The 72,089-nt window shown below is 43.6% G+C and overlaps 1 long non-coding RNA gene across 1 annotated transcript; it reads right to left on the bottom strand.

Moving 5' to 3' along the window:
* Window positions 1-41,694: 41,694 nt before the first annotated feature.
* LOC130276342 (uncharacterized) lies at window positions 41,695-49,498 on the bottom strand. Its single transcript, XR_008845092.1, has 4 exons — window positions 49,420-49,498; window positions 44,486-44,538; window positions 43,033-43,182; window positions 41,695-41,781 (listed from the first exon to the last, which is right to left on the bottom strand). It is a non-coding gene; the product is annotated as an uncharacterized LOC130276342 (long non-coding RNA).
* Window positions 49,499-72,089: the final 22,591 nt, after the last annotated feature.

Below are 72,089 nucleotides of genomic sequence, written 5' to 3'. Positions count from 1 at the left end.
CGCACTACAATGCTCAGAAGAGAAGGAGTTTCATTTGGCTTTTAGAAAGCAAATTTTGCTGAAATAGTTTTTGGGGGGCATGTCCCATTTAGGAAGCCCCTATGGTGCCAGGACAGCAAAAAAAAAAAAAAAAGAACACATGGCATGCTATTTTGGAAACTACACCCCTCAAGGAACGTAACAAGGGGTACAGCACAGGTGTTTGACGACTTTTCGTTAAAGTTGGATGTGTAAATTATATATTTTTTTTTCACTAAAATGCTGGTTTCCCCCCAAAATTTACATTTTTACAAGGGTTAATAGGATAAAATGCGCACCACAATTTGTAACCCCATCTCTTCTGAGTATGGAAATACCCCATGTGTGGACGTCAAGTGCACTGCATGCGCACTACAATGCTCAGAAGAGAAGGAGTCACATTTGGCTTTTAGAAAGCAAATTTTGCTGAAATGGTTTTTGGGGGGCATGTCCCATTTAGGAAGCCCCTATGGTGCCAGGACAGCAACGAAAACCCCACGTGGCATACTATTTTGGAAACTACACCCCTCAAGGAACGTAACAAGGGGTACAGTGAACCTTAACACCCTACAGGTGTTTGACGACTTTTCGTTAAAGTTGGATGTGTAAATTATTTTTGTTCACTAAAATGCTGGTTTCCCCCCAAATTTAACATTTTTACAAGGCGTAATAGGATAAAATGCCCCCCAAGATTTGTAACCCCATCTCTTCTGAGTATGGAAATACCCCATGTGTGGATGTCAAGTGCACTGCGGGCGCACTACAATGCTCAGAAGAGAATTTGATTTTTTTACACTAAAATGCTGGGGTTACCCCAAAGTTTTTATTTTCACAAGTGGTAATAGGAGAAAATGTCACCGTAAATTTGTAGATACATTTCTTTGGAGTAAGGACATACCTCATGTCTGGATGATAGGAGGTCTACAGGTGCACACCGTTCTCTTGGGAGCAGGAGCGCAGTCAGGGCCTTGAGCTTTGATTTGCTGACTATGGAGCCAGAACAGTGGGACCCCCCTCAAGGGGCATTACATGGGGTAAATAACTTGGGTACACTAAAAACTAAAATGGAATACAGTGGGACGGAAAAAAATAAAACAGGTTATGTTCCTAGAATGATGACCCAGAGCATAGCCAAAACTAAAGAATATGCCCACCCCAAACCCTATGCTCTGAATCATTATTCTGGGAATGTGATGTGTGTAGCTGCCCCTAACATGTGGCCTCAAATGCGCACCCCACTCAGGTGGAGAGAGAGCGCTTTTGAGGCAACATAAAAAGTCCCCGGTGATAGTGACTCAGAGACCCATGATCCATTTTTGGAAAAAATACCCCCAGTGGTCTTATCAGGTTTTTTTTTTATAAAAGAGTTTTTGGGGCAATTTAGAGGTTTTATGGGGTTAAAATTTGCAATGTACTCTGGACTTGGTACATTGGGGTCAAATTATGAAAAATTAAAATGAAAAGGGAAAATGTAGTACTCCATGGAAGTGTGATACTCCCTGAAGCAATCCTTAATGCAGAGGCCTGGATGATCGGGGCAAGTGTCACACTGAGTGGTGGTGTCCTTCCGAATCCCCCTCTTGTAACACACTCTGCATCTTTTCTGGGTTCGTCCCTTCTTTCCAGTGTGGGGGACTTCACCTGGAAAGGGTTGGCCGGGGACGATCCTGGCACCTATAACTTCAGTTCCTTGGGAAGTCCGGCCTGCTCTTTACCGGTCGCCAAAGATCAGGACCTTTAGGACCTCTTCTTGGAACTGGAGGAATGTCCCTGTGTTGCCAGGGTACTGGGACAGTACAAAAGAGTTGTACATGGCAACCTGTACCAAGTGGACCGCAACTTTTTTGTACTATACCCGTGTTTTCCACATGGCATTGTATGGATTGAGGACTTGATCAGAAAGATCAACTCCCCCCATATACCGATTGTAGTCCAGAATACAATCGGGCTTGAGGACCGGTGACAGGTGAGCTGCCGTTACCATGAATAGTGGTCAGCATAAGGACATCCCTCTTATGCTTATACCTGACCAGCAACAGGTTTTCATTGGTAAGGGCATGGGACTCACCCTTGGGCTTAGGTGTCTGCAGAAAATTTAGAGGGAGGCCTCTCTGGTTTTTCCGCATTGTCCCACAAGCGGACGTGGATCTGACGGCAAGGGATGTGAACAGAGGGATGCTGGTATAAAAGTTGTCCACGTAAAGGTGGTAACCCTTATTCAGCAATGGGTACACAAGGTCCCAAACGATTTTTCCGCTAACACCCAGAGTGGAGGAACAATCTGGGGGTTCAGTACGGGAATCTTGTCCTTCATACACTCTAAACTTGTAAGTGTACCCGGAGGTACTCTCACAAAGTTTATAAAACCTCACGCCATACCGTGCCCGCTTCGAGGGAATATACTGGCGAAATATGAGTCTCCCCTTAAAACTGATAAGAGACTCATCTACCGAGAACTCCCTGAGGGGTACGTAGGCCTCCAAAAATTGGGGTGGACATGCCTCATTATCAGTGTAATGGAGGCATTTCCGAATGGCCTCGAACCGCCTCCATGCCATGACCATACTGTAAAGCAGGGTCTGGTATAAGACGTCCACGCTCCAGTACTGTCTGACACTTGGCTTTTTCACCAGGCCCACATGCAGCACGAGGCCCCAAAATGTCCTTATTTCTGCTGGATCAATGGCGTACCATTCATTGGGCCTGGCCAAAACAGTATCAGGGTGGTGGCCGATGAACTGCTGGGCGTACAGCTCCACCATCAGATTGACAAAACTGTCACTGAAAAAATAACTGAAATAGTAAATTTCAGTGAATCCAGAATTGTCAATCCGGATTCTGGAGTCGCCAACAAACTCCGGAATCCTTGGCTAATAAGCCTCTGTGGGTCTCCAGACAGGTTCACCGGAAGGGGGCTCCGGTAAACTTGTCTGGGGGGTCGGACTCCTAGTACGAGTGGCATTGTCACTCGTACTAGTGCCGGCCACTGGGCCACTTTCATCGGGGGTGCATGGCCTCGCCTGGTGGCATCTCCGCCGCCTTCTGGGGGGCTCATCATCTGTACTAGTTGATGAGGAGGATGATAAAGAACACAGGAATGTAGCATCTTCATTGTCCTCAGAGTCGGAGGCAAGAAAAGCATATGCCACCGCTACCGAAAATGCCCGGCGAGCCATCGCCTTTTTTCTATATTGGCTGGGGGGAGGGGGTGGGGAGGGGAATAGGTGATCTGGGGTTAACTTTATCTATAACGGTGTGTGGTTAAAAATCACACACTGTTATATAGGGGGGGGGGGGAAAGCTGCGGCCCAAAAAAAATATGGGGGCAAATCGCAGCGCCCTGAACCCCTAATAGGGCCCGGTCACACTGAAAAAACTGCGGTGGACCCTTGGGGACCTATTAGGGGGTCGGGGGGGGGGGGGAATTTTTTTTGTTGTTTTAACTTTTTTTTTTTTACTTTTACTTATTGTGAATCCTACCTGTCCCTGGGATGTATTCTGTCCCTGCTCTAAGGGGGCTTATTTTCTCCTGAGGGGCTCCGATCTCAGCAGAGGGGGGGGGGGTCCCTGGCTTCCTCCAGCACGAAATCCCAACCTCCCCATAGATACAGTGAGTGATCACCATGTATGTCCAGGTCAGCAGGTCACACGTATGACCCAAATCGCGGCAGATTGTTGGTGTGGATTCACCAGCGATCTGCGGTGATCGCCGACATGGGGGGTCTTATGACCCCCCTCTGCATTTGCACGGGGTGCCTGCTGATCAATATCAGCAGTCACCCAGGTCCGGTTCCTGCCCGGCGCGTGGCGGGGAACGAAATTCCCACGGACGTACGCATACGTATTTGGTCCTTAAGTACCAGGGAGCTAGGACGTAAGCGTACGTCCTTGGTCCTTATGTGGTTAATCAGCTGATCACTTCAAATCAGACCGTCAGTAACTCTAGTGATCACCTGAGAAATTGCGGTATTACAAATGAATAACGGACCACGTGATACATAATGGGTCTTAAAAATAAGGACTAGCACAACTTAATGGTTATTAACAGCATTTATTACCCATTCACAGGATAAGTGGTAAATGTATGATCGCTGGGGTTCTCGCCACTGGGATCCTCACTGGTCAAAAGCATGATGGTCAGAGTACCCCTTGCGAATAGAAAGTAGTGTATCTTCTTTTTATTTTACTACTGGACCAGGCCTGTATAATACAGTGGGGCAAAAAAAGTATTTATTCAGCCACCAATTGTGCAAGTTCTCCCACTTAAAACACTTAAAAAGATTAGAGAGGCCTGTAATTTCCAACATAGGTATACCTCAACTATGAAAGACATAATAAGAAAGAAAATCCATTAAATCACATTGTGAGATTTGTAAAGAATTTGTTTGCAAGTTATGGTGGAAAATAAGTATTTGGTCACCTACAAACAAGCAAGATTTCTGTCTCAGACCTGTAACTTCTTCCTTAAGAGTCTCCTCTGTCCTTCACTCATTACCTGTATTAATGGCACCTGTTTAAACTTATTATCAGTATAAAAGACACCTGTCCACAACCTCAAACAGTCACACTCCAAACTCCACTAGGCCAAGACCAAAAAGCACCCATATTTCTCTCCCAAAGCTTAAAAATGGCAAAAATAACTAGAGGGAGTAGAGGGGGCCAAAAGGGGAAACATGGTGGATCAGCCATAAATGAGAATAAAGGAGAAGCTGCCACTGTGAACATTTTACATTTATCTAGCTACCAATTGAACCCCTATGAAGTATCCCTCCTAACCAAGGGGTTATCTTTCTGCCCCACTTACCAAAGCGATCGGTTTCAACTCTTTCTGGATCTTCATAAGTACACCCAGAAACTTAGGTTGAAGAGGTTCTTCAACATGAAATAAAAGGAAGAACCCCATGACAATCAACCAGTTTTGGACTCTCCTACCAGTACCATCAAACATCAAGAAGTGAAGGCACCGTCCATTTTTTATCCGACTCACGCTCAGGGACATCATATCAACATGTTTAATGATATGGTCTCACAAGATTTCAAGAATTGACTAACAGGGCAACAATAAGAAACGTAAGCAATCCAACTTAAGCAAAAAAGAAAGTGAAGCTATGAGGAAACACCAGAAAAATGAAGATCTGGTATTCAGAGCAGCTGACAAAGGGGGAGGATTGGTGATCTTAAGTTGTGATCTATACCATGATGAAGCTATGAAAATTCTTTCGGACACCACATTTTATCAAAAGATCAATGGAGACCCATTTGCCAAGGTGAAAACAGACTTATGAACCTTTTTTCTAGGAGCATATCATGCACATATAGTTAACAAGCAGGAATACTAGTTTTCAACAGTGGATAATTTCAATTGGCCTCATTTTTTTTTTTTGCCCAAAATCCATAAATCTCTGACTAATCCTCCCGGATGCTCCATCATCGCCTGTACCAACTCCTCCACCAGCAACTTTGCTCACTATATAGATGTATACCTGCAAAAATATGTCACTGCACTTCCGAGTTATCTTCGCGATTCATCTCAACTTATCTACCATCTACCATCTGTGCTGTAGCGGCCCTTGACCATTAGTTAGACCTACAATCAGTTGAAGAATTCCTCATTGAGGATAATGAAATCACTGAATTACAGCGACATTTTCTGTTGGATGGCCTGAAATTTATCTTGGAGAACAATTATTTTGTATACGATGGGGGTGGTTACCATAGAACGAAAGGTACCACTATGAGGGCCAAAGTGGCCCCCTCGTACGCCAATCTTTTTGTGGGGGCCTTTGAAACCCATGACACCTGGGGTAACGCAGAGATTAAGGAATACCTCATATTATATCGTCGATACATAGACAACCTGGTTTTCATCTGGAAAGGTCCCAATCCTCAGTAGAAAAATTCCGGGATTCTCTGAATAACAACCAATGGGAACTTATCTACACTATCACCACCAGTTCTGAGGCTATAGAATTCCTTGATCTCATTATCACCCATAATGAAAATAGATTTAATACTAGTTAAATTGAATTTGGAATTGGCCACTACAAAAAATGGCTTGAGAATGCCCCATATTCTCAATACCAGAGAATTAGGAAAAACCGCACTAGAGAAGAGGATTTCTGAGCACAGGCTGATATTCTCCAATAGTGGCTTTTGGAGAAAAAATACCCCAAAATACCCCGATGCGTATGAAAAAACTAAAAATCTTACTCAAGCAGAATAGTAGGAGAAGTTGATGTGGTGAGAAAATGGGATCTTAATTTTATTACCACCTATACTACATCTGCATCAGAGATCAATAACATCTCGAGGAAGCACTGGCCCCTCCTGGAAGGTGATCATTTTTTAAAAGGGTCCCTCGCTAAACTACTTGGAGTTACATTCCGCAAAGCACCATCTCTAACAAACATCTCTGCCCCAGCCAATTAAAGCATCACCAACCCAATAGACCCCAAACCAGCCGGCTGGGGAGCTTTCGATTCGGTAAAAACAGATTTTTATGTTGTTTAGAGATCCAACATTATAAACAGAAGTTTACCTCCCATGTAACAGGGGAGACCTTTTCCATCCTCTTCCATCTGATGTGGGAACCAGATTATATGATATATCTGATCCAATGCCACTGTGGAGTTCAGTATGTCGGCCGTACCACCCTGAAACTTAGGAATAGGAGCAATAAGCACAGATTCAACATGAAGACAAGTTTTCTGCTACACAGTCTGTCAAGACATTGTGCGACCATTCACAATGGAACCAATTAATCCTTTTTAGTCATCTCTATTGATCATGTGCCCATACACAAACCAAATCGATTTGAATTACTTAAACGATTGAAGTATATTGGATCTACAAATGTAGTTCTCTACAGCCTTAAGGGCTTAATGAAATTTCTGAGACCATCCTTGTTTGAAACTACAGAGGTCCATTTAACACATATACTCCATATGTTTTCCATGTCTTCTATTCATAAATACATCTATATGAAAGGGACCACTTATAGGATTATATTGGTTAGAATCATTTACCACCAGTTGTTGATACATCATATCAATACCACTACTCTGCATACATCATTATTAATAAAAAAAAAAAAATTCTTGCATTGTTGTATATATTATTCTTTTATGATGTTTTATTATAATATCTGGTCCATTTATTACTTATTAATACGTCCCCTATCTATAAATTTTTATATATTTTATACATATTTTATTGTTACATTTCCACTTGTGGCCACTATAGTTGGTGTCTGCAATTTAGGTATTCCAGTGCAATCGTTTCACCCATAGTCTTGTTGACATCCATTACAGCGTACCATTAACTTTTTGGTAAAAACTCAACTCGTTGTGTTTGGAGGAGAAAGAATGCTGAGTTGCATCTAAAGAATACCATACGTACTGTGAAGCATGGGGGTGGAAACATCATGTTTTGGGACTGTTTTTCAGCAAAGGGTCCAGGTTGACTGATCCGTTTAAAGGAAAGAATGAATGGGGCCATGTATTGTGAGATTTTGAGTGAAACCCTCCTTCCATCAGCAAGGGCATTGAAGATGAAACGTGGCTGGGTCTTTCAGCATGACAATGATCCCAAACACACCACCCGGACAATGAAGGAGTGGCTTCGTAAGAAGCATTTCAAGGACCTGGAGTGGCCTAGCCAGTCTCTAGATCTCAACCCCATAGAAAACCTTTGGAGGGAGTTGAAAGTCCGTGTTGCCCAGCAACAGCCCCAAAACATCACTGCTCCAGAGAAGATCTGCATGAAGGAATGGGCCAAAATACCAGCAACAGTGTGTAAAAACCTTGTGAAGACTTACAGAAAACGATTGACCTCTGTCATTGCCGACAAAGGGTATATAACATAGTATTGAGATGAACTTTTGTTATTGACCAAATACTTATTTTCCAACATAATTTTCAAATAAATTCTTTAAAAATCTGACAATGTGATTTTATGGATTTTTTTTTCTCATTATTGGGAACATTTATCAAGAAATTTAGAGCTCTTTTTTTGCTTACAAAAGTCGCACAAAAAGTTGCATTAGCAAATTTTTGTGCGACTTTTGGCTGTAAGCAAAAAGCTACAAAAGAGCTTACTAAAGTGAATTTTATTATTTACTTTGCAGTGGTCAGAGATTTATCAAGTGTGAAAGTCGCACAAAAAGTCACAAGCCCTCTAAAACAGCATAAATGTAAGCCAGCCCGGAGCTGGCTTACAAAACGGCTTTGGAGAGCAAATTTTTATATTTCAACTGTACAAAGGAGCCCGGGCTGGCATCACTCTGCCCGGGCTCCATCTGATTCTATCCCCGGTACCCTAACTTAATGACGGGGACAGTGATTTACATTCCCCCTTGTCTCCCACGCGCCCGTGCCGCACATCTCCCATCTGTCTTCTACCTGTTGCAAGACAACAACTCCCAGCATGCCCTCACTATACGGGCATGCTGAAGTGATTTTAGCCCATGCAGCCCATTTTATTTTAACGGGGGCCTGACTCCTGTGACACCCACCAAAAAATAAAAAAATAAAAAAGGCGACATAGTCTAATATGCCCAGGACTATTTTTGGTCTCAGTCTGTTCCTTACTTGACAGGCCCACAACAAGTCTCAGTGGAAGGGAAGGGGGACTGTAAGGAGGAGGGTCCGTCATAATGTAGTGCTCCGTCTTCCAGGCAGCCTTAATCTGGCCCTGGTCATACATAAGCAAAACTAAACAAAAAAAAAATGCCTTCACGTCCCCGTGTGTCTCTCTTAGTTGAGGTATACCTATGATGAAAATTACAGGCCTCTCTCATCTTTTTAGGTGGGAGAACTTGCACAATTGGTGGCTGACTACATTTTTTGCCCCACTGTAAAACAATAAGAGCTTTAATTCAGCTTCCACACTCCCTCGTAGCCTTCAATATGAAGGCACTTTGTCTGTGGCTGGTGAATCTGCTTTCCAGGTGAAAATCTGGGGGAACTGACACTGGCTAAGGCAGGACACCACTACTGCCAGTGATTGGCTGAGCAGCGTTGTAACATCCCGCAAGCAGGTCTGGCTGTCTCCGGGGGAGCAGACTGTCAGCGGACATACAGGAGGCTACAAGGGAGCGACGAAGGCAGGTTAAAGTTTTTATTGTTGTATAAGGCAGGCTAGGCACAGTAGTAAAATAAAAATGATTTACCGGATAACCCCTCTAAGTGTACGCTTTATTCACTGCTATAGTGCTTGGCTATCACTGTCAATGCCATAGACTTTGATCCCATCCCATAGATTGGAGCAGTTGCTACACAAGCACAATACTACTTCAGTCACAAAGGGTTCTCTTGATTGATGACCTCCAGCAATCATACATTTATCGCTTATCCTGTGAATAGGTATTAAGTATGGCTAGTTGGCCTCTTAACCGCTTTAATTGAAGAGGACAACACATGCATATACAATTGTGGACAGGAGGCTGACACATGTTTTTGTTTTCACAAAGTTTGCTTTTTCAGTGATTTTAGATCTTTTTTCTATTATTACTGAAGTACAATTACATGCAATTGATAATTTTATGGGGAAACCATTTTCTTTCTTTAGCATGGAAATATTTTTTTTATGTCATCATAACAATACAGTATAAATAAAAGTCATACGCAACACGTAGTTTATTTATGAAAAAAACATTTCCACCCAACCTTTTCTAAGAGTCAGATGAGAAACATACTAACAGCAGCCCTGCCCATTGATTTATAGACCTAATGGACTGACGTCAGATCGTCAGATAATACAAAGATTTACCTCTGCACTGGATACTTTATGAATAAGCTGGTCTTTGATAAACAAGGCAGCATATGGAAGAAGAAATGAGACTAAAGATTTACCATGGTAAAACTGTTGGCGTCTTGTTGAGCCTTAAAAAAGTTAAAGGGGTTATCCAGGATTAGAAAAAGAAAGCTAATTTCTTCCAGAAACAGCACCTTGACTGTCCTCAGGTTGTGTGTGGTATTAGTGTTGCTCGCGAATATTCGCAATGCGGATTTTATTTGCGAATATCGCATATTCGCGAATATAGCACTATATATTCGCAATCACGAATATTCGTTTTTTTTTTTCACAGTACACATCACAGTGATCATCCCTCTCTGCTTCCAGCTTGTGTGGTGTAAAGAAGGCTCTAATACTACTGTGTGAGACTGGCGTCCGAATTTTTACATATATGCAAATTTTCGTATATATATATGCAAATTTTCGTATATACTAATTTTCACATATGCAAATTTTCGCATATGCGAAAAAATAAAATGTGAATATTACGGATATGCAAATTTAGTGAATATATGACGAACATTCGTCCATATATTTGTGAAATATCGCAAATTCGAATATGGCCTATGCCGCTCAACACTATGTGGTATTACAACTTTGCTTAATTCACTTCAATGGAACTGAACTGCAATATCAAAAACAACCTGTACAAATCTTGTACTGAACGAGTAGATAAATCCATTCTTGCCACATAATCCACAATAAATCACTTGGCCGTATCATTATCTTATACTTTCTCTGCCAGCCAGGTAAAGAAGTAGTTACTGCCCTTACTGTTAGGACAATGGTCCCTTTGGAAACAGTGCAACTGAAATAGATTCATTATGGAGTCTGAAATACTCTTAATGAATCATTATAATGTTCAGGCCAGGACAATATCTTTTGTAGGATGACTTACACATTGGGAAATTTTGGATAACTCACATTTTATGAGAGTACTTCTACTACAACATAGTCATCAAAACTTGCAGTTGACTTCAACATCCATGCAACTCTAAATAAATGCTTGACTGTTGCATTTCATAGACATCAATAGGAAATTCCATTGTTTGGTGACTGTAGAAGTGCTTCTGTGGTGAGAAAACCAAACAAACAGGTGCATAATGGAACTTGTAATGAGACTTATTGTCTAGGTTTGAGTTTTTTTTTTTTTTTAAATGCTGGATGATGGCTTTACATGTAGAATTTTCATGTAAGCCAGCAATTCCAGCAGGAAGCTCCAATGCTTTTGATAGGACATTTTGTACTAAAGTAAATGGATCTTTGACAGCACATTATTATATTTCTTGTATTTCTGGGAACAACTATTACTGACCCTTTAAGTGGTAGACAAGAGTCAGGATCATTTGTTTTCTGGAGAACAAGCTTTGGTCGACAAATTAAAGATTTAGGAGCGCATTCATGCTTGCTATGGGAAACCAGATGGTTCTTCCTCCTGAAAGCGCTGATGTTCTTTAGTATAACAATGAATCATTATCTCAAGTGTGTTTATATAATATCATATAAATACCAATCTCAGGTATTTGTGTAGGTTAGTATTTACCTGGGCATGCGGCCACATGCACTTATGCAGTAAACAATGAACTATTCTTTCTGGGTTAAAATACGTCTTAGACAAATCCAATTTGCCTCCGTTGGACACTCCTTGTTTTTTTTCTGCTGCTGGAGTGGCTTATTCAGATGGGTTTGATGATAAGGTGTACAACTGAAAAGCATCGTAACCACATCTCCAAGGAGACATGGCTGTATACACGCCACAACCTGATAAACTGAGCTCACAACCCTTCTGTGTTCTGTATGACAAAAGATGCTTGTGTGGGAATTCTGTGCATGTAACTCTAGTAGTAATGTATGGCACATACTCAACATAGTACTTTTCCAGAAAAAAATACAGATCATTTACAGTACCATATTTTTTGTTATATTTTTCCTATTTTTTCCTGCTTGTCAATAATTATTAAATCAATAATTTTAGCATAACTGTACACCGGCTGTCATCCCACCAGCATCTGTTCCCAGGAGCTGACAATCTAAACTCCTTATCTCACATACATGCAGGAGCAATTTTCACAGAAAGCTAATATCAGTAGTTTTCTGGAGTGTAAAATGAAAGTAAAGACCCTGAAGGAAACCAACAGAAGTGCAAAGAGAACAAACAAACTTCATGTAGATGTGTAGATGTTGGCATTGTTAGATTTGAACCCAGGACTCCAATGCTAAGTACTTAATTGTTGTCTTATTGCGCTCTTTTTTTTTTTTTTTTTTTTTTAAGCATACTCCAGCTAGGAGCCAGGATGTGCCCCCTTCTACAAAGCACCCCCCCCCCACACACACATATTATCGTAAAAGTGGTGTAGAAACTGCAGAAAGGCAAAAAGTCACAAATTGTTGCACAAAATTGCTTACACAAAGTTGAATCTTTTGTATACCAAAAATCTTGGTATATAGCCTTGATAATATGATGTATTTAAAATCTAAAGTTACAGATTTTGCTGCAGATCTGCAGCAATTATCCATCAAAATTCTCAACAACTGCAAGTTGTTTGGGTAAATCCATAATACATTTGCAGAATATCCAGAGCCAATCCAGCTGCCCAGTTTGTCAGCTGATGGGCAACCCTAATCTCCCATTTATGACGGTAGCACTGATGTGTGAGTTGTGCCTCAACACATTGCACACAGTGGGGCTGACACAGCGTAGGTCCTACCAGTGTCACTGTGTGGCTGTGCCGTGCTCTATTCTGCCTGCCTGATCCTCTTCCCCTAGTATTGTTTAAGTGATCTGGTCTGGGTTTTGTAATTTTTATGGAGTCAGGTCTGGGGTCTGTATTCATTTAAAGATCTGGCTCCTGAAATTATTTATGCTGCTATATATGCTGAGGATGTCTGCAGAAGCAAGTGATGAAATATGTCTTAGAAGGAAACTGTAGTCATAAGGAGAAGTCTTCATGATGGTATGGAAAAGAAAACATTTCTAATCAGAGTAGATGCCACCCATTATTATAGAGAAGCTATCATCTCTCTTGCCATGTGTTATAGAAAATCCTTGTGATCAGCCATTAAATAATTGTGGTGCAAAGGCCACTGTTAGACTGTATTGGGACAGGGTCGCACAAGTCAGACAAGCTAAAATGGCAGAGGAGGGTCCCCTTACCTGCCTCTTGCCACCGATCACCAATCACTGATGCAGCCTGGCTTAGCTAGGCTGTATCAGTTGAGCGCCGATCACACTGCACATTGCTATGCAATAGGCATATTACAGTAAATGCAACCTATTGATTGCATATAAAAGTCCCTTATGTTGGTTTAAAAAGTGTAAAATAACATTTTTTAACAAAAGTTTGACATATTTTTAAAGTAGCATAGTAAGAAGAAAATTATATAAAATGGGTATCATTTTAATCATATTGACAGAATAAAGAGAACATGCCATTTTTACCTTAAATTACACTGCGTTAAAACACCTAAAAAAAACTCCACCCCTAAAAAATAAAAATATTTTTGGTTTTGCTGTACATTTATGGTAAAATAAAAGGTGTCATTACAAAGATCAATTGGTCACGAAAAAAAACAAGCCCTCGTATGCATCTGTCGAAAAATAAAAGAGTTATGAAGGAGAAGAGAGCAAAAATGCAAAAATGAAAATTATCTGTGTCCTCAAGGCCAAAATGGGCCATGTCCTTAAGAAGAATATCTTGAACATAATGAGGATTAGCATTAAAGAGCATCATTAAGTAACTTTGGCCATTAAATGGACACTGGTAGATCAGATCTTCGCAGAAACTTTTTATATGTTGTTTTTGAGGAAAATTAAAGACCTTGTAATACGATTCTTAATTTTTTTTTTAATATTTATTAAAGAAACAGCTCCAAAAAATCCCACCACTAGGAGTCCCCGTACCCACTGGGACACTAACCAGTCCTGCAGCAGCCTCAGTGTCAGAAACCGGACTGGTAAGCGGGTAGGATACGGGTAGTGGATCCTCTGTGTCGGTGAGGCGATGACGTGGGCTGTACCAGGGGAACGGTTCTAAGAAGTTACTGGTTTTCACCAGAGCCCGCCGCAAGGCGGGATGGACTTGCTGCGGCGGTAACTCCCAGGTCGTATCCCCTGATAGCAACTCGACCTCACTGACAGCTGAGATAGGCGTGGTACACAAGGACAAGGCGAAGGCAAGGTCGGATGTAGCAAGAGGTCAAGGCAGGCGGCAATGGTTCGTAGTCAGGGGCAACGGCAAAGGGTCTGGATACACAGGCTTGGGATACACACAAAACGCTTTCTCAGGGCAATAGGGCAACAAGATCCGGCGAGGACAGGAAGTGGAAGTGGGTTTATGTAGTGTTTGGTGGTAATACACTGATTGGGCCTGGCACCAATTAGTGGTGCAGTGGCCCTTTAAATTTCATAGAGCCGGCATGCACGCGCCCTAGAGAGCGGGGACGGAGCCGAAGGAGGATGGGGCAGGTGAGCAGAATGGGATGCAACCCGCGGGCAGGCACGTCTCGCCGCGTGGATCACATCCCCGCCGGGGGAATCAGAGCAGCGCTCCCGGTAAGCGAGTCTGGCCGGGGCGCTGCGAACAGGAGATAAACGCCGCGAGCGCTCCGGGGGAGAAGAGGGACCCGGAGCGCTCGGTGTTACAGTACCCCCCCCCCGCCTTAAGTCTCCTATAGTTTTTTTCAGAAGGAGAAAAAGTTTTGGAGAAGAACCCGCAAGTGACGTTTTTTCCCTTAGCGTTTTTTTGCAGAAGGACAGCTCCCACTGAGGAGGTGTCAACCTCAAGGAAGAAAGGCTTCAGAGGATCTGGCGTGGACAAGACTGGTGCAGAGGTGAAGGCGGCCTTAAGGCGAGTAAAAGCTTCATCCGCTTGGGGATGCCAGGACCTTGGATTCGCGTTTTTCTTTGTCAGTGCCACGATAGGAGCAACGATGGTGGAGAAGTGGGGAATAAACTGACGATAGTAGTTGGCGAATCCGAGGAAGCGCTAGATAGCACGGAGTCCAGAGGGGCATAGCCAATCCAAGACCGTGGAGAGCTTGTCAGGGTCAATTTGAAGACCTTGTCCAGAGACCAGGTATCCCAGGAAAGGAAGACAGCTGCATTAAAAAAGGCATTTTTCAAATTTGGCGTAAAGATGATTTAAATGAAGGTGCTGGACCAATTGACGAACAAGGAGCCGGTGTTCCTCTAGATTGGAGAAAAAAATTAGGATGTTGTCTAAATAGACAACAACGGAGGTATACAGTAAGTCCCGAAAAATTTCATTGACAAAATATTGAAATACTGCAGGGGCGTTGCAAAGTCCAAATGGCATGACGAGATACTCGAAGTGGCCATCTCTGGTGTTAAAAGCGGTTTTCCACTCATCTCCTTCTCGGATTCTGATGAGGTTATAAGCGCCCCTGAGGTCGAGTTCAGTGAAAATTTTAGCTCCACGCAGACGGTCAAAGAGTTCCAAGATGAGAGGCAGAGGGTAGCGTTTTTTTACTGTGATTTTATTGAGGCCACGATAGTCTATGCAGGGGCGTAGCGAACCGTCCTTCTTGGCAACGAAGAAGAACCCCGCTCCAGCTGGAGAAGAAGACTTCCTGATGAAACCTCTCTTTAGATTCTCCTGTATGTATTCAGTCATGGCCTTAGTTTCTGGAGTGGAGAGAGGATAAATTCTGCCACGGGGCGGTGTGGTACCAGGGAGCAAGTCAATAGGGCAGTCGTAGGGTCTATGTGGTGGTAAGACCTCTGCCTGCTTTTTACAGAAGACGTCAGAAAAGTCCTGATAGACCTTTGGAAGGCCAGGCAATGGAGTAGCGACAGGGACTTGGCTGGTTGGTACAGACTTGAGGCAACGTTTGTGGCAGGAAGAGCCCCAGGATTTAACCTCTTCAGACCTGCATTCCGAGTCTTTAAGGACGCAGGGCGTATCCATACGCCCATGGGATATTCCGGTCCCCACCGCTAGCTGGTTGGGGACCGGAGCCGGATGCCTGCTGAAATCGTTCAGCAGGCATCGCGGCATATCACCCAGGGGGGTCATTATGTCCCCCCATGTCAACGATGACCGCAGATCGCTGAACAATTCAGCCCAGCGATCTGCGCCGGATTCCGGGTCAATCGGGTCTCCAGTGACCCGGTGACCCGGAATTACAGGCTGTTCAGGGCCGTCACGGCCCCGAACAGCCATAGCCAGCAGGGGTGAGGTGGCACTGGTGCCACCTCACGATTGCCCTGATTCGTCGGCCGACCAATCAGGGCACCTGCTGCGGGTGTCAATCCCGCAACCCGCTCCGCCTCTCTTCCAGAGGACTTGATCGGGTGCGGGAAGAGGACCCCGGCAGCTGGGGACCTCGATCCCCGGCGTCCCTGTTGGGATCGGGGCCCCAGGAGCGGTGGCGGCGAGGGACTGACCTGCAGCGGCGGCGTGGATCAGCAGTTGGAGCTGAGTGACAGCCTCCTACTGTTGCTTAGCAACAGCTCCCAGCATGCAAAAAGGGCATGCTGGGAGCTGTAGTTATTTAACAGCAGGAGGCAGACCACCACAACTCCCATCATTCCCTTATGGGCATGCTGGGACTTATAGCAACAGCTGGAGGCACATTTTTTCTATGGAAAAGTGTACCTTCAGCTGTTGTATAACTACAACTCCCAGCTTGCACAAACAGCTAAAGTGCATGCTGGGAGTTGTAGTGGTGCATCTGCTGGTTGCATAACTACAACTCCCAGCATGTCCGTTGGCTGTCGGTGACTGCTGAGAGTTGTAGTTTTGCAACAGCTGAAGGCACACTGGTTGTGAAACTCAGAGTTTTTTTTACCTAACTCAGTGTTTCACGACAGGTGTGCCTCCAGCTGTTGCAAACTACAACTCCCAGCATGCTCCATACATGCTGGGAGTTGTAGTTTTGCAACAGCTGGAGGCACACTGGTTGTGAAACACTGAGTTAGTTCACAAACTCAGTGATACATAACCAGTGTGCCTACAGCGGTTGCAAAACTAAAACTCTCAGCATGTACAGTCTGTCAGCGCATGCTGGGAGTTGTAGTTTTGCAACAGCTGGATGTTCCCCCCTCCCCAATGTGAACGTACAGGGTTCACTCACATGGGAGGAGGTTTACAGTAAGTATCCGGCTGCAAGTTTGAGCTGTGGCAAATTTCCTGCCGCAGCTCAAACTGCCAGTGAGAAACTACTGTGAACCCCTGTCCGTGCGACTGTACCCTAAAAACACTCCACTCCACTACACTAACACAAAATAAAATAAAAAGGTAAAAACACTACATATACACATACCCCTACACAGGCCCCCTCCCCTCCCCAATAAAAATGAAAAACGTCTGGTATGCCACTGTTTCCAAAACGGAGACTCCAGCTGTTGCAAAACAACTACTCCCAGTATTACCAGACAGCCACTGACTGTCCAGGCATGCTGGGAGTTTTACAACAGCTGGAGGCACCCTGTTTGGAATTCACTGGTGTAGAATACCCCTATGTCCACCCCTATGCAAGTCCCTAATTTAGGCCTCAAATGTGCATGGGGCTCTCACTTTGGAGCCCTGTCGTATTTCAAGGCAACAGTTTAGGGTCACATATGGGGTATCGCCGTACTCAGGAGAAATTGTGTTACAAATTTTGGGCGGTATTTTCTGCTTTTACCCTTTTTAAAAATGTAAAATTTTTGGGAAAACAAGCATTTTAGGTGAAAATTATTATTTTTTTTTTACATATGCAAAAGTCGTGAAACACCTGTGGGGTATAAAGGTTCACTTAACCCCTTGTCACGTTCCCTGAGGGGTCTAGTTTTCAAAATAGTAAACCATGTGGGGTGTTGTTTGCTGTTCTGGCACCATAGGGGCTTCCTAAATGCGGCATGCCCCCAGAGCAAAATTTGCTTCCAAAAAGCCAAATGTGACTACTCCTCTTCTGAGACCTGTAGTGTGCCAGCGTAGCACTTTTCACCCCCATATGGGGTGCTTTCTGAATCGGGAGTAATTGGGCTTCAAATTTTGGGGGGTATTTTCTGCTATTACCCTTTATAAAAATGTTAAATTTTTGGGAAAACAAGCATTTTAGGTAAAAATTATTATTTATTTTTTACATTTGCAAAAGTCATGAAACACCTGTCGGCTATTAAGGCTCACTTTATCCCATGTTACATTCCCTGAGGGGTCTAGTTTCCAAAATGGTATGCCATGTGTTTTTTTTTTTTTTTTTGCTGTTTTGACACCCTAGGGGCTTCCTAAAGGTGACACGCCCCCCAAAAACCATTTCAGAAAAATGTTCTCTCCAAAATCCCCTTGTCGCTCCTTCCCTTCTGAGCCCTCTACTGTGCCCGCCGAACACTTTACATAGACATATGAGGTATGTCCTTACTCTGAGAAATTGGGCTACAAATACAAGTAAAAATTTTCTCCTTTTTACCCCTTGCAAAAATTCAAAAATTGGGTCTACAAGAACATGCGAGTGTAAAAAATGAAGATTTAGAATTTTCTCCTTCACTTTGCTGCTATTCCTGTGAAACACCTAAAGGGTTAAAACACTGACTGAATGTCATTTTGAATACTTTGGGGGTGCAGTTTTTATAATGGGGTCTTTTATGAGGTATTTCTAATATGAAGACCCTTCAAATCCCCTTCAAAACTGAACTGGTCCCTGAAAAAAAATTTTGTATTGCTGAATTGGAGAATTGCTGCTGAACTTTGAAGCCCTCTGGTGTCTTCCAATAGTAAAAACTCATACATTTTATGATACAAACATAAAGTAGACATATTATATATGTGAACCAAAAAAACAAAAATTATTTTGAATATCCATTTTCCTTACAAGCAGAGAGCTTCAAAGTTCGAAAAATGCAAAATTTTCTTTTTTTTCATCAAATTTGGGGATTTTTCACCAAGAAAGGATGCAAGTTTCCATAAAATGTTACCACTATGTTAAAGTAGAATATGTCACAAAAAAACAGTCTCGGAATCAGAATGATAAGTTAAAGCATTCCAGAGTTATTAATGTTTAAAGTGACAGTGGTCAGAATTGCAAAAAACGGCCGAGTCCTTAAGGTGAAAAAGAGCTAAGTCCTTAAGGGGTTAATGTCCCCAGTGGTCCAGTCGAGGGTAGGAATGTGACGCTGGAACCAGGGCAGGCCAAGAAGGATGTCAGAGGTACAGTTAGGCAAAACAAAAAATTCAATTTTTTCTTGATCGAGAACACCAACGGTCATGAGCAAAGGTTCAGTGCGGTAACGCACGGTGCAGTCCAGATTTTCTCCGTTTTCAGAAGAAATGAAGAAGGGTTTGATGAGACGGGTAACAGGAACGTTGAATCTGTTGATAAACGAGGCTTCAATAAAGTTTCCTGCAGAACCTGAGTCCAGGAAGGCCACCGCAGAGAAGGAGGAAGTAGCGGATGGAGAAATCCAGTGCGGGGAGAGGATGAATTCACACCTAGCAACGCCTCTCTCACATAAACTAGGTGCGTGCGTTTTCCTGACGCGGAGGGCGAATAGGACTGTCCTTAAGGAAATGTTCAGTACTAGCGCAGTACAGGCACAAATTTACATTTCTGCGGCGAACCCTCTCTTCTTGGGTCAGGCAAGACCGATCCACTTGCATAGCCTCCTCGGCAGGAGGCACAGGAGTAGGTTGCAAAGGACTCTGGAAGAGAGGTGCCAAGCGAGAAAACCGCCTGGTGGGAACAAGATCCTTTTCTTGGTAGAGCTCCTGGCCTCTTTCCGAGAAATGCAGATCTATGCGGGTGGCCAACTGGATTAGTTCAGGCAAGGTAGCGGGAATTTCTCGTGCGGCCAGAACATCTTTGATGTGGCTGGATAAACCTTTCTTGAAGGTCGCGCAGAGGACCTCATTGTTCCAAGCTAGCTCAGAGGCGAAGGTACGGAACTGGATGGCATATTCGCCCAATGAAGAGCTCCCTTGGACAAGATTTAGAAGAGCCGTCTCGGCAGAGGAGGCCCGGGCTGGCTCCTCGAAGACACTGCGTACTTCGGAGAAGAAGGACTGGATGGAAGAAGTGGCAGGATCGTTGCGATCCCAAAGCGGTGTGGCCCAGGACAAGGCCTTTCCAGATAGTAAACTGACCACGAAAGCCACCTTAGACCGTTCTGTGGGGAACTGGTCTGACATCATCTCAAGGTGCAGGGAACATTGGGACAGGAATCCCTGGCACATCTTAGAGTCCCCATCAATTTTCTCAGGAAAAGACAAACGGACCCTGGAGGAAGTAGCGGCAGCTCGGAGTTGAGGAGATGCTGGAGCTGGCGGAGGAGATGGTAGATGCTGTGGAGGCAGAAGCTGCTGGAGCATGGCGGCCAACTGTGACAGCTGTTGTCCTTGTTGGGCGATCTGCTGAGACTGCTGGGCAACCACGGTAGTGAGGTCAGCGAGACTTGGCAGCGGCATCCATGGCCGGATCTACTGTCAGGAACCGGACTGGTAAGTGGGTAGGATATGGGTAGTGGATCCTCTGTGTCGGTGAGGCAATTATGTGGGCCGTACCAGGGGACCGGTTCTAAGAAGTTACTGGTTTTCACCAGAGCCCGCGGGATGGACTTGCTGTGGCGGTAACTCCCAGGTCGTATCCCCCGATAGCGACTTGACCTCACTGACAGCTGAGATTGGCGTGGTACACAAGGACAAGGCGAAGGTAAGGTCGGACGTAGCAAGAGGTCAAGGCAGGTGGCAATGGTTCGTAGTCAGGGGCAACGGCAAAGGGTCTGGATACACAGGCTTGGGATACACACAAAACTCTTTCTCAGGGCACTAGGGCAACAAGATCCGGCGAGGACCGGAAGGGGAAGTGGGTTTATGTAGTGTTTGGTGTAATACACTGATTGGGCCAGGCACCAATTAGTGGTGCACTGGCCCTTTAAATATCATGGAGCGCGCGCGCCCGGACAGAGCCGAAGCAGGACGGGGCAGGTGAGCAGAACGGGATCGCATCCCCGCCGGGGAATCAGAGTAGCGCTCCCGGTCAGCGAGTCTGACCTGGGCGCTTCGAACAGGAGATAAACACCGCGAGCGCTCCGGGACAGGAGAGGGACCCGGAGCGCTCGGCATTACACTCAGGCTTTTCCATGAGTCATGGACAAGAGATGACTCATGGACAAGGCTGCATGAGCAGACGCACCAATCACCTCCCACCACCACAAGGGAGGGACACGCCCCCTTTCCCTGAGAGGATTTATAACACTGTAAGCTAAAGAAAAGAGGTATTTTTATTATAAATAGGTGATAGAGGTATACAAATTAGATGTACATGGTCCGGATTAGGTGCTGGGTAAAAAATTTTTGTGGGACCTGACAGCTACACTTTAGGTATGGTAATACAGTAAAAGTAAGCAAATATTGCAAAAAAAAATAAAAAATAAAAGGCCTTTTTACAGTCCAGAGAAGTGGCAGAGCAACCTGATAATTTACCAGAAAAATACATTATTACTTAGTAGTGAAATACAAGACTTGCAACTAGGGCGGACAAGGGCCATCAAATATGTAGAACAGGCAAACCAATAATTCAGAAATAATACAATTTTGCTGTAACACATGCATCATTCTGACGTTATGGTCACTAGACAGTCTTTATAGGGATTTTTTCTATTTGAAAAAAATGATCACCTATTCACATGGTAGGTGATAAGTGATCAAGAGAGCACTGTACATAGCTGTGTTTGAAAAGAGCGGCAGTATGTATGCCTGACAGCTGCTTTATTGAAATGGGGGACAAAGGGCCTCCATTATAGTGATCAGTGAGAGTTGCAGCGGTGGGGCCCTTGGCAATCAAAAATGTATTATCCAGTGAATAATTGATAAGTGCTGTTCCTGTTAAAACCTATGAGTCTATATTAAAAACTGGTAGGCACTCCATGTGCTGTTATATACTGTCTCCCTTAGTCCCTATATTCTCCCCTGGGTGGAAAGCCCTAATAAAGAGGTAATTTTCACCCCTACCAAACAGCTGTTTGATAGAGCCATAGTTCTTGTGCAAGCACCACAGCCTCTTCAATGTTTAACTTCAGTTATGCCCTTGCATCACCACACTATCTGTAGGAATAATGAAAGGAACTGCAGTGATGTCCCATTAAAGTGAATTAAGGATAGGCCATCAGTTTTACAGTATGTATAGACCCTTTAAGAGTATAATACCTCAATGTAATATTTTTATCTTCAAATGCATTTGACATAAAGCCATGAGTAAAAAATGTAGTTAAAATGTGAAATATGGGCTCATAGCAGGCTCCATATTATGAATCATTACAAAATCGACTAGGGAGCTTCAGAGCAGAGCTGCACAGAATAAAGTGACTTTTTTGGGGGGGATTTTTTTTAAAGTGACCCCCCCCCCCCATGGGTAATGGCTGTGTGAAGATGCCATGTAGGGACTGATGAAGGGACTTGAAAGGTCTTAAAAGCTTGCAATTCATATCTTCGCAGTTAGCCAATAAAGGTATCATCCTTAATCCACTTTCATACAAGGGGCTATGTTATAGGCAATGGACAGGTAGAGCACTGTAAGGGACAAGGCAGACACAACGGTAACTGTAATACCTGTAAATGTATGCAGGAGGCCTTCACAGGCCCAGGATTTATTTACACAAGAGCAATAAAGATTACAGGTCATTAGCGGCACATTTCTGCCCATCATTTACAGTCTTAAAGTATTCCATCAAAGAATCAATGTGTAGATAGGTGTAGTCAATAATTCTAATCTACCGCCTACACATTCAAGAAAACCAATACATCTTGCCCTGGGTGATTTATATAGGTGGTCAAAAAGCACAATGGGGGAAGATATACTAAAACAATGAGCCATGTTTTCAGGATTATGTGGTCAAATGTTCATCTTAACAAGGTGAAGCATAAATCCCATTCGCTTTATAAACTCATGTTGTTAATATAGTTTTATGTGGATTGTACGGCTGCTGGTGATTTTCTTTTTAATTCCTAGCCTATTTTTGGGTCACATATACTTCATGAAGACATCTCATTTACCAAGCCATAATTTTAAACCCTGGGTAATGTGATATAATCTATTAATAGTGTCTTCAACACATCAGATTTAATTGAAGAAGAATTTTCTTTTGAGATCTCCATAACAATCAAGCTCTAATACTCAAGAACTCTGGACCAGAACAATACAACACTCATCTACTACAATTGTTCAAAACACTACACTGTACCTGGAAAGGTTCTACAAAATGACAGAGACAGATTTTATAATATTGATGGGAAAATAATACAATAAAAAAAATATGTAAATTTGGTCTTTGAGATACTGACTCTAAGATATTCTCATAAACGCGTCCCCCAGATCATGGTATGCGCTGAAGACCATCACAGCGTCTCTTCGGAGAACCAGAATCTGATGAAGTCGATCACCAGAGACCGGATCCAAAGAGTTTCGGTACAACAGTCCCTTGTGCATGAACAGTCACTTCCTCTGTTGCCACAGACGTTTCAATTCGTAGTCACACTTGGCCCGGCGTAGACGGGTTGGTACCTTTTTCATCAGAAGGTAGTCCAACAGATCTCCCATGACATGACTTTTGTCTTGTAGAATCTTCCAGGTGTATAGGTCTTCCTGGACCTTCTCGGAACAGTGTTCACCCTCCTCAATGGTGGTAACAGTATTCTGATTCACGAACCTCTGGCAAAATGGGGAGCATCGCCATGTCTTCCCACTTGTCCTCTACAGGTGGTTCTTCGCCAGGGGTCATTCGAGACAGTACATCGGTGTTGACATATGACTTGCTGCTTCTGTACTTGATGGTGAAGCTGTAGTTGGCCAATCTTGTGGCCCAAAGTTGCTCAGTGGCAGTATTCAGATGGGCCAACGGGGTATTATCCATGTAGACGGTGAATGGCGTGGCAACCAAGTAGTCTTTAACCCCTTAAGGACTCATGACGTACTGCTACGTCATGAGTCCGCTCCCGATCTATAACGAGGGGCCACGGCGTGACCCCACATCATAGCGGGCCCGGCCTCTACCAACAGCGGGGACCCATGGCTAATAGCGCGCGGCACTGATCGCAGTGCAGCGCGCTATTAACCCTTCAGACGTGGCGATCAAAGTTGATCGCCGCGTCTGGAAACGAAAGTAAACCATTCCTGGCAGCTCAGTCGGGCTGATTGGGACATCACGATAAAATCGCGATGTTCCGATCAGCTGGGATGCAGACGGAGGTCTCCTTATCTCTCTCCGCGGCATCCGATCGTCGATTGCTCCAAGCCTGAGCTACAGGCTTGAGGAATCGACCGCCTATCTGACTGATCCCTGCAAATCTATGGCTTTTCAGGGATCAGCATAGATCAGTGTGTGCAGTGTTATAGGTCCCTATGGGAGCTATAACACTGCAAAAAAAAAAGTGAAAAAAAAAGTTAACAAAGGTCATTTAACCCCTTCCCTATTAAAAGTTTGAATCACCCCCCTTTTCCCATAAAAAAATTGTGTAAATAAAAATAAAGATAAACATATGTGGTATCGCCGCGTGCGAAAATGTCTGAACTATAAAAATATATCGTTAATTAAATCGCACAGTCAATGGCGTGTGCGCAAAGAAATTCCAAAGTCCAAAATAGTGTATTTTTGGTCACTTCATTTATCATGAAAAAATGAATAAAAAGAGATCAAAAAGTACGATCAATACAAAAATGGTACCGATAAAAGCTTCAGAACACGGCACAAAAAATGAGTCCTCATACCGGCCCGTACGTGGAAAAAAAAAAAGTTAGAAGATGATCATTTTTCACATATAATTTTCCTGCATCTAGTTATGATATTTTTTTTTCTGAAGTACGACAATATCCAACCTATATAAGTAGGGTATCATTTTAACCCTATGGACGTGCAGAATAAAGATAAGGTGTTATTTTTACCGAAAAATGCACTGCGTAGAAACGGAATTGTGGATTTTTTGGTAAAATGACTAATGTCACTGCAAAGTAGAATTGGTGGCGCAAAAAATAAGCCATAATATGGATTTTTAGGTGCAAAATTTAAAGCGTTATGATTTTTTGGAAGGTGATGAGGAAAAAATTAAAATGCAAAAACGGAAAAAACTCTGAGTCCTTAAGGGGTTAAACTTTTCAGTTACGGCCCATACGAGGGTGAGGAGTTCCAGGTTGAAGGAGCTGTAGTTGGCATCCTTCTTCTCTGCTCCTCGCAGATTACCACTGGCATAGGCTATCACTCGCTCTTGCCCTTCTTGAACTTGGGACAGGACAGCTCCCAGACCTTCAAAGCTGGCATCAGTATACAACCGGAATGGCTGACTGTAGTCTGGATACGCCAGAATGGGTGGTCCTGTCAACAGGTGTTTAAGAGCTCAGAACACTGTCTGTTGCTTTTCGGCCACTCAACAGGTAGTCTTCCACTGTAGTTCTCCTTCGCCTACCCCTGAGGAGAGCCGTGAAAGGTTCTGCAATCTGAGAGAAGTGGGGAATGAAGAGGCGGTAGTAGCCGGCAGATCCCAGGAAGCTCAGGAAGTCTTTCCCCGTTCGCAGGGTAGGCCAGTTCTTGACAATCTCTACCTTCTCAGGATAAGACTGAAATCCCTCGGTGCTGACAACAGGACTTAGGTAGTGTACCTGAGGTTGAAAGGAAAACTGTGAGCTTGCTCCCCCCCGCACTAACCAGTGGTACTGGTTGATCCCATTACAGAGCAGGGAGGAGAGGGAGAGGCGGAGTGAGGGGAGGAATATTGATGATCTGGACAGCGCTGCGTCTGGTGGCCACTGACGTCAGAGGGCCAGTTACGCCGTCTGTGCCAGTTAGCACTTAATTAGCATATAGGGAAAAACAAAGAATGGCCGGGTGGATCCGGGCACAGTAGGCATCAAACTGATCAGTGTCCCCCGCACTGAATGTCCCCTGCATCAGCCAGTACCGCTGGTTAGTGTGGGGGGAGCAAGCTGACAGTTTATCTTTAAGCAGATGAAACTTTGACGACTTAATCTTCAGCCCATGTTTCATCAAGACTTGGAAGACGTCTGACAGGTGACCAAGGTGCTCCTGGTAGGACTTAGAGTATACAATTACATCATCTAGGTACAACAGGACACTTTGAAAGTTTAGATGGCCCAGGCATCAGACGCTGGAAAGTAGCAGGGGCGTTGCACAGCCCAAACAGCAAACTTGAATTCAAACAGTCCCATGGATGTCATGAAGGCTGTCTTCTCTCGGTCTTCCTCGGTCATAGGCACTTGCCAATACCCACTGGTTAAAGGGGTACTCTGCTGCTCAGCGTTTGGAACAAACTGTTCCGAACGCTGGAGTCGGCGCCGGGAGCTTTGGTGGTGAAGCGCAACTCGCTGGCTTGAGGGGGACATGTAGGGGAGAGAAGCATGCAAGGAATCTACCATCTCAGCAAAACTGTTTTTCATGATGTTCATCCCCAATAGAAACTCAGCAGACCCCTTATCTGACACATTAGTTACAATCACTCCTTGCCCTCTAAGTACGTGCTGTCCCAACTGAATGATTGGTTCCCAATATCCATGTCTGGGTATTGGTTGCCTGTTACCCACCAGGTCAACATCATCAGGCTCACACAATACACGAGCATCCCAATATTTATAGAAAACAATTTTAGGTATAGTAGACACTTTCGACCCTGTATCTATCAATGCCTCCAACTGTACACCTTCCCCAATAATTATTACATAGGGGCAAGGGACATAACGTGATAATCCTGACTTAGGGCGTTCGGGAGTTGTGACTACTGGCTATTTTCCTGGAGGCTGGTCCTTGACCTCAGAGGGAAACCCTTTTAAACCCCAGCAGTGCATTGTCCAGTGTCTAGACTTGTTACAGTGGGTACAGAAGGGTCTATTACTCCCAGAATATCTAGCAGGTAAAGGAGCATAGTAACTGGGATAACATGGGGCAGGAACAGAGGGGGTTTCTCTAGGCAAGGATTGTTCATGGGAGAGGGGAGCAAACTGGGTGGTGAGCTACTGGACAACCTTAATCAATTGTGCAATTTCATGTTTGATACACTGTAGTGACTGACAGGGTTGCTTGGACTGCAGTGACTGGCAAAGTAGATGACACTGGGGCGGGGACAGATGACGGTGGTGGTATAGGTCTGGCTACCGCCTCTAGTGGCTCTTGGACGGGTGTAAGGGATGTACAGACCTCGTCTAACTCAGTCCCAGACTCAGTAACTTGTTTAGCCAGTCTCTTAAAAGCGGGGAATGGTAAGTTGGGATTCTGGACCGCTAACATTCTCAGTTGGGCTTTGTCCCACTTATCAATAAATCTGTCCATTAACACCTTGTAGCCCTGTTTGGGAGTTATACTATCTAATTTTTGGACAGTCTCTAGGGCATTCTGCAAAGCTACGGCATAAGCTCTCAAGGTCTCACCTGGCTTCAGTCGGATTTCATACATACCTCTGATGGAGAATGTGACTGGTACAGTCCTTCAAAAATCTGCTCAACAGTCACCTTCTCGGAGGCGGGCCAGGTGCAGACTTCCTCTAGTGCTGGTCCCTGTAGCTGTCCTGTGAGCAACTGCACCTGTTGGTTAGGGGGGGGGGTGAGAATAAAAGACAAACAGACTCTGGATCTTCTCCTTGAAATCCCTCAGGGTGAAGGGGTCTCCGGTGTAGGTAGGGAGGACATGAATGTCGGTGCTGACATCTTGTAGACTTTTTGAGTATGCCATCACTTTAAGAAGAATAAAGCGCATTGTCACTTTAAGATGAATTGGGGGCGAATTTGCTTTAAGATTAATTGAATGCGCTGTCGCTTTAAGAGGAATTGAGTGCGCTGTCGCTTTAAGAAGAATTGAGTGCGCTGTCGCTTTAAGATGCTTAATGAGGTGCTGCGGCAGCTTAGTCTTGACTGAAGGGAACACTCTAGGAGGTGTTCCCCCCCCCCCCCCCCGATGTGGTAAGTACCCAGTCATGCTGCTGGGCACTAGAGGGTTAATGCAGGGAGCCACCAGCACCAGAGACTTACTTGCGATGATCGTTAGTATATGCAGAGTCTGCGCAGTGAATGCTTGACTGGGGACAGCCGCCAGAACCTCCATTATGGCTGCTCCCGGGGAACTTCCTGTTTTGGTCCGGCCGGTAAAGTCTTCCCCTGTGCAACACAGGGCGGACATTTAGTTTCTCTTCGCAGCACTGAAGAGGCATCGCTGCTGGGGACTGACAGGGCGGAGCTGTGACCACTCCCGTGCGCGGGAAACCCTTTCAGGGAAATGGATAACCCTTTCGGGTACTGACTTTGCACACTCCACAATAGCAGTTAACAGTCTTTCTTTCACCTCCCCCTCTATTTCACCAGCACCACCAGTAACATTCTACAGTAATAAAAGTCCCGTACACTTTTTGTGGCGCAAATTTCTGTTGCATCGGCATGCAATTTTTCTCGGACACAGTTGAGATTAGAGGGCACGACTTGTGGCTTTGTGGCATATGGCACACACCAGAATCCAGTTTGCGACGCCAAAGATTGTGGTGAGCCACGGGGTGTGTGGTGAGGTGTAAGGGGCAGATGGTGTTACCCAGGGGTAGATGCCAGGGCATGGTTTTCCTATGTAAGCACCCGAAGGTAGTACCGCTAGTCCTAGGTTAGGCAGGGACAAATAATAGTCCAAGGCTAGGTTATGGTTAATGGTAACTTTTACTGAGGTTAGACTGGTGTTGCAGTCTATACAGTTTGGCCAGGATCCCAGAGAGGTGACCAGTAACACAGGGGACCTCACAGCTTGCTGTGACTTGCAGTGATTTGAGAAACTATAGGTGCAGGCCACGCTGACTACAATTGACTTGACTGAAGATGATGACAGCAGATAAAGATGATATTACTTACTGACTTTTGGCTACAATTTAGGTTGAGGCCTCCAGATGTGCTAGACACTGACCCTGAGACATCTGGACTGGACTTGACCTCAGCAGAAAGTGAAACACAAGAGAGAGATTGTAGCACCCCCCCCCCCCCCTCTTATAAAGGGGGGCTGAGCAAGGATCCCATAGGCCACCTGCGGGTCACCTGGTGATCTCTGGGTAACAAACATATGACTTAAATATGTAACAAACATTATCATGTGACTAACAATCATGTGGCCCACTTTAAAGGTCCTTTGCACTTAATATACAACCTATTCACATTATGGGGGAACACTGCAAGGGAGCTCTGAGGACGTACAGGGACTCAACCTGACAGGACTGTAGGAACATATCCCATACTGGGATCACACATTTTTGTCTCAGACAGATTGATTGGCCATAGTCCTTAATGAGAAGTGATAACCTATGAAAACACTAATCCCATATCATTCTGTCAAAAACACAGGAGACAAATAATTGGATATTCCACCCAGTAGGCTAGCTTTATTAAATCAATTATGGAAAACCAAATACCAAACATCAACCAAACCAAGAGATAGTTAACCCCGCCAAACCAGCCTTACAGGTGGCACAGCTGGCAGCCTCATCTGTAACCCCACCTTGCAGCCAGTGAGTTGTAGTCTGAATCATTACCACCAAACTGACAGCACCAGTACTCCCATCAATGCTCATGGATTTTCACAAACAGATCATCAAAACATCATAGCTGCCAAATAGGATTACAGCTTATTAGAAGGGAGGGAGAAAAAATGGCTAATCCTGAACAGGAAGAAGCAACATTTCAGATTAAGAAACTGCTGGGCTCGCAGGCAGTAGATAGGAGGTATACCTTGGGATACAAAATGATATGTTGAATAGTCTGCTGCAATTATGAGTCCTACAAAATAAACATTTACATTTAGTAAAATGACCACACCTAGTCACTAATAGACGATATTTGGTCCATAAAACTTAAAGGGATTTTCCCATGAATACTAAATATGGCTGCCCATCAATCTACAACCTGTTTGTGGCCAGTAGAGATGGGTGGGCACTGAAAACAACCAAGTAGACTGTGTTAAGCCATTTGTGTAATTCCCATTGACATTAATGGGAGTTGCACAAATGGCGTAGCCCCGTTGCTATGCTGTTGATGTAACTTCTAGGTTACACAAACAGTAACTTTTCCTCTGGAAAGGTTTTGATAAATCCACTAAAAAATAATACCTCCACACCTGGACAACATATTACTCCTGCTAATACCTTCATACTGTTATTGTATAAAAAAAAAACCTATAGACAGACCACTACCATTGCCACCATATAGTGACGGGATAATACCACCATACTGATACAGAATAAAACCCCTATACACAGACCAGTTTCACAAATAACACCCCTATATAAGGGACAAATAATTCCACCACACCATGACCACTACCATTACCACCATGTAGTGATGGGATAATACCACCATACTAATACTGAATAACACCCCTATACAGAGACCAGTATCACTAATAACACCACTATAAAAGGAACAAATGCTGTAATTATACCACACCATGACTACACATTACCCCCACATAGTAATGGGACACTACTACCATACTGATACTGAATAAACCACTGCACACAGACTTTAGTGACCTCGGCTTAACACAGGCTCTCCAGATCATATAAGTGATTACATACAGTTATGTGGTAGGCCTCTGGGGTAGTGGTAGTGTAGTCAGGGTTTTTCTTTAGTATATCAGGGGGTAAGGTTAACCCTATAGTTCATGACGCCAGGCTGAGGGCTAGTATGCTGAGGTAATTCTCCGGCCTATCGCCGCCCTTCCCAGTAACGATAGGTACATGCAAATAATGACTGAAGGTCCACAAGGCAGCTGAACTTGAACTTGGATAAACTTTACTTAAAGGCTTGCGGTACATCCAATGAACAGTAACAGTCTCATCAATACAGTCTCTATACACTTCAGTGACTGGCAGTTGTTGCAGACCTTGACTTGTTTTATAAGTCTCTGAATTTAGGGTTAATTGCGAAGATCCGTCCGGATTTAGGGGATAGATAAGGTCTGGTGATCTTGCAGAGTGCTTAGGGATTGATACACTCACGGTTTGGTAATGATCAGCCGTTGCCGCAAGGCTCAGGCCTAAACTCACTGCTGACAGCAGCGCAGATCCTTCTCTCATCAAAGCCCAGGAACAAGAGAGTGAGCTATGGCCGCCACTCCCTTATATGGGCAGGGCCGTTTTAATTGTTCCGAATATCTGTCACTCACTGTTACTGTCAGGATCTGGGCTGGTAGCAGGTAGTGGAGGCTGGTGGTGGATCCGCTGTGCCAGAGAGGTGATGGCGTGGGCCGTACCAGGGGAACGGAGTCTAAGGAGTTACTGGTTTTCACCAGAGCCCGCCGCAAAGCGGGATGGACTTGCTGCGGCAGGTTACCCCCAGGTCGTTCCTCCCAGTAGCGACTCAACCTCTCTGGCTGCTGAGATAAGGCAAGGTACAAGAGGATCAGGCAAAGGCATAGTCGGACAAAGCAAATGGTCAGGACAGGCAGCAACGGTTCACAGGCGGTAGTCAGTAGCAACGGATTCGGCAACAGGCAGGGTAACACAGGAACAAAGAACGCTTTCTCTCAGGCACAAGGCAACAAAGATCCGGCAGGAGGCTGTTGGAGGAGATGGTACTTATAGGCAGTGCACAGGTGAGGCCTAATTAAGTCCAAGCAGCACTGCCTCTCACAAACCTTAACCCTTAATCAACCACATTGGACCAGGCACCAATCACCGGTGCACTGGCCCTTTAGATCTAAGAGTCCCGGGCCCAAGAGAGCGGGGGCGCACACGCTGAGACGCCGGAGCGCTGCCTGGGGACACACGCCGTAAGCGCTCCGGTCCAGGAGGGGGACTGGAGCGCTCGGCGTTACAGTTACAAGGAATTGTGGGCGCAATGCGTCATAGGGACCTCCAAAGGTCCTTAAACAGGTATAGTAAAGTTATTAGTTATCTTTTCATTTAATTAATGGTAAATCTTATAGATTTTTCCAACACATTCCGGATAGGCTTATACAATATCCAATGGATCTGATTAATTATTATTTTTATGTATATATTTTTTTATGTATGATTCTGTTCTATTTATTTCTGAATTGTTCTTTTGGCTGTGTTTGTTATCTATTGGCCAATTTGGTTTTGTGAAAAAAAATTCTTGAAAAATTCAATAAAAAATTATTTGAACCTTAAACAAAAACCATAGAGTTTACCTGATCACGTGACCTGCAGGTCCTGCTACGCTCCGTACAGGTAATTAACCACTTATATACATTTGTACAATTATATTCTTAGAAATTCTAAGTAAACTGTAACATAACTAATATCTAGATGAGAGGTGACAAGGGGTGAACTAAATACGAAGGACCCCGATGTCCTAGGGACTCTGGCTATGGGGACCTATATACAGGTACGGAATAGGATGCGGTACCGGGACACCACAGTTACATCAGATGATGTATTTTCTAATTAAAGTCGCTCACTTTCCTTTTTCTTCTCCAACCGGGCCAGACCGTCCTGACGATTTCTTCCAGCCACAATTCGACTCTACAGAACCTTCCAGTTAAACATGTTAGGATCCGCACTTTTCCAGCACTTATAGCACTCTAAACAGTAATAATAATCCCCTGGGTGTCCTACACAGTAGAGTGGGTAGATAAGTGGTTTGGGGGAAGAGTAGGTAGCCCCCCATTAGATAGTTAGATGCAGCCCCCCATATATAGAAGCAGCAGACCCCCCTCCTGCATATAGTAGTAGCAGTCCCCTTTAGTTAGCAGTAGCAGAAGCCCCCTTTAAGTAGCAGTAGCAGCCTCCTTTAGGTAGTAGTAGTGGTAGCAGCAGTAACCCCCTTTAGGTAGCAGCAGAAACCCCCTTTAAGTAGCAGCAACAGCAGACCCCTTTATGCAGCAGCAGTCCCCTCTAGGTAGCCGCAGCGGCAGCCCCTCTAGGTAGCAGCAGCGGCAGCCCCCTTTAGGTAGCAGCAGCCCCTTCTAAGTAGCAGCAGCCCACTCTAGGTAGGAGCAGTGGCAGCCCCTCTAGGTTCAATAGTTAAATAAAGGGGGGCTCACTAAATATAAATATGCAACTACGGGGTGCAGCTCCAGTGAGGCGATACAAGACAACTACCATACCAGAATTTCACTGGAAGGAAAGAGCGCACACCACAGAAATATTTTATCAAAAATACAAAATATTTTATTAGAACATATATTTAAAGATATCACATATACAGAGACCTTTAAAAAATTAAAAAACAGCCCCATCACGATAAACCACCTCCTGCCTTTATTTTTTATTATTTGTTAGTTTTTTTACCATGATATTGCTCTATATTTTCTGCTCAGCCTCAGGTTAACAGACTGGGAAGGGGCATTACCCAGCAGATGTGACATCATATGAAGCCATACAGGGGAGAACTTCCTCCCTTACTCTGCAACCAACAGCAAACGACTGATAAGTGTGAGAGGAGCTATGATTGGATAAGGCTGGGACACACCCCCCTCAGCACTCCAGACTGCATTTCCTGTGTTTGGACTTCTGCCAGGCTAGCAGAAGTCCAAAGTCTGTGCAAAAGATGGGGGGGGGGGGGGGGGGGAAATATGCTGTGGACAAGTGGGGAGACACCTAGTGGCAGATTTTTTAAGACACAAATAAAACATAGAAAACTTTATTTTTTATTTTTTATTTTTTAATAAAGTATATTAGAAAGATTTTTTTATTTACCATAATAATTTTTTTTATTTACCATAAGGAGTGCAATAGCAAAATTTTTTTTTATGAGAGTGCCCATTTAACTGTTTGTCACCAGAGTTAGTTAAACAGAATGTAAGACCAGAGAGTACATTGTAATGGCAGGCATCTTGTACAGTGAAATGTGGTGTACCAATCCTTTCAGTTACTCACATATACAACATGATGAAACAGGATTTCAGTAAATGGATGTTCGGTGGCTTTCACCATTCCTTGAACAGGAAGTTATAACGGAGAGTGTAACATCACATATTCCTCCACTTTTCAGGTCTAGAGGTTACATACATATTTTATTCTGGGTACTACCATTCAAGATTCATCTTTTTCCCTCGTGTAAACAGGACCTTTTTTTTTTTGCTAACCACAAATGGTATCAAATGTAAATTACGATATTGGCTTCAGAGTTTCCTATTGTAATTTTTCATTAGCAAGCCCTTCAAGGTGTAATTGCTAATCTTACAAGTTAGAACCCCAGTGAGTTGAGGTGTTGACGAAATTCACATCAGTGGGGCAGCCTTATTGTAATTTAAACCCAATCTGTGTGTAATTTAAAGAGGTTATTCCACAAAGCAAAGTTGGTAAAATCGGATGTACACCACATGCATATATGTAAAGGAGTACACATGTGTTTGTTTGTTTTTTTACAGAAAATCACTGTGCACTTCACTCCCCTTTGGATATGATCACTTCCTGGTTTCCTCTTTAAATTGTGACCCTGCTGTTTTCAAGCACAGATCACACATTTACCACAATCCTCACTTGTGGAGCTAAACTGAGTGTGCTTGGCAGTCTCAGTGTCCTAAGACATTTGTAACCAAAGGTAACAGGTCAAAACAATAAGGGCAAAGGGAGGTTTAGTAATTATATATATATTAGATATATATCTCTGAAACAGTACATTTGCAGAAATGTGAATTCAATTTGAGAAAACAGACAAGGTCGCACATTCACATCATGCACAATGATCCAATGCTTCTTAGCAACATCTATTAAACTAACAGGTCGTTAGTGTACTTTATGATCATGAAGTGCAAGCCCACTAGCCACGTCACGGCCGTCTGTAAGTAGTGGGTCCCTAACATCCCTAGCATAAAATGGCGTAGCATTGGGCGGCGACCACCACCACCGCAACACCAGTGCCCACAGGGGGAATGACCCACTGGCAGAGTAGCCCCAATGCCACTCAAACCAGTCCCAGGGCCGCGCCTCCCCATAGACATGGTATCATGGCAGCAATGGATACCGCACAGCACCACACCAGTGTGAACAAGGTGTAAAAGTTCACTTACCATGTGCTCCCAGTCAGACTGGGAGGCTGCCAGAAGGAAGGGGCCCTGTGCAGCTTCCTGCTAATTTATATAGGGCTGGGCTGAGGGTTTGGGGCAGAGTGCAGAGCAAGTAAAAACAACAGAAAAAGAGTGGGATAGAAAACACAATGTGAATTAAAATAGAGAAAAAAGACATGGTTGCACATCCACAACATGCACAATGATCCAATGCTTCTCAGCAACATCTATTAAACTCTACTCCCCTTTGGATATGATCACTTCCTGGTTTCCTCTTTAAATTGTGACCCTGCTGTTTTCAAGCACAGATCACACACTTTACCACAATCCTCACTTGTGGAGCTAAACTGAATTTGCTTGGCAGTCTCAGTGCAGGCCCTAAGACATTTGCAACCAAAGGTAACAGGGCAAAACAATAAGGGCAAAGGGAGGATTAGTAATTATATATATATATATATATATATATATATATATATATATGAAACAGTACATTTGCAGAAATGTGAATTCAATTTGAGAAAACAGACAAGGTCGCACATCCACATCATGCACAATGATCCAATGCTTCTTAGCAACATCTATTAAATTAACAAGTCGTTAGTATACTATATAATCATGAAGTGCAAGCCCACTAGCCACCTCAAGGCCACCTGTAAGTAGTGGGTTCCTAACGTCCCTAACATAAAATGGCATAGCACTGGGCGGCGACCACCACCACCGCAACACCAGTGCCCACAGGGGTAATGACCCACTGGTAGAGCAGTCCCAATGCCACTCAAACCAGTCCCAGGGCCCCGCCTCCCCATAGACACGGTGCCGCGGCAGCAATGGACGCCGCACAGCACCACACCAGTGTGAACAAGGTGTAAAAGCTCACTTACCATGTACTCCCAGTCAGACTGGGAGGCTGTCAGAAGGAAGGGGCCCTGTGCAGCTTCTACTTTTTGATCAAACTATATACCAACAACTTGTTCGTTTTTTAAATTATGCTGAGAAGCAAGTAGATCATAATACAAATGGTGGATGTTCGGCTATGTTTCTCTATTTGTGTTGTACATTTGTAGTCTCTCCCTTCTTCCCTGGCCAACACTCCACTCCACCCATTCGGCCCAGGTGTTTTTAATTAGCAGGATACTGCACAAGGGATTCCTCCTTACATTCCCCAAGCCCTTTGGTATGGAGCACATGGTAAGTGTTCACACTGGTGTGGTACTCTGTGGCGGTCATTGTTTCTGTGATGCTTTGTCCGTGGGGTGTTGCAGCCCAAAGCCAGGGGCTTGGTCCGGCAGTAGTGGGGCTGCCTGACCACTGGGTTATTCCCCCCTGTGGGCAGTGGTCACCGCCTGGTGCTATGCCAGTGTTAGGTTAGGGACCCACTCTGACTAGGTGGCCTTGACGTGGCGAGTGGGCTTGTACTTTTTGATAAAAAATGTATACTAACAACTAGTTTGTTTTTTAAATTATGCTGAGAAGCAAGTAGATCAAAATACAAATGGTGGATGTGCGGCTATATTTCTATATTTGTGTTGTACATTTATAGAAATGCTTGTACATTAGAAATATGTTAAGTGTATATAATGTAATGGCTGTTCGTGCATACTGGGAGATGTAGTTCTACAACATCTAGAGAACCACAGTTTGGAGACCACTTACTTAGAGTATAGCTTATTGTGTATTCTGGGTATCTAGAGGATGCTAAATTTCTGTATGTGCAAGTGTAAAAACTGGCCAGGCAACAATTTTGTTATTTAAACGGAGACATGACCAAATAACTCGATTTCATTAAATTTATGTGCAACAAACTGATTGATTGCTGGAGACAGTTGATGATATTGTATTTTATTATATTTTTTTTAACAATTGATAATCTAGTTTTGTGTGATCTGCTTCAATCCATCGTTGGCATTTAAAAACACAATCCTTATTACAAGTACTGAGGATGAAAGATTTCCGCATTTAAAAAAAAACTAAATGAAACAAAAAATGTCAAGCCTTTTGACATTTCTACGTATATAAAAAGATTTCGGTAAAAGCTTTTTTAAAGAGCACTTACAGAATACTTACTTACAAAGCAAACATTATAAGCTTGAGAGCTACACTGAGGAGACTTAAAGAGGGCGACACTTGATCCAAATGAGCGTCTTAATGACCTACTTTTCTAGATGCTCGAGTGTCATATCAACAGTAATGTCTACAGGTGTCATAAATATCTGACATTCGTTGACACAAGGGGTTAAAATGAATTTGGTGTTGACCAAATTATATTTTATTTTACTGTAATTAAACTCTATTTTCCTAAGAAGCCACAGACAAGACTGATAGCCGCCTTTATGTGGTCACTGTACATAGTTCTCACCACAATCATTTTCTAATTTTTAGTTTTCTATGCATCAGGTCTATTGACTATGTAGGAGCCGCCTAATCTACTGATGATCAATAATGTGAAAATACAAGTCTATGGGAGGGGGCGTGGTGGCCGTAATGCCCCCTCACATAGACTTGCATTGAGGGGGCTGGCAGTAATGTCACGAGGGGCGGAACCGGGACGTCAAAATGCTCCGGCCCCTGTATTGCCCGTCATTACGCACAGAGCGAGTTTGCTCTGCGCAGTAATGACAGTGGGGTGCTACAGCCAAGATCCCGGGGGTCCCAGTGATCCGAATTCTTATTTCTTATCCTTTGGATAAGTAATAAGATGTCTAGGGGCGGAGTACCCCTTTACGCCTGCTTGGAAATGATCGGGCAGCAAGGACCCCCACTGATCACAAGCTACCACTTCACTGATAAATCTCTAAATTGAAATTATTGGGATGCACCAAAACATCCAATTACTTTAGTGGATAGTGACCACACATGTTTAGTGGTCATGTTTGGATTCCGGGGACCACTCAAGTTAATGTTTAAAATTTTTTACTGTGGCAACCCCTTTTAAAAGAGTGTAAGTATATAACACAACAAAATGTCAAAGTTTAAGTGTTGGAACATATTTCTACAATTTGACACACTTATGCACTGTCAGTTCCTGATGTGAGTTCTTCATTTGGTGGAGTTTTCTCATATGAACGGGAAATAGACAGAAGTCCGTGACTCTCATATTAAGATAAAAAAAAGTTTTAAAAAAAATGATAGCATACACATGATGAATGTTACTTTTCTATATTTACCTGCATAATATTTGTTAGACCTGTATATAGCCCCAAAAACAAGGCCTCATGTTGCCACATCAATATAACAATAAAAAACCATAATGAAAAATAAAATAAAATCTTCTGGTCCTTACCTTAACCCATTTTGGCCTTAAGGACTCAGACAATTTAATTTATACGTTTTCATTTTTTCCTCCTTGCCTTCTAAAAATCATAACTCTTTTATATTTTCATCCACAGACTAGTATGAGGGCTTGTTTTTTGCGCGACCAGTTGTCCTTTGAAATGACATCACTCATTATATCATAAAATGTATGGCGCAACCAAAAAACACTATTTTTGTGGGGAAATTAAAACGAAAAACGCAATTTTGCTAATTTTGGAAGGTTTCGTTTTCACGCTGTACAATTTATGGTAAAAATGACGTGTGTTCTTTATTCTGAGGGTCAATACGATTAAAATGATACCCATTTTTACATACTTTTATATTATTGTTGCGCTTAAAAAAAATCACAAACTTTTTAACCAAATTAGTACGTTTATAATCCCTTTATTTTGATGACCTATAACTTTTTTATTTTTTCGTATAAGCGGCGGTTTGGGGGCTCATTTTTTGCGCCATGATCTGTACTTTTTTTTTATACCACATTTGCATATAAAAAACTTTTAATACATTTTTTATATATATTTTTTAATAAAATGCATTAAAAAAGTAGGAATTTTGGACTTTTTTTTTTTTTCGTTCACGCCGTTAACCGTACGGGATCATTAACATTTAATTTTAATAGTTCGGACATTTACGCACGCGGCAATACCAAATATATGTATAAAAAAAAATTTTTACGCTTTTTGGGGGTAAAATAGGAAAAAACGGACGTTTTACTTTTTTATTGGGGGAGGGGATTTTTCACTTTTTTTTTACTTTTACTTTTACATTTTAAAAAATTTTTTTTTACACTTGAATAGTCCCCATAGGGGACTATTCATAGCAATACCATGATTGCTAATACTGATCTGTTCTATGTATAGGACATAGAACAGATCAGTGTTATCGGCGATCTTCTGCTCTGGTCTGCTCGATCACAGACCAGAGCAGGAGATGCCGGGAGCCGCACGGAGGAAGGAGAGGGGACCTCCGTGCGGCGTTATGAATGATCGGATCCCCGCAGCAGCGCTGCGGGCGATCCGATCATTCATTCAAATCGCGCACTGCCGCAGATGCCGGGATCTGTATTGATCCCGGCACCTGAGGGGTTAATGGCGGACGCCCGCGAGATCGCGGGCGTCGGCCATTGCCGGCGGGTCCCTGGCTGCGATGCCCGCGGTTATGCTTAGGGCGTAAATGTACGTCCTGGTGCGTTAAGTACCACCGCACCAGGACGTACATTTACGTCCTGCGTCCTTAAGGGGTTAAAGGGGAACTCCGGTGGAAAGAAGTAGAAAACAAATGTTTTCAAATCAACTGGTGCCTGAAAGTTAAACAGATTTGTAAATTACTTTTATTTGAAAATCTTAATCCTTCCAGTACTTATTAGCTGCTGTATAAAACAGAGAAATGTGTGAATTTCTTTCCAGTCTGATAACAGTGCTCTCTGCTGACACCTCTGTCCGTGTCAGAACTGTCCAGATTAGAATCATATCCCCATAGAAAACCTCTCCTACTGGGCAGTTCCTGACATGGACAGAGGTGTCAGTAGAGAGCACTGTTGTCAGGCTGGAAAGAACTTCACAAATTTCTCTGTAGTATATCTGTAGTATATAGAAGCTGATAAGTACTAGAAGGGTTAAGATTTTTAAATAAAAGTGATCTACAAACCTGTTTAACTTTCTTGCACCAGTTGATTTGAAAAAACTTTTTTTCCACCAGAGTTCCCCTTTAAGGAATTTTCGTTTTTGCATTTTCGCTTTTACCTCCTCCCCTTCTAAAAATCATAATGCTTACAATTTTGCACCTACAGACCCATATAAGGGCTTGTTTTTTGCGTCACCAATTGTACTTTGCAAAGACATCCCTTATTTTATAATATAAGGCTGGGTTCACACTACGTTTTGTAACTACGGTTCCCGTATACGGCTGGGAGGAAGGGGGCAGGGCTTAATCGCAGTGCCCACACTCAGCCGTATAGGGGAACCGTATTTAATGCATGTCTATGAGCTGACCGGAGTGAACCGCAGCCTCTGGTCGGCTGCTTTTTTGGCCGTATGCGGTTTCCCGACTGTAGGCAAAAACGCGGTCGACCACGTTTTTGCCTACGGTTGGGAAACCGCATACGGCCAAAAACGCAGCCGACCAGAGGCTGCGGTTCACTCCGGTCGGCTCATAGACATGCATTAAATACGGTTTCCCTATACGGCTGAGTGCGGGCGCCGCGATTAAGCCCCGCCCCCCCTCCTCCCAGCCATATACGGGAACTGTAGTTACAAAACTTAGTGTGAACCCAGCCTAATCTGTGGCGAAATGAAAAATAAATTATTTGTGGGATGAAATGAAAAAAACGCCATTTTGTAAATTTTGGGGGCTCCTACGCAGTGCACTTTTTGGTAAAAATTATACCTTATCTTTATTCTGTAGGTCCATACGGTTACAAGGATACCCAATTGATATCATTTTTATTTTATTTTAATACTTACAAAATTTTTTAACTACAAGCACCAAAATTATTTAGTTTAAAATTGGCATTTTAAGACCCCTATAACTTTTTTATTTTTCTGTGTACAGGGTGGTATGAGGGCTCATTTTTTGTGCTGTCATCTGTAGTTTTTATCGGTACCATTTGTTTTGATTGGACTTTTTGATCGCTTTTTTAAAATTATTTTATGGTATTCGAAGTGACCAAAAATGCTATATTTTGGACTTTTTTTTACGTGTACGCCATCGACCGTGTGGTTTAGCTAACCTAATATTTTAATAGTTCGGACATTTACACACGCAGCGGTACCACATATGTTTATTTTTATTCTTTATTACATAATTTATTTTTTTTAATGGAAAAAGTTATTTAAACTTTTAATAGGGAAGGAGTTAAAGGGGTTAAAATTACACTTTCTTTCCCCCCCATACTGGGCTAAAATTTTTGATTACATACACTGATCGGTGCTATACCATTGCAAAGCACTGATCAGTGTAACCAGCGATCTTTTGCTCTAGCCTGCTGCGCAGGCATGGAGCAGTAGATCACGTCTCAATGGAGAGGAAGGTGAGGACCCTCCCATCTTCCGGTAAGCTGATTATGACATCCCGATTTTGTCGCGATAGTCCCGATCAGCTCTGCTGAGCTGTTGGGATTCTTTTACTTTCGTTTTAAACACGGCAATCAACTTTGATTGCAGCGTCTAAAGGGTTCATGCCGGGCATCAGCCCGATCAGCCGTGCCCGGCATTAGCCATGGGTCCTGGCTGCTCGTAGCAATGGGAACCCCTGGCTTTATCCCGTTTTCTGCCGGTGAGAACGGTTTAAACCCGTTATACAGGACCAGGGCGTACAGGTGAGTCCTTAAGGATCGGGGATACAGGGTGCATGCATATGCCCCGCGTCTCAAAGAGGTTAAAGCAAAAACACCAAACAAATAATCATAGAAAGTAAGAATGATGTCATGATGTCTTGATACAATGCATTTGGAAAGTATTTAGACCCTTTTACTTTTTAACATTTTGTTATGTTGAGGTCTTATGCTAAAATGAAAAAAAAAAAAAAAAAAAAACTTGCTCATCAATCTGCCCCAAAATGAGAATATAAGAGAAAGAATTTTAGAAACGTAAGCAAATTTTTAATAAAGAAATAAAAAAATGCATATACTCAGCCCCCTTCCTATGACACTTGAAAATTAGGTCTGGGTCCTACCATTTCTCAAGATCATCTTTGAGATGTTTCTCCACCTTGATTGGAATCACCTGTGGTAAATTCAGCTGATTAGACATGAAAATGGCCTTGGTAAGAGAGGTGAACAAGAACCCAATAGTTACTCTGGATGAGCACCAAAGATCCTAGGGGAGATTTATCAAAACCTGTCTAGAGGAAAAGTTGCTGATTTGTCCATAGCAACAAACCAGATCGCTTCTTTCATTTCTGAAAAGGCCTCTGAAAAATGAAAGAAGCAAATTGATTGGTTGCTATGGGCAACTCTGCAACTCTTCCTCTCCCCCCCATGTGCAGATGGGTGAAACTTCCAGAAGGTCAACTGCAGCACTCCACCAATCTTGGCTTAAAGGGGTACTCCGGTGAAAACCTTTTTTCTTTTAAATCAACTGGTGGCAGAAAGTTAAACATATTTGTAAATTACTTCTATTAAAAAATCTTAATCCTTCCAGTACTTATTAGCTGCTGAATGCTACAGAGGAAATTCCTTTCTTTTTGGAACACTGATGACATCACGAACACAGTGCTCTCTGCTGACATCTCTGTCCATTTTAGCAACGATGCATGGTGGCTCAGTGATTAGCACTGCTGCCTTGCAGTGCTGGGGACTCGGGTTCAAATCCCACTAAGGACAAAAATAAATAAAGCATTATCATAATAACATCAGCAGAGAGAACTGTGGTCATGGTGTCATCAGAGAGCATTCCAAAAAGAAAAGAATTTCCTCTGTAGTATTCAGTATTTATGTAATAAGTACAGGAAGGATTAAGATTTTTTTTAAAGAAGTAATTTACAAATATGTTTAACTTTCTGCCACCAGTTGATTTAAAAGAAAAAAGGTTTTCACCGGAGTACCCCTTTAATGGCAGAGTGGCCAGAAAGAAACCACTCCTCACATGAAAGCCCGCCTGGAGTTGCAAATAAGTACCTACAGGACTCTCTGACTTTAAAAAGTAAGATTCTCTGGTTTGATGACGTGTCATGTCTGGAGGAAACCAGACACTGCTCATCACCTGCCCAATACCATTCCTACAGTGAAGAATAGCAGTGGTGGTAGATTCATGCTGTGGGGGTGTTTTTCAGAGGCTAGGACAGGGAGACTGGTCAGGGTTGAGGGAAAGCAAAATAAAGCATTTTACAGACTGGGCCAAAGGTTTACCTACCAAGAAGACAATGACCCTAAGCACACACAAAAGACAACACAGAAGTTTCTTAGGGACATAAAAAAAAGTTAAAGGGTCTAGAGACAGCCTGAATACTTTGTATATCTTGTGTAATTTCATTACCTAAAATTGGTCACTTGTGTAGTCTCCAATAATTGTAGGTTCTTGTCACTCATTACTGCTAGATCTTGGATCTAAAGGACGACTTTTCATTTGTTGCTGAGATTTGTGCCATCCTTCATTGGGCTGAATAAGGTAATAAACAGCTGTGGGCTATACAAAAAAAAATGGTTAGCGCACTCACATCATCATCCTTGTTCACAGAGCGTGCAGTTCTAATGCATTAATTCATTTACATTTTTTTCTTCACCAAAACCAGGAGAGGAGGAGGAAAAACATCTAATACTATTTTGAGACCTAACCTTCCATTATGCTTTAATTCTTAGAATTTCCTAAGTTTCTTTTAGTCATAAATAATATAAACAATCATAATGACTTTATTACCTACTGGACTAAATGTATTTAAAAATATTGGATAGCTCAAATCTGTTGCGTCGGTGTTGGATTCCATTAAACATAATTTGCCAGATAAACCTCCTCCGGACAACTTAATGGAAAAATGTCTGTCTTAAATTCATATGTATGATATGTAAGTGACCATAGTGTATAGGTTGATGGTTAAAAATCCCCCAATGACGAATAAATAACTTTCCGCAATGCAAGAGAGGACTTTAGGGATGTTGTGGCATGGACATATGAGCACAAAACCCAGTCACGAGTCCTAACAACAAAGATCTTGACCTATTTGTTACACTTTGTAGCCTTGTGTGTCCATGTATAGCAGGGCATTTTATGAGCTCCGTGAAGTCTTTGAAGTTCTGCTATGGTCAACAAATAGATTGTCACCGCAACATAACTGGAATCTGGGTTATTGGGCCAGTTTAGGAGATACGTAGAAACAAAATCTAAGGGTGAGATTCTATTTAGGCCACACAAATCACCATGGTATCTACACGTCTATATACCATTTACAACTATGCGACAAACAGGATGACCAAAAGCCGTCTTTCAAAATAAACATGTACATGTAAGATAATTCTTAATTTCCAATGTAATTGACATTAGTATATTTATAATTTTGGTATTTTAATGTTTTAGGTTTTTAAAAGTGAATTTCCAGTCAGAAAGTCACTTTAATTTTACATGTTGTAAAAATGTTGCTGTCAAATGTGGCATCTCCTTGGGGTAAAAAGCATGGTAATGACTGAATGGCTGACCTCCCACTGTAAGGGCCCATTTACATCGGTGCTAGGACCACACAGACATGTGCCATTACCAATGGCATGTTTATTCTTTTGGGAGAGTCCAGAATATTCATTTTCCACTGCAGAAATTCTGCAGTGTGCACAGTGCAGCAGAATCTCACTGAATATAATAAAAGGCTGCTGAACCAGTTTCTGAGGTGAATGGGCCCTAAGATTGTAGCCAATGTTATAAAGAAATCTTTCTCATTCTACCAGAACTTTACTTTGCTAAAATACTTAAACAGTTAAAGGACAATAAATCAAATACTCACTTTATTAGTAAAGTAACATGTGTCGCCATCTTCCAGCATTCCTTGTCTTCCAGCTTGTTATAAAAATAATTACAAACAAATTGTAACCTATAGGACACTTAGGTCTATCCAACACATGCCTCATGAACAACTAAATATGTGGTCAAATGTTTCATACTCCACTTGCATTAATTAATTCACATATATTCAATTAGAGAAGATGAGGTTTCCCTCACTGACAGCCAGGGAGGTCTGAGGGAGGAAGAGGAAGGACCTGCTGGGTGATGAATTGGTGCAGCTTTTTATGTCAATCAATTAAAGATTTCTAGCTACATCTGCAATATCCCTTCAGCACGATTATATCCCTTCTGGTAGGAAAGCTTCATCTGTGGCAGGTGTGTGGAAGAGTGGAGATGGAAAAGGACTCTATAGGTTTCTTATGGGCAATAGACTGATAGTGGTCCCAAGTGGTCAAATAGTCATAAAGCAGTCAACTAAACCTAAAATACTAGGTTAAGTTCAGTGCTGTCATGACATGGGACATATTCTTGCCAATTGGCCACATAATTTTGAGCCCATGGAGTGTGATTCTGGAGTGTGATCAGTCATTGTTTATGGAGCCAGTTTGTGTTGCATTACCAGATGAGAGACTTAACCTCAGGTCTGCAACATGTTCATACCTGCCCAAATATAAGTATTCCAGAGCACACATAAAATAAAGACTATATGGAGAGTGGTAACCCATGAAGTTAGCTTGGTAAAAAACTAATGCATATACTGATAGGGTGTAATCCCATTTGTTTTGGAAGTTATGGGGAAAATTAAAATGCTATGAAAGGAGTACGGTAAAGAAAGGAGTGCAGTACAGAAAGCATGCCTTTACCTCTGAATTGTACAAATGCTGTTTCCTTAAAAGGTGTAAATGCTGTTTCCACAGAGTGAAAGGATGGCTGCTTGTCCACTTCCAGCCTGTATAGGGGTGTCGGAGATGTAAGGCAGTGTTACGCAATTTGCTTAACTCTCATTAATTAATGGGAGATGCGCAAATGGTGAAGCACTGGGAGCTATGGTGCTGACTTAACCGAGAGCACATAGTCTGTTTTAGTGCGAAAAAGGTAGAGTGTGTGAACCGTGGCATGTCTGCTGTAAGTGATGGGTGGTGGCAGCATTTGGTTTGTGGGCAGCTGGCGGATTCAGTACACTATGAACTGGATTTTTTTATTTTATAAAAATGGCTAATGATGCTGTGGAGGAGTGTTTTTCTAAAATAAAAATAATTATTCCAATAATTCAAATATATATATATTTTTAATTGAATTTTCAGGCTTAGTAGTGGAAGCCGTGTTATTGGCGGAGTCCATTAGTAAGCAGGGGCTTAGCGTTTGCCCCCAAAACAGCTAGCCTTAACGCCCAATTATTACTCCGATAACCACAGACACAGGGGTGCCAGGAAGAGCTGGTAGCAACAGGCCCAGAGCATCAGGTGGCGCTCCTGTGCCTTGGCGGTAACAGGCTGACATTATTTAGGCTGGGGAGAACCAGTAACAATGGTCCTTGCCAACCCTGGTAACGTCAGGCTGTTGCGGCTTGGTTGGTATCTGGCTGAGAATAAAAATTCAGGGAATCCTATGCTGTTTTTTCCCCATAAATAAATAAAAAACACATAGGTTTCCCCATATTTTTATTCTCAGACAGATACCAACCAAGCAACAACAGCCTGCCATTACCAGGGTGGGCGAGGACCATTGTTACTGGCCCTCCTCAGCCTAAATAACGTCAGCTGATTACCGCCCAGGCCCATGAGCGCCATTTTTGCCCGGGCTTTTTTGTACCGGGGTAATAAGTGGGTTAGCGCTAGCTGTTTTTAGGGCTCATGCTAAGCCCGGCTTAGTAATGGATTCTGTCAATAAGACGGCTTCCATTACTAAGCCTGAAAAATAAATAAATAAATAAAAAACACGACACCCACAGCCCCCATTAGCCATTTTAATAAAAGAAGAAAAATCCAGATCATCGCCGTAGTCCACTGAATCCGCCATAAACCTCTGCATACACGGATCTAAAATGAAAAGAAAGAAAAACACAAAAAATGGGTTAGAACATTTTTGGCGTTCTCTGCTGGGGAGAACACCCCACAATGCAAAGTCTTCCCAAACAGAGAGACTCCAATTGTTGCAAAATTACAACTACCAGCCTTTGGCTGTCTGGACATGCTGGGAGTTGTAGTGTAGCAATAGCTGGAGTCTCTCTGTCTGGAAAGATACTGCCAGAAGGGTCTGTTCACATTCTACAAAACATACAATGTGAACAGAGCCTCACACTTACCACTCTGCTTCCCATATGTAGCTCCGCCCCCTAATGATGCCATCACTAGGGGAGGAGCTAGACGGACCTGGTCGAGACAGGAGTGAGGGAGGTAAGTGGACCTTATGTTCTGTATACACTATATACAGATATCTATAGATATGTGTATATAGTGTATACCGCCCAAAGGGTTAACCTACACTGTGCAGCACTGTCCAACCACCACTGTCCAAGTTAACTCTTTCCTTGCTTGGCTGGCCCAAAGCGCACAGCTCAGCAGGGGATTAAGTGAACCAGCAATGTGCATACTGTATACACATTGCAGGTTCACTGTAAGTTCTTGGTGGGCAGTAGATATATGACGTAGCTATCTACTGCTCAGCATCAGCTGTGCTCCCGGCTCTGTAGCCACAGCACAGCTGAAGTCCCTATCTGTGCTGCGGAGGGAAGTAGAAATGTTATTCATCACTCCTTCTCTTCGAGGATGCTGAAACTATGGTGTTTTTGCTTACAAATTTGGAAAAACTGCCAGATCACAGCAAAATGGCAGGGTCAGGGGAAAAAACCCAAAAATGCAAAGTGGGTTTGGCGTTTTGCATTTCTCCATTGACTCCCTGCTAACATCTGGCTGCAGCGTTTTTCCTACAAAAAAACGCCATGTGGCTGTTTTGGAAACAGCCTTAGGAGAAAAATGCAAGGGTGACCAGGTGGTTCTTGTTGCTTCAAAACTTTAAATTCTTGTGCCAACAAGTACCAACCCCTCTACACTGAAACCTGGATATGTAAGCTTGTAGCAGTACATTGTTAATTGTTAAAGGGGTATTCCAGGATTTTTTTTTATTTGATTAGGCTACAGGAGCTGTAATATAGTGGCAGTACCTGTGTGTGATGGTTGGTCTTGCATTCCTATGTGATCTTTGCTCTGGATGTTCATTTTTAACAGCATACAAAATGACTCACTAGTCACTAGGCATACAAAATGACATCACTAGTCATGTGATGACAGGGAGCCTGTCTGCTTCAATGGGTGGAGCGACCACAGGGAATTAGCAACAGCTGGAGGCACCCTGATTAGAAAGTACTGAACTCTTTTCATTGAACCAAGCTTGTTTGTTGTTCAATGGGTGGGGTGGCTGATGTGTGGGAGGTAGAAAAGTGGAATTATGGGATTTGCCTGACCTTTATCCATGAACAATCTTTTGGGAAAAAATTATGTGAGGAATTTTTGTGGGGAAACTTTTTGATGTTTTTGCCTTTTTTCCTTCAATATAAAATAAGAAAAATGTATGATTGTATCTACCATCTGATTTCATACTCTAAAGCCTAACATGTCCTGAAAACTATAATATCATGTTTATGTAAGTTGAGAAATAAATTAAATTTTAAATAGGCCAATAAATCTGGCCTGGAAGCTTTAGCAGTGAAGTGGTTAAGTGGCTCCCTAGAATAACACTGTGTATGTAAGTTGAATGTGAACCTGTGCTTTAATTGTAAGTCATCACATAGACCAACATGAGATGACAGGTCTACCCTCTCCACCCAGCGTGCTCCTTAGTATAATTACTGGAGTTTTAAAAGTAGTTAGGTATCTTAAGGCTAGCCAAAAAAAAAAAAAAAAAAAAACTTTATTCACTTTCTCATAAATCAAAAACTTTCAGAAACCAAAAGTTTCCATTCCATTCAATCAGAGATTCCTTCTGGCAGATCATTTCGGGACAGATTCTTACTTGTTATTGATGGGAAAGCTATTAGTAATTGTCTTCCAATGCCTTTTTAGAAAGAAGTTTTTAGAAGCGAGTGTAGACTGTGACAGATGAATTATTCAGCCCGGCTCACACTGTGAGATGCTAATCGATTCTCCTTGATGCAGTGAAATCATCAATTTGTGGCCCGGGGCTCACTGATCACAGCCGGTGTCATCGTTTGTACAACCAATTAGTGCCGAGATAAGATGACTCCCTCACATCAGTATTTTTCTAAACAGATGTTTTATATTTCATCAGTCACATATGCCACAAGATAGAATTGTTTTTCAAAACATCAAGAATCAGGACACATGTTCTATAATGCTTTCTGTCTTCAGACTGATGGAAACCTCAATTAAACTTTAAATAAGTCATAGGCAGTGTGTCCCCACATATCGTAAGGTCTCCAGATTACTCCTAGATAAACCTTTTCTTTATATTGTACGGTAATTGAAAATCATGCTGGGAGGGTAAAACTTTTTCACCAGAAATTATATCAGAAAAATGACTAATAAGAGTCTTTGAGTCACATAATTGCATGGTAAATTATTAAAAACTGTGTTCTATATCACCTTTTTTTGTAAATGCTGGGTGAGAAGAAAAGGTTCACACAGGGCAGTTAAGTGCAGAGGATTCTACAAATAAAAATGTAAAACAAAGACTTCTTCAAGGTATAGTACATCATGATTAAGACCAAACAGCCTTATAGTCAAGACAGTGTTAGCCTCCGGTATGCAGAAGATCTGGCATTGGCATTGTATTCATCTATTGAGATGTGAAAGGGGTCCTTGCACATAAGTTGGCAAATAGCTTTCCTGGGATTCTTAAAAATAAATCTTCAGTGTAACTGAGCAGCTTCCATTACCCTCTAAATGCCCTTTTGCATTATCCCGTTACCAAATCTACCTGCTATTGTGAGTATATAGGTTGTTGTGTGGCGGTAGATTAATCTCTGTCTGCATAATCCAATATAAATTCTGTGGGGAGATTTATCAAAACCTGTGTAGGGGGAAAGTTGACCAGTTGCCCATGGAAACCAATCAGATTGCTTCTTTCATTTTTAAAAAGGCATCTGAAAAAAACAAAAAACAAACAAACAATCTGATTGGTTGCTATGGGCAACCGGTCGGGTCAACTTTTCCTCCTTTTTGATAAATCTCCCCCTGTGAGTCAAAACATGTCGAATATGTATTGCATTGCTTTGTATTAACTAATCAGGGAATACACAATAGGAGATAGGAGGCACAATGGTTTATGTTCTCTATGCTGCCCCCTCTGGTGAAAATGTGTAAGTGTATGAGAGACAGGTCACATAAGCTTTCCCACAAAAGATTCTAAAGGTTACTAGAAAGTTTCAGCAGTGACACTTGTCTAACCACGCAGTCTTTATCACAACTGAAACAGTGTTGTCCCCCTCAGGTGATGTCTGGTCTGGGATGAAATTCGAATAACGTAAGTGGCTTTTAACAGGAGTTTGGAGTGCTTTTCTTAAAGAGGTACTCCGGCCCTAAGACATTTATATGGATACACCTTAATAAAATGGGAATGGTTGGGGATATTAACTTCCTGTTTGTGGCACATTAGTATATGTGAGGGGGGAAACTTTTCAAGATGGGTGGTGACCATGGTGGCCATTTTGAAGTCAGCCATTTTGAATCCAACTTTAGTTTTTTCAATAGGAAGAGGGTCATGTGACACATCAAACTTATTGGGAATTTCACAAGGAAAACAATGATGTGCTTGGTTTTAACATAACTTTATTCTTTCATGAGTTATTTACAATTTTCTGACCACTTATACAATGTGTTGAATGTGCTGCCCATTGTGTTGGATTGTCAATGCAACCCTCTCCTCCCACTCTTCACACACTGATAGCAACACCGCAGGAGAAATGCTAGCACAGGCTTCCAGTATTCGTAGTTTCAGGTGCTGCAGAATGGGCAAAACAAAAATTGGAACAGGACCCTCAGTTTACGCAGAAGATTTTGTTCAGTGATGAGGCAAACTTTTATGTGAATGGTGAAGTTAACAAATAAAACCACCGCTATTGTTCTGACACTAACCCACATTGGATAGATCCCTCCAAGAGTGTTGGAACACAAAAATTGATGTTATGGTGTGGTATATGGGGTACAAAGACAGTGGGGCCATTCGTCATCAATGGAAACCTCAAGGTCACTGGATATGCGAAATTGCTACATGATGATGTGTTTCCCTTTTTATGCACTGAAGCTGGCACATTCCCTGAGTTTTTCCAGCAAGATGGTGCACCACCACATTATGGGTGCCAGGTCCGAGCATTCCTAGATGAACAGTTTTCTGGAAAAGGATTGGCCAGTTGAATGGCCCAAAGGTCTCCCGATCTGACCCCCTTAGACTTTTATCTTTGGTGTCATCTGAAGGCAATTGTCTATGCTGTGAAGATACGAGATGTGCAGCACCTGAAACTACAGATACTGGAAGCCTGTGCTAGCATTTCTCCTGTGGTGTTGCTATCAGTGTGTGAAGAGTGGGAGAAGAGGGTTGCATTGATAATCCAACACAATGGGCAGCACATTGAACACATTTTATAAGTGGTCAGAAATTTGTAAATAACTCATGAAAGAATAAAGTTACGTTAAAATCAACCACATCATTGTTTTTCTGGTGGAATTCCCAATGTGTTTGATGTGTCACATGACCCTCTTCCTATGGAAAAAACTAAAGTTGGATTAAAAATGTCCGACTTCAAAATGGCCGCCATGGTCACCACCCATCTTCTTAAGGTGTATCCATATAAATGGCCCACCCTGTATATTTCAACTTGCGTCTTTCGACTTGTGTCTACCAACCCTACCAAAGAAATTGTTACCTTTTCTCATAAACCAAAGCTTGTGGGGAGAACTACAACTCCCAGCTGGTCCTACACAACATCTGCCCTTTGCAGTGTGCACCACACTTTAAAATTAATTTCTCAAGAGTGTACAGTTTGGTATTTTGCCCATAATACAGAAGAACTGCTTGCTGAAATTGGTCAAAACTGAAGTTTCCAAGTGGAGAATTTCTGCTCGGAAATTCAGGTGCCTTAGCCTCCCATTGTTTTCAATGGGAATTCTGCTGTACTGTGGACATTGTCTGAATTTCTGTGGTGGAATGTTCCCCTGTGGAAATTCTAATTACGAACACCACCAACATAATGGCGGAATTTACCTGGATATGCATCTCCGTCAAATACCACCATACAATACTTAAATATCATGAATATGCAACACTTTACACAGCACAGTTTAATAACAGTGCATTACAATTCAATTCATGGTGGTTCCAAGTGTCTAGTTTTCAGTGGCACCCTTTGAACTGGCGCAGCTGATGTAACTGTGTCACTGCATAGGTTACACATCCCTAGGACCATCCCTGTATCAGCTGGGAGAAAAAGCCCTTGACATGCAAATGTATAGTGCAAGTAACCAACAAATCATGACACCAAGATCTGTTGTTTCCTGTGAAAAGTGGTTGTCTGGTTTAAAATAAAACATGTTCTCCATTGTTCTGTTAGGACAATGAGTTTTGTAGGAGGAAACCCCCTAGTCATGATCTACACGTATCAGTGGTTGTATTTTGCAAAAAAAAAATCTTACTACAAAGATTTATTAAACATATACTTTTGTCATTCTCCAGAATAACCGAGCAGGGTTATATATATCTGAGTGCGACTTGTAGTCATACAATCACTGGCCTCCCTGAGCATGAGCCATTTAATAGCCACACCTGTTTAAGTCAAAAATGTACTAGACTGGCCAGTTTTCAGCACAGAGGAACATATGATGGCACTACCCTAAACAAATCATATAAATCATGTGGCTTAGGGTACACATGGTTCGAGTGTATTCATGACACACTCAGAGGATGAGCCATTGTTGGGCTGATCCTGTGATCATGAGAATAAAACTTAGAAATGAGTCACAGCAGACTGCATTATAATAAGTCAAGGCAAGACGGCAGAGGGATCAGCGGCAAAAAAAGAGATTTCGTTTTTGTATACAATTTTTCCCCCCATTCATCGTGTTGATTTATGTGACACAACTGACAAAAATTCAATAGACAATAACAGTGTAGTACCAGATTTCCAGTCTTCAGGAAAGCTCCGCCTCAGGGCCTCTTTAATGAGTGCTATAGATTGTGGAACTGTAAAACTAGGAATACCCTAAAATGATGATATTGTTGGAATAACTTCCTTTACAAGCAGCAGCAATATGATAAATAACTGTAGGACTGAGGAGAATTGCAAGTTCCCGGTGCTGTTCTGTAGGAAACATAAGCCATTTATGGCTGTCTGTATATTTTTAAGAAAGCTGACACAGGCTTCAACGCTAGCTATGTCTACAGTTCATTGACTAGAATACAGATTAATGCTACTGTGCCATGTTCTAAATCATTTCAATAATATGACTCTATTAGGGAATGGCTAGCTATGCTGTTTATAAGGCTGGGTTCACATTACAATTTGAGAATATGTTATGCATGTATGTCAGCAGCTTATTAAAATGAAATGCTGATGTATATGTGTCACTACTAGGTTTGGATACTTTTCCTTATGCATACATGGATTTTTCAGGACTCAAATTAGTAGTGTGATACGCTTTTGATTCCTAGAAAATATGTATATACATTAGGGAAATTACCCTAAATTATTCACTAGTTTACTATTTTCTGGCCATTAAAGTTAGTTGGGTACTCCCACTATGCAAAACTTATTGCCAGGATAGGTGGATAAGAGTTTGTCGAGGACCCATTTTGATGGGTTGCCAAGGCATATGTGCAATGTATTGTCAAATCCAATGGGGGTGCCCATAGTGATCTGGATAAACATGATCTATTTTGGGAAAGTTAGTCAGGGGGGCTGCCATTATTCTGTCATCCAAGAACCTATCTACACTTAGGATTATCCCTATTTAAATGCCTGCTTCAAGCTACTACCCTTCACTGCAACATGGCGCAATTAAAGCAAGAATCACTTAATACTTTATTTACTTCTAAATTAGGCATCACTGTTGTTCATTACATATAAGACAATACTTAAAGGGGTATTCCAGGATTTTTTTTGACTATGCTACAGTGGCTGTAAAATTAGTGTAGTTTATAATATAGTGTCTGTACCTGTGTGTCATGGTTTTCTCACAATTCTTCAGTGATTTTCACCCCAATATTTATTTTTAACAGCATACGAAATGACTGTTGTCCCAGATTTTTCCCAGGTTGCAATGCGGCCGAAACCTGACTCACTAGTCAGCTGATGACAGGGAGCCTGTCTACTTCAATGGGTGGAGTGATCGCCTGGTGGGAGAGAGATCAATCTGCAACTAATGGAACAGCTGTAGGCACCCTGATTGAAAACCACAGGTCTTTTGAACGGATGCAGCTAATTTATGTTTAAATGGGTGGGGTGGCTGATGTGTGGGAGGGAGGAAAATGGAATTATGGGATTTTTAGGCAAAAAAGAAAAAGTCAAACAGGAAATACCAGTTCACAAAAAGCTAGCCACAGTGTTATGGTAATCTCACAACATAGCCATTTAGCCCCAAGACAAGCTCAGATCCTTTCTAAGCATGTCCATTACTGTCCGCCAGGTAAGTACAAAAATCACCCTTTAAGACTCTATATAGCAAAATTTCAATATTACTGTATTATCTTAAAGAATGTATCCATATACATTTTGTCTATTGCCTTTTCATCTTGTGGATGGCGTCATGCAATATTTTGGCCATTGGTCAGGATGTGGTCAGCCCACGCAACAGGTTCTCCAAGTGTCCTTTTGTCCGTTACTCTGTGTGTTGCACTACAAGTCACAATGTCCTGAAATTGCCGGTAAACTGACTTCAGGCGTTTTGTAACTGAATGTTTAGACTCATCCTGTATTTGCAAATTCCTCAAATTGTCACAAACATGCAGAAGTTACATAAGAAAAGCTCGGCCGTGTTTATACAAAAGATGCAATCCGGAAGATCACTAGAGGGGCTAATCATGCATCAAAAGTCTATCAGAAACATGTTATATTGGACCTTTAAGCACATTTGCTCACCTGATTTTTTTCATTTTTTCTGGACAACTTAACCAAAAGTCCAAGACAGACAATTTTTTATTTTTTTTTTACAAACAACTATAAACATTATTATGGTTGATATAGATTAGACGTAATACATTTTTTTTCTACATACATTTCAAAATGGTTTCCTACTTTCTTGGACTATCCAGGAATTTATTGAAGTTGGAAACCCTACCTGAAGGCTATCTGCGTTACAGTGTAGTACAGAGGGTCTGATGTGTCTCCAGGATATTGTCACGATCCCGGCTGGTAGGAGGTGGATTCTCTGTGCCAGAGAGGGATTGGCGAGGACCGTGCTAGTGGACCGGTTCTAAGTCACTACTGGTTTTCACCAGAGCCCGCCGCAAAGCGGGATGGTCTTGCTGCGGCGGTAGTGACCAGGTCGTATCCACTAGCAACGGCTCAACCTCTCTGACTGCTGAAGATAGGCGCGGTACAAGGGAGTAGACAGAAGCAAGGTCGGACGTAGCAGAAGGTCGGGGCAGGCAGCAAGGATCGTAGTCAGGGGCAATGGCAGGAGGTCTGGAACACGGGCTAGGAACAAACAAGGGAACGCTTTCACTAGGCACAAGGGCATCAAGATCCGGCGAGGGAGTGCAGGGGAAGTGAGGTATAAGTAGGGAGTGCACAGGTGGAAACTAATCAAGGTAATTGGGAAGATTGGACCAGGCACCATCATTGGTGCACTGGCCCTTTAAATCGCAGAGACCCGGCGCGCGCGCGCCCTAGGGAGCGGGGCCGCGCGCGCCGGGACAGGACCGACGGAGAGCGAGTCAGGTACGGGAGCCGGGGTGCGCATCGCGAGCGGGCGCCACCCGCATCGCGAATCGCATCCCGGCTGGAGGCGGTACCGCAGCGCACCCGGTCAGGAGATCTGACCGGGGCGCTGCAGCAACGAGGATGAGGCGAGCGCTCCGGGGAGGAACGGGGACCCGGAGCGCTCGGCGTAACAGTACCCCCCCCCTTGGGTCTCACCCTCTTCTTGGGTCCAAAGAACCTGAGGAACAAAAACTCAATTCTTTCGTGATGAGGTCCGATGCACATTAGGAGGGGTTCCGTGCGGTAACGCACGGCACAGTCCAAACTTTCATTGTTAACACAATTGATGTAGAGGGGTCTGGCGAGACTGGTCACAGGGATGTTGAACCTGTTGATAAGAGAGGCCAAAAAAAAATTTCCTGCAGATCCGGAATCCAAGAAGGCCATAGTAGAGAAGGAGAAGGTAGAGGCAGATATCCGCACAGGCACAGTAAGACGTGGAGAAGCAGAGTTGACATCAAGAACTGTGTCACCTTTGTGCGGAGTCAGCGTACGTCTTTCCAGGCGGGGAGGACGGATAGGACAATCCTTCAGGAAGTGTTCGGTACCGGCATAGTACAGGCAAAGATTCTCCATGCGGCGTCGTGTCCTCTCTTGAGGTGTCAAGCGAGACCGGTCAACTTGCATAGCCTCCACGGCGGGAGGCACAGGAACGGGTTGCAGAGGACCAGAGGAGAGAGGAGCCGGGGAGAAAAAACGCCTCGTGCGAACAAAGTCCATATCCAGGCGGAGCTCCAGGCGCCATCCGGAAAAACGCATGTCAATGCGAGTGGCAAGATGAATGAGTTCATGTAGGTTAGCAGGAGTTTCTCGTGCGGCCAGAACATCTTTAATGTTGCTGGATAGGCCTTTTTTAAAGGTCGCGCAGAGAGCCTCACTATTCCAGGACAATTCGGAAGCAAGAGCACGGAACTGAATGGCGTACTCGCCAACGGAAGAAACACCCTGGGCCAGGTTCAGCAGGGCAGTCTCGGCAGAAGAAGCTCGGGCAGGCTCCTCGAAGACACCACGGACCTCAGCGAAGAAGGACTGGACTGTGGCTGTGGCAGGATCATTGCGGTCCCAGAGTGGTGTGGCCCCAGACAAGGCCTTTCCAGAAAGGAGACCACGGCAGAGTCTAGAGTCCTCATCAAATTTGTCCGGCAGGGACAAGCAGGGGTTAGGAGCGGCCGGTTGCTGCGGAGGAGTTGCAGGAGCCGGCGGAGGAGATGGTTGTTGCAGCTGCTGTGTCTGTGACTGAAGTTGCTGTATCTGCGGCAGCAGCTGCTGTATCTGTGACTGAAGTTGCAGTGTCACGGTGGTCAAGTATGCCAGCTGGTGATTTCGTTGGGCAATCTGTTGGACTAGCTGGGTGATCTGTCGGGCTTGCTGGGCGACCACGGTGGTGAGGTCGGCGACAACTGGCAGAGGAACTTCAGCGGAATCCATGGCCGGATCTACTGTCACGATCCCGGCTGGTAGGAGGTGGATTCTCTGTGCCAGAGAGGGATTGGCGAGGACCGTGCTAGTGGACCGGTTCTAAGTCACTACTGGTTTTCACCAGAGCCCGCCGCAAAGCGGGATGGTCTTGCTGCGGCGGTAGTGACCAGGTCGTATCCACTAGCAACGGCTCAACCTCTCTGACTGCTGAAGATAGGCGCGGTACAAGGGAGTAGACAGAAGCAAGGTCGGACGTAGCAGAAGGTCGGGGCAGGCAGCAAGGATCGTAGTCAGGGGCAACGGCAGGAGGTCTGGAACACGGGCTAGGAACAAACAAGGGAACGCTTTCACTAGGCACAAGGGCATCAAGATCCGGCGAGGGAGTGCAGGGGAAGTGAGGTATAAGTAGGGAGTGCACAGGTGGAAACTAATCAAGGTAATTGGGAAGATTGGACCAGGCACCATCATTGGTGCACTGGCCCTTTAAATCGCAGAGACCCGGCGCGCGCGCGCCCTAGGGAGCGGGGCCGCGCGCGCCGGGACAGGACCGACGGAGAGCGAGTCAGGTACGGGAGCCGGGGTGCGCATCGCGAGCGGGCGCCACCCGCATCGCGAATCGCATCCCGGCTGGAGGCGGTACCGCAGCGCACCCGGTCAGGAGATCTGACCGGGGCGCTGCAGCAACGAGGATGAGGCGAGCGCTCCGGGGAGGAACGGGGACCCGGAGCGCTCGGCGTAACAGATATGAAAGATACCCGTATTTTTCGCCCTATAGGACGCACTGGCATATAAGACGCACCCAATTTTAAAGGTGCAAAATCTAGAAAAACAAGATTCTGAACCCAACAGTGATCTTCAACCTGCAGACCTCCAGATGTTGCAAAACTACAACTCCCAGCATGCCCGGACAGCCTTTGGCTGTCCGGGCATGCTGGGAGTTGTAGTTTTGCAATATCTGGAGGTCCACAGGTTGAAGACCACTGGTATAGGAGGTAATACTCACGTGCCCCGCCGCTCCTGACCCGTCATCGCTGCCCTGGATGTCACTCCATCGCTGTCCCCGTGATGTCCCCGACGCTCCGGACGTCTTCTTCCCCGGGATCCATGCTCTCCGTCGCCGTCATCACGTCGCCGTCATCACGTCACTTTGAACACCGCTCCTATTGGATGACGGGACGGCATGCACGACGATGTGATGACGTCGAAGGAGAGCGCCGGTCATGCAGGGGATCCCTGCACGGAGCAGACACCGAGGAGGCAGGTAAGGTCCCTCCCGATGTCCTGTAAGCTGTTCTGGATGCCGCGATTTCACCGCGGCGGTCCCGAACAGCCCGACTGAGCAGCGGGGTTAGTGTCACTTTCCCTTCAGACGCGGCGGTCAGCTTTGATCGCCATGTCTGAAGGGTTAATACAGGGCATCACCACGATCGGTGATGTCCTGTATTAGCCGCGGGTCCCGGCCGTTGATGGCCGCAGGGACCGTCGCGATAGGGGTGTATTCACCGTATAAGACGCACCAACTTTTTCCCACAGTTTTGGGGAAGATAAAGGGCGTCTTATACGGCGAAAAATATGGTAAATGGCAAGTCATAGAAAATCTAAGCTATGAATTTATTCTTAGACTAATGCTAAACCTTAAAAATTAAAACAAGATATATAATTATAATATGATATAAAAATATAAAATTAGGGAAAATGATAGACCAAATGCAATAATTCAGCATTAGAAGTGTATTAGCTGCTTTAAAAAATATATATCTGACAGCCGCAGGGCTCTTGCGGTGTTCACTTGAAGAATATGTTCCAAATGCTATTATGGCCAACACTGAATGACTATTGTGATTGATATTCGAATGTGCGCATAGCAAGAGTAGGTTCTAAAAAACAAGTACAATATATAGAGTTCTAATTCATTAAATAATTCATTGCTCAGGATATAGTATAAATACTGCTACAAGGTAAGATAACATAAAATATCATGAAATGATAAAGCACACGGTAATGATACATTAAATAGCAATGATAGATTTGTTCTCTTAAATAACTATGATTTTTTACTATATTTCCTATATACTGTATTGGTCTTGTATTATAGAATGTATTTTTGCAAATAGCACCGATGAATGTTAATAACAATATTAATTTAGTGTTGGCCATAATAGCATTTGGAACATTTGGAACATATTCTCCAAATCAGCACTGCAAGGGCCCTGCGGCTGTCAGATTACTATTTCTGAAAGCGCTTTCTACACATCTAATGCTATATTATTGTATTCAGTCCATTATTTTCATAGATTTGTTATTTTAACCTTCATTTTTAACTTATGGGTGCACTATAGCTGGCATTATTTTAATAGAGGACCAATGTGAATGGCACATGTATAGCGTGGCATACTGTAATGAAGGCAAAATGACAGGCATGATAGTGGGCATTTTGTCTCAAAGTGGAACAGTTACTACTGCTGTTACTGAAGCACTATGGCATCTAAATAAAAATTGTACACTTAAATAAGATAGCACGCAACCTATCCATTCATCATTTTGGTGTCTAGAAAACATGGCTGCCTCTTTGCAGCAGCAACAGGTGCCCTTCCAAATGAATATGATTGACTCAATTGATAAGTGATTAATTACACTGACATAAAGAATTGAGAAATAACCACAATCCACCTCCAAAAATGGAACTTCAGGCGCTGAAGGACCAGGTAGTAGTATGAGCAAATAGCTTTATTCCCAGCATGCAACGCGTTTCGCGCATCTGCAGATGCGCGAAACGCGTTGCATGCTGGGAATAAAGCTATTTGCACATACTACTACCTGGTCCCTCAGCGTCTGAAGTTCCATTTTTGGAGGGAGGTGGATTGTGGTTATTTCTGGTTACTTGTGGAATGGCAGCAGTGGGCTATTGATACATACTTCTCTCCATATTGTGCTGGCCGTTGCACAACAATTTATTGCTGCCGTGGCGCCGTGTCTGCGGGGAGGTGCGGCCCATGGACTGGTTTGAGTGGCATTGGGGCCGCTCTGCCAGTGGGTCGTTCCCCCCGTGGGCACTGGTGTCGTGGCCGTGGTGGTCGCCGCCCAGTGCTACACCATTTTATGCTAGGGACGTTAGGGACCCACTCTAAATAGGTGGCCTTGACGTGGCGAGTGGGCTTTGTACTTTTTGATCAAAACATATATACTAACAACCTGTTAGTTTTTGAAATTATGCTGAGAAGTAATTAGATCATTGTGCAAGATTGTAGATGTGCGACCATGTCTGTCTTCTACCTGAATTCAGATTGTGTTTTCTATCCCCTCTTTTTTTTTTTTTTTACATGTTTTCTGCACTCTTCCCCACCCCCTCAGCCCAACCCTATATAAGCAGTAGTTAGCTACACATGGGCCATTTCTTTCCTAGCAGCCTCTCAGTCTGACTGGGAGAGCATGGTAAGTGAGCTGTAACATCCTGTTCACACTGGTGTGGTGCTGTGCGGCGTCCGTTGCTGCCGTGGCGCCATGTCTGCAGGGAGGTGCGACCCATGGACTGGTTTGAGTGGCATTGGGGCTGCTCTGCCAGTGGGTCGTTCCCCCCCGTAGGCACTGGTGTCGCGGCGGTGGTGGTCGCCGCCCAGTGCTACGCCATTTTATGCTAGGGACCTTAGGGACCCACTCTAAATAGGTGGCCTTGATGTGGCGAGTGGGCTTTGTACTTTTTGATCAAAACGTATATACTAACAACCTGTTAGTTTTTGAAATTATGCTGAGAAGCAATTAGATCATTGTGCAAGATTGTAGATGTGCAACCATGTCTGTCTTCTACCTGAATTCAATTTATGGTAAGCGCTCGTTCACATTTGGCGTTTGTCATTACTGGTGATATTACACTATGGAGCGCTCCTTCTCTCCCTTTTTCTAATAAAGAATTGAAGCCACTAAGATACAGACAAACTAGTAGCTTTGTCTTACAATGGCTGTTCTGTACAGTGCAGCAATGTATCTACACAGCCAGGCAATTCGTCCCCATGTACATTCTCCTTACAGCGCCCTGACTGCATGATATATGAGAGTGTTGATCCAGACTGTAGTGATTGATAATTCTGAAGCCATAAGATGGAAGAGATACAGGGAGGAAGTCTTGAGGCCTCCAGATCCTATCATCTCCCCACAGCTGGCCCTACAGGAAGCCCAGTGACCAAGGAGCCTGCCAGAGCCAGACGTGGGTCTAAACCTCTGGGCTGGTGTTATGAGTGATAACAGGGCTGTGTTTACAGAGAGGCTCAGCTGCTAGTTTATCCTGCCGACATCAAACAGACTGATCCAAAAACCAAACCTATCATTTAGCTTGTCATTGTAAGGCTAATTCACTGGTACACTCATCTCCCAGTTCACATTTAATAAGGATAATAATATAATAATGATGATGTGGGCAACATCACCAGAGACTGAGCATGGCTGCCATACCTGCGTGGAGAAATAATTCTGTGGCCTCCAACTGTTCTAAAACTATAACTCCACGCATGCCCATGTACTGTAAACAGTCAAAGATTTGCATTGTATAAATAATAAGCAATAATTTTGCTGCGTCTAAACACACCCTTACTAATAGATTTCATTTTCACATTAAAAAAAAAAAAAAAAAGGTTCTGCAAATTCTAATATATTTTGTGTTTCAATTCCTCACCAATTTAAGCCTCTATTTGCTGTGAGTAAATGGGACGATTCCTGTTTTACATGTAGAGGATGATAACTATACAGACCCTCTACCAGGGGTTAGATGCCCCTGTATATAACCTGCATTTGACAGATTGTGGTTTACCATACTCATCCATGTTCTTTGAATTAAAGCAGGTCACAAAATGCTGGATCAATACAGAGCGGTGCCTGATTTGCTCCAGAAGTCAGAAAAGGTGTGATTGCACCCAGAGGTTTTTCCAAAGCTCCTGTGAAGCGGTTTGCTGAACCAGGGAGAGGCGGTGGCTGCATGCTATCCCCTGCAAACAGGGAGCGCCTGCTGTTCTAACTGCCCACCGTGCCTTGTGCTGCTAAGTCAGTAAGGGGAGGAGACAGACAACAACTTGTGTCTTATACTTCAAATTCTCCAGTAACCAGCTTCAGTTCCAAAACCACTCACAAGATCCTACCAACATTTCCCTTTAAATGTGAATGGTACAGTGTCCAGTAACCAATAACATAAAGTCTTCCAGCACACAAAAGGTTACAATGCTGAGTCTATGCTGAGATCAGCAATGGTTTTAGCAGAGAAGTTAGTGGGTCAAAGAGTAACAGACAGAGATAAGAGCTCTCCTCTGTGCTGCATGTACTACAGTATGTGTTTGCTTTCACCCATTCACTCAAGGCTAAGACAATATGGTATTATCTATAAGCGAATGGGAAATGTAACATGCTGGAAAATTGTACGTTCTGTTCCAGACTCATTGATTGAATCATGTCATTGTTTTATTTTTATCCTATAAGGTCTCTCTTTCCGGTGTCAGAGAGTTTAGCATAGGTGGCTCAGCGTTCTCGGGTATTATCTAGTAGTTATGCATTTATATGTAATATTTCACTAGAATTCAGTTTTTGTATCCTCTCACTAGGGCTGGGCGGTATGACCAAATATGTGTATCACGGTAGTTTTTTTAACTTACGGCGGTTCCACGGTATATAATGGTATTTTCACCGCCCCCCCCAATCATGTGACCCACCAGCGCTGTTCTGCCCCCAAACCTCCCCCCGCCCCCCCAATCATGTGACCCGCGCGCGGTGTTCGGCTCCCACCCCCAAATCATGTGACCCGCCAGCACTGTTCTGCTCCCCCCAATTAATGATCAGCCCAGCGGGGTACTACTCACATATGTCAAGCACTGCCCTCTTCCTCTTTGTTGGGGGCCGCCGGCGATGGAACTCACTGTGCGCCAGTGGTCTCCAACCTGCGGACCTCCAGTTGTTGCAAAACTACAACTCCCAGCATGCCCGGACAGCCAACAGCGGTCCGGGCATGCTGGGAGTTGTAGTTTGCCAACAGCTGGAGGTCCGCAGGTTTGAGACCACTGCTGTACGCTGTATCCCTATGCCCGGGCTGCAAAAGAGACAGAAAATAAACTTTAACTCACCTACGTCGGCCGCACGCTGGGGACTGGAACGTCGGACAGCCTTCAGCCTATCACTGTCCGGAGCAATGTCCCGCCCCGGCCAGTGATAGGCTGAGCCCACTGTCATGTAAAAACCTGGATTCTTACATGACAGTGCGATCAGCCTATCACTGGCCGGGGCGGGGAATCGGTCCGGCCGGTGATAGGACGGCTGTCGGATGTTCCCGTCCCCAGCGTGTGGCCGACGTAGGTGAGTTACAATTTATTTTCTGTATCTTTTGCAGCCCCGGCAGAGGGATACAGCGTACAGCAGTGGTCTCAAACCTGCAGACCTCCAGCTGTTGCAAAACTATAACTCCCAGCTGGGAGTTGTAGTTTTGCAACATCTGGAGGTCCGCAGGTTGGAGACCACTGGTGTACAGTATAGAGTTCCAGCGCCCGGCGGCCCCCAACAAAGAGGAGGAGGGCAGTGCTTGACATATGTGAGTAGTAACCCGCTGGGCTGATCATTAATGGGGGGGGAGGGGGGTTCCAGAACAGTGCTGGCGGGTAACATAGGATTTGTTCCCCGATGTGGGGACAGCGTTGCGCTAGGCTGATAATTCATTCCCAAGGAGGAGGGGCCCAACCGGCATTGCGGTATGGGGGAAAATTCATATCGTGCAACCCAAAAAATTCGGTATTCGGTATGAATCGGTATACCGCCCAGCCCTACCTCTCACAATTAATCACACTTTACAACACTTCCTTCTTGAGGGATCTACAACACTTTTTATCCTGGGCTCCCTTTAACCCCTTGGGGACGGAGACCATTATAACCCTAAGGACGGGAGCATTTTTTGCAAATCTGACCACTGTCACTTTAAGCATTAATAACTCTGGGATGCTTTTACTTATAAATTTGATTCCGAGATTGTTTTTTCGTGACATATTCTACTTTATGGTAGTGGTAAATTTTTGTTGATACTTGCATCATTTCTTGGTGAAAAATTCCAAAATGTGATGAAAAATTTGAAAATTTTGCATTTTTCGAACTTTGAAGCTCTCTGCTTGTAAGGAAAATAGACATACCAAGTAAATTATATATTGATTCACAAATACAATATGTCTACTTTATATTTGCAGCATAAAGTTGACATGTTTTTACTTTTACAAAAAGAAAGAGAAGCGCTCCATAGTGCATTAACCGGGCAAGTGGAATTTCACAGTAGTTTACTGGAAGCGCTTACCCGGTAAGTGTACCAGGCACAACACTGTTGAGAGTTTCCAAAATGCAGCCAGTCCCGCCACCACAAAGGTGTAATGGTAACAGCAACCTCCAAATACTCCCAAGGGACTTCAATAGGCGCAGAAAGGATGAGGAGTTATAGATGTATAAGCGATATCATTTATTTGCAGAACAGCGCGTTTCGACGCCAGGACGGGAGTCTTTCTCAAGTTCCTGAACTTGAGAAAGACGCCCATCCTGGCGTTGAAGCGCGTTGTTCTGCAAATAAATGATATCGCTTATACATCTATAACTCCTCATCCTTTCTGCGCCTATTGAAGTCCCTTGGGAGAATTTGGAGGTTGATGTTTTTACTTTTGGAAGACATCAGAGGGCTTCAAAGTTCAGCAGCAATTTTCCAATTTTTCACAAAATTTTCAGAATTGGAATTTTTCAGGGACCAGTTCAGGTTTGAAGTGGATTTGAAGGGCCTTCCTATTAGAAATACTCCACAAATGACCCAATTATAAAAACTGCACCCCTCAAAGTATTCAAAATGACATTCAGTAAGTTTGTTAACCCTGTGAACTGAAGGAGAAAATTCTAAATCTTCATTTTTTACACTACATGTTCTTGTAGATCCAGTTGTTGAATTTTTACAAGTGGTAATAGGAGAAAAAGCCTCCAAAAATTTGTAACCCAATTTCTCTTGAGTAAGGAAATACCTCATATGTGTATGTCAAGTGTTCGGCGGGTGCAGTAGAGGGCTCAGAAGGGAAGCAGCAACAATGGGATTTTGGAGAGTGAATTTTGCTGAAATGGTTTTTGGGGGCATGTCACATTTAGGAAGCCCCTATGGTGCCAGAACAGCAGAAAAACCCACAAAGCATACCATTTTGGAAACTACACCCCTCAAGGCACGTAACAAGGGGTCCAGTGAGCCTTAACACCACACAGGTGTTTGACGACTTTTTGTTAAAATCGGATGTGTAAATGAAAAAAAAGTTTTTTTAACTAAAGTGCAGTTTCTTCCCCAAATTTACAATTTTTACAAAGGGTTATGGGAAAGAATGCCCCCCCAAAATTTGTAACCCCATCTCTTCTGAGTATGGAAATGCCCCATGTTAGGACGAAAAATGCTCTGCGGGCGAAATACAATGCTCAGAAGAGGAGGAGCGCCATTGAGCTTTTGGAAAGAGAATTTGTTTGGAATGGTAGTTAGGGGCCATGTGCGTTTACAAAGCCCCCTGTGGACCCCCCCCCCCACATGTGACCCCATTTTGGAAACTACACCCCTCACAGAATTTAATAAGGGGTGCAGTGAGTATTTACACCCCACTGGCGTTTGACAGATCTTTGGAACAGTGGACTGTGCAAATGAAAAAAAAAAATTTTCATTTTCACGGAGCACTGTTCCAAAAATCTGTCAAACACATGTGGGGCGTAAATGCTCACTGTACCCCTTATTACATTACACGAGGGGTGTAGTTTCCAAAATGGGGTCACATGTGGGGGGGTGGTCCATTGTTCTGGCACTATGGGGGCTTTGTAAACTCATGTGGCCTTCAATTCCAGACACATTTTCTCTTCAAAATCCCAATGGCGCTCCTTCTCTTCTGAGCATTGTAGTGTGCCCGCCGAGCACTTTACATCCACATATGGGGTATGTTCTTACTCAGAGGAAATGGGGTTACAAATTTTAGGGGGGCCTTTTTCCTATTTTCCCTTGTGAAAATGAAAAATTTAGGGTAACACCAGCATTTAGTTTTTTTTTCATTTTCCCATCCAAATTTAATGAAAATTCGTCAAACACCTGTGGGGTGTTCAGGCTCACTATACCCCTTGTTACGTTCCGTGGGGGTGTAGTTTTCAAAATGGGGTCACATGTGGGTATTTATGTTTTTGCGTTTATGTCAGAACCACTGTAAAATCAGCCACCCCTGTGCAAATCACCAATTTAGGCCTCAAATGTACATGGTGCGCTCTCACTCCTGAGCCTTGTTGTGCATCCGCAGAGCGTTTTACGCCCACATATGGGGTATTTCCGTACTCAGGAGAAATTGCGTTACTAATTTTGGGGGGCTTTTTTTCCCTTTTACTGCTTGTGAAAATAAAAAGTATGGGGCAACACCAGCATGTTAGTGTAAATTTTTTTTTTTTTTTTTTACAGGCTGGTGTAACCCCCAACTTTTCCTTTTCATAAGGGGTAAAAGGAGAAAAAGCCCCCCAAAATTTGTAGTGCAATTTCTCCCGAGTACGGAAATATCCCATATGTGGCCCTAAACTGTTTCCTTGAAATACGACAGGGCTCCGAAGTGAGAGAGCACCATGCGCATTTGAGGACTAAATTAGGAATTGCACAGGGGTGGACATAGGGGTATTTTACGCCAGTGATTCCCAAACAGGGTGCCTCCAGCTGTTGCTTAACTCCTAGCATGCCTGGACAGACAGTGGCTGTCCAGAAATGCTGGGAGTTGTTGTTTTGCAACGTTTTTCATTTTTATACGTTTTTCATTTTTATTGGGGGGGGACAGTGTAAGGGGGTGTATATGTAGTGTTTTACTCTTTATTATGTGTTAGTGTAGTGTAGTGTACTGTTTTTAGGGTACATTCGCACTGGCGTGTTACGGTGAGTTTCCCGCTAGGAGTTTGAGCTGCGGCGAAAAATTTGCCGCAGACCAAACTTGAAGCAGGAAACTTACTGTAAACCTGCCCGTGTGAATGTACCCTGTATGTTCACATGGGGGGACAAACCTCTGACAGTGCATGCTGGGAGTTGTACTTTTGCAACAGCTGGAGGCACACTGGTTGGAAAATCTTCAGTTAGGTTCTGTTACCTAACAGTATTTTCCAACCAGTGTGCCTCCAGCTGTGGCAAAACTGCAACTCCCAGCATGTATTGACATACCGTGCATGCTGGGAGTTGTACTTTTGCAACAGCTGGAGGCACACTGGTTGGAAAACCTTCAGTTAGGTTCTGTTACCTAACTCAGAATTATCCAACCAGCGTGCCTCCAGCTGTTGCAAAACTACAACTCCCAGCATGTACTAACCGCCGAAGGGCATGCTGGTAGATGTAGTTATGCAACAACTGGAGGTTACGCAACTACAACTCCCAGCATGGTGAGACAGCTGTTTGCTGTTTCAGCATGCTGGGATTTGTAGTTTTGCAACATCTGGAGGGCTACAGTTTATAGACTACTGCACAGTGATTTCCAAACTGTGACCCTCCAGATGTTGCAAAACTACAAATCCCAGCATGCCCAGACAGCAAAGAGCTGTTTGAACATGCTAGGAGTTGTAGTTTTGCAAGATCTGGAGGGATACAGTTTAGAGACCACTATATAGTGGTCTCAAACTGCAGCCCTCCAGCTGTTGCAAAACTACATATTCCAGCATGCCCAAACAGCAAATAGCTGTCTGGGCATGCTGGGAGTTGTAGTTTTGCAACATCTGGAGGGCTACAGTCTCAGACTGTGGCCCTCCAGATGTTGCTAGGCAACTTACCGGCTTCGGTAGGATCCAGGGAGCCGTCTTCTTCTGCCGCACGCCGCCCGCGCCGATCTCCGTCGCCGCCCACCGATCACTGTTGCCCGCAGCCTCCGGAGGGGTAAGTGGACCTTCGGCGGTCGGTCTCCGTCGAAAGTAAACCCCTTCGCCCCCGATCTGCTATTGGTGACCACCAATAGCAGGGATAGGAGGGGTGGCACCTCTGCCACCTCACTCCTATTGCTTCAGGGGGATCGTAGTTGTCTTAGACAACCGCGATCCCCCTTCTATTTCGGGTCACCATAGACCCGGAATGACCCGGAATCGGAGCAAATCGCAAGTGTGAATTCACTTGTGATTTGCGCCAATCGCCGACATGGGGGGGTCTAATGACCCCCCTGAACATTTGCAGGGGGTGCCTGCTGATAGATATCAGCAGTCACCCCGGTCCGGTTCCGCCTGGCCCGCGGCAGGGACCGAAATTCCCACGGGTGTATGGATACGCCCTTCGTCCTTAAGTACCAGGACGCAAGGGCTTATGCATACGCCCTTCGTCCCCAACAGGTTAATACAATAATCAAATAACTGGCAAAACTTCTATGACACTAAGCCAGGGAAAGAGCAGTGAAATGGATAAAAATTCAATTCAGGGTCAGCTGGATCACAGCCACTATGGTGGACGCTATCACTTACTTTTACCTTTCCGGAATTCATGATTTCAATCACTAATTCCAGTAAAAACCCTGCACACTTTACAGTAATGGAGAAAATATCAGTATAATGAACATTTGTACATCCAATGGGGACAACCTGTAATTTGGTATAAATGTATGGGCACTGTTGGGGCATATACCAAAGTAGAATGAAGATGCACTCACCCCAGTGGTCTGACGAAGCCCGCATGCGCGGGTGAAACAGCTGTCACACCTTGATTGTCTGCAGCGTCCTGCATCTACTCCCTACACGAGCTGCAAGGGTCTTGTCTGTTTTTCATCACTAGAAATAAATGAACTTTCTGCTTGGAACAAACGGGGTGAGTGCATCTTCCTTCTACTTTGGTATATTGTATGCGCTTTGTGCACTATAGGATAGCACCCCCCAGCATATACCAGCACGCAACGTGTTCAAAGCCTGCTCACGCTTGGTTACCGACGAACTGTTATGTAATACCATTAGTGCTCAGCAATACTGTATCTGCTTTTCACTGTTGGGGCATGTTCGCCATGCTAAAATCTACATTCCTGAATTTTAAACAGTGCAGTTGAACATAAAACAGTGCAGTTGAGCAAAAAAAAAAAATAATAATAAGAAAAAACTAAAATCTCCTATTGACTTAAATGGGAAATTCCACATCATCCTGTAAAATGAAAGCTGCATTGTAACTTTTTTCAGCCCAAATAATCATCATGTCCCTTTTCTGTGTATTTCTAAATTGTCCCACGGAAATTGGAGTTTTATATCTCACATATCAAAATCTGCATAAATTCAGATGTGGATTCTACATGGATTTGGGGGCAGAATTGCCTGCATCTATAGTTTGCAGTGTGAACAAGCCTGATATTTGGCTGCCACCATTTTATGGGCACTGAGATATGGCTTCCATAATGCCATTCAACGGTTAATGTATTTGTGAGATATGCACCTATCTCTTCTTGATCCTGTTTTACAGTACAGAACTGCTTTTCCAATTCTGCAAGTTTCAGAGCTGGAATCTCCCAGCCTTCCCTGTAAGTGCAGAGCTTGCACAAAACTTCTTCTGATGACTTGCATTTTAAGAAGTCAGGAAATCTGTAGAGAAATCTGTAAGGAAAACTATTTGTCCCCCTCCAATAGAGACACATAACAAAACTCTTAAGGGGCTGTCGGTCAACAAACTTGCTAACGGTTTCCATTAGCAAACAGCCAATTCAGCTCTGGAGTATAATTCAGATGCCAGCTCAGAAGTAGTATAAGTATTGCGATAAATTTACACTTTTTTTCTGCTCCCCAACAGCTTTGGACATCTTTTATTCTAATCTGTAAACCTTTAATACATTCAACTGTTTTCAATTATGAGTTTATAGCCTTGGCTGCTAGACAGCGTTAGGCAAAAACAGCAACATATTCCTACAAAGTTGCAAGTGCCGAAATAAATTTATAGTAAAGATAGTTCATTACTAGCCTTGCCCATCGGCAGCTTACACTCCCTTTCCCATCATGACATGAGACGGGCGCTGTGCCAGCCTCCCTGGCTTGTACTGGGTTCAGATGACTAAACCTGTTATCAACAGGATTGTATACTACAGCATTGTCAAACATATTTCTTATAGTTGATTTGCATTAAGGTAGAAACACCTTTACCCAGGTGACGGGCGGCTCAGAGGGAGATTAGGACTGTGAAATTGATTGCGTCTGTTCAGCTCCATTGCTCTTGATACTATTATGACCATAGAAGCAAATTACTGGAATGAATAGATGGTAATGAAGATACTCATGAGCAACACAACATGATAAACAGGATTATTTTTAATCATAAAGTAGGCCAGTCATACAGTCTCTGCTGGAGTAAGGAGGCATTATTGTTGAGTCGGGTGAATAAAGTTTGGTTCTTTCTCCAGTACCCTTTGCAGTCTTGCATATGGTGAGACAATTAAGAAAACAGGAGAAGGACTCCAGGATTTATTACAAAGGAATTGGGATTTTGGATCTTAATTTCAGGAGGGTATGCACTTTACATTCCATCAATAGTTTGTTGTTTTCTTAGAATGCTTTATTATGAAATTTAGTTACTGGTTTGGATCAACATAGAATATACGTTATCGCTACAATCATTAGACGCAGCTTACAGAGCCGTGATACAGCAAAGTATTAAATAGAAGGAGTTTTATACAGAACGTGCAGCATCTTGTGCAGATTCTACAAAAGGGTGTATAGACTGCATGATCAAAGAGATTCTCCGGCTCAGTTTATTTTTAGAAAAATCTGAATACAAATAAATGTGCAGGTCAGAATTGTTATGGAAAAAATTCAGCAGCAATTCCAAATAAACTCTGCAGGATATTTCATTTTTTCACTTCTCTGCTATCAGTACAAGTGCAAGCCTAGCCTTGAGCTAAGCAGAATATTCTGTCTACCAAGTGCAGTCATATGTCAGTCGTAAGCAACCAGTCTTACGCAGACGTTCTGCTCAAGGTCAATGTGGTAAGTAAACTGAGGGTAGAGAAGATGTAAGAAGGCTTGTTTCAGTTCACCAATGTTTTCAAGATCTGTTTGTTGTCATTGAATAGAAACATTCTTATTCACTAGAGACTAAAAATGTAAGGTTCATACACACTACATAGCTGTAAGAAGCAACCACAAATGTTATAAAAAGGTTGATAGGTAGCCCCCATTTTTCCTATTACTATCAACTGATAAAAGTAAAGTTTTGATTTCTGGTCTCAGTATGTAATACAACCAGATAAGAGCAGCACTTCCCCAGTAGACTCTTCTGAATAGGTGGTGCATGCAGTTAAGGATAGTGGTCAGAAATCCTCAGATTCAACCTCCAAGATAAATTCAGCACACAAGTAGGTACCAATGAAAAAAAAATGGGGATTGAACACAACTTTTCAGTAGCCTCATGCTACCTTTTCTTGATAAAGATAGTGTAAGGCTACTAAAACCAATCACCATGGAATAAGTCACCATTTTTTTCATTGTAACCTACCTGTATGTTGCATTTATCTGGGATGGTCCCAGTATGTAGTTATTTTCAATTATGTATATAAATATATAATTAAATATTACTAATATATATATATATATATATATATATGTCACGATGCCGGCTGGCAGGTAGTGGATCCTCTGTGCCAGAGAGGGATGGAGAGGACCGCGCTAGTGGACCGGTTCTAAGCCACTACAGGTTTTCACCAGAGCCCGCCGCAAAGCGGGATGGTCTTGCTGCGGCGGTAGTGACCAGGTCGTATCCACTAGCAACGGCTCACCTCTCTGGCTGCTGAAGATGCTGAAGATAGGCGCGGTACAATGGAGTAGGCAGAAGCAAGGTCGGACGTAGCAGAAGGTCGGGGGCAGGCGGCAAGGATCGTAGTCAGGGGCAACGGCAGGAGGTCAGGAACACGGACTAGGAACAGACTAGGGAACGCTTTCACTAGGCACTAAGGCAACAAGATCCGGCAAGGGAGTGCAAGGGAAGTGACTAGATATAGGGAAGTGCACAGGTGAACACAATAAGCTAATTGGGCCAGGCACCAATCATTGGTGCACTGGCCCTTTAAATCTCAGGGAGCTGGCGCGCGCGCGCCCTAGAGAGCGGAGCCGCGCGCGCCAGCACATGACAGCAGGAGACGGGAACGGGTAAGTGACCTGGGATGCGATTCGCGAGCGGGCGCGTCCCGCTGTGCGAATCGCATCCCCAACGGCCATGACAGGGCAGCGCTCCCGGTCAGCGGGACCGACCGGGGCGCTGCGGAGAGAGAGACGCCGTACGCGCTCCGGGGAG

The sequence above is a fragment of the Hyla sarda genome, chromosome 6, assembly GCF_029499605.1.
Source record: "Hyla sarda isolate aHylSar1 chromosome 6, aHylSar1.hap1, whole genome shotgun sequence".
NCBI lineage: Eukaryota > Metazoa > Chordata > Amphibia > Anura > Hylidae > Hyla > Hyla sarda.
This window is presented reverse-complemented; position numbering and strand designations above follow the sequence as displayed.